Source organism: Bombina bombina, chromosome 3, assembly GCF_027579735.1.
Source record: "Bombina bombina isolate aBomBom1 chromosome 3, aBomBom1.pri, whole genome shotgun sequence".
Classification (NCBI taxonomy): domain Eukaryota; kingdom Metazoa; phylum Chordata; class Amphibia; order Anura; family Bombinatoridae; genus Bombina; species Bombina bombina.
The window spans coordinates 1,194,430,529-1,194,502,617 of NC_069501.1; positions in this window are offsets into that span (position 1 = coordinate 1,194,430,529).

Sequence of the window (72,089 nt, forward strand, 5' to 3'; positions counted from 1 at the left end):
AACCCCTAATCTGCCGAACCGGACATTGCCGCCATTATAATAAATATATTAACCCCTAAAATGCCGCACTCCCGCCTCGCAAACATATTATTTAACCCTAATCTGCCGTCCCTAACATCTTCGACACCTACCTACATTTATTAACCCCTAATCTGCCGCCCCTAACATCACCACCACTATACTAAAGTTATTAACCCCTAAATCTAAGTCTAACCCTAACCCCCCTAACTTAAATATAATTAAAAGAAATCTAAATAAAAATTACTATCATTAACTAAATTATTCCTATTTAAAACTAAATACTTACCTATAAAATAAACCCTAAGCTAGCTACAATATAAATAATATTGCTACTTAGTAAACAATGTAGTAATGCAGCGAGTAAGGCTAGCAGAATGCTTGGATGTATTGGTAGAGGTATTTGCAGCAGAAATAGTAAGGTTCTTATGCCACTTTATAGATCATTAGTTAGGCCTCATCTTGAGTATTGTGTGCAGTTCTGGAGACCATATCTTCAGAAGGATATTAACAAACTTGAATCTGTGCAAAGGAGGGCTACCAAAATGGTACATGGTCTAAAAAATAAAACTTACCAGGATAGGCTCAATGACCTAAATATGTATAGCTTAGAGGAGAGAAGGGAAAGAGGTGATATGATAGCAACTTTCAAGTACATTAAAGGGTTTAGTAAAACTGAGGCTGTGGGTATTTTACATAAAATGGAAAATTCAAGAACAAGGGGTCATGAGCTCAAGCTAAAGGGTAGTAGATTCAGGAGTAATTTGAGGAAGCACTTCTTTACAGAAAGAGTGATTGATTTATGGAATAAACTTCCTCAAGAGGTAGTAGCAACAAACACTGTGGGGGACTTTAAAAATGCATGGGACAAGCATAGGGCTATCCTACGAACTAGATAAGTTTATACTGTTAGGTAAGGTCGGGCAGACTTGCTGGGCCTATGGCTCTTATCTGCCGTCAATATCTATGTTTCTATGTTTCTATGTTTAATAGTTACATTGTATCTAGCTTAGGGTTTATTTTTATTTTACAGGCAAGTTTGTATTTATTTTAACTAGGTAGAATAGTTACTAAATAGTTATTAACTATTTAATAACTACTTAGCTAAAATAAAGACAAATTGACCTGTAAAATAAAACCTAAGTTACACTAACACCTAACACTACACTATAATTAAATTAATTCCCTAAATTAAATACAATTAAATAAAATTAGCTAAAGTACAAAAAAACCACCACAAAATTACAGAAAATAATAAACAAATTACAAGATTTTTAAACTAATTACACCTAAATCTAATCCCCCTAACAAAATAAAAAAGCCCCCCAAAATAAAAAGCCCTACCCTACACTAAATTACAAATAGCCCTTAAAAGGGCCTTTTGCAGGGCATTGCCCCAAAGTAATTAGCTCTTTTACCTGTAAAAATAATTACAAATCCCCCCCAACATTAAAACCCACCACCCACAGAACCAACCCTACTCTAAAACCCACCCAATACCCCCTTAAAAAACCTAACACTAACCCCTTGAAGATCACCTTACCTGGAGAAGTCTTCATCCAACCGGGCCAAAGTCCTCAACGAAGCCGGGAGAAGTCTTGATCCAAGCTGGGCGAAGTGATCCTCCAGACGGGCAGAAGTCTTTATCCAGACGGCATCTTCTATATTCATCCATCCAGCGTGGAGCGGGTCCATCTTCAAGACATCCAACGCGGAGCATCCTCTTCATTCGTTGGCTAACACTGAATGAAGGTTCCTTTAAAGGACGTCATCCAAGATGGCATCCCTTCAATTCTGATTGGCTGATAGAATTCTATCAGCCAATCGGAATTAAGGTAGAAAAAATCCTATTGGCTGATGCAATCAGTCAATAGGATTGAAGTTCAATCCTATTGGCTGATCCAATCAGCCAATAGGATTGAGCTGGCATTCTATTGGCTGTTTAAATTAAACATCTTGGGGTAGACTGTCCCTTTATTAACTCTACATCATTGTGAATCTTTGTGATGTGTATGCCTATATCTATAATTATATTGTTCTTACAATTCACTGCAGCCTATCATCTGAAAAATATCAAGTGAACTGGTGAACTAAGAGCCGAGTTTTCTAAAGCTTGTAAAATTGTAATGTTGAAAAACTTAATAGTTTAGTTACATGACTAATGTTCTAAAATATTTGAAATTGTATGGAAGTGAGGTTTGATACTTTGGTAATGATCTACAGTCTTGGCATGTTTTGTGATTGTTGTTAAAATTCCTTATTATTTTGACACTCATATATAGCAATTACATAATACATGTGATTATACTACATAATACAGACCTCCATAGTAAAAAGTAGGGAAGGGGCAGTAACAATTGCCATTGCCAAAGGCTTTCTATTGAAATAATGAAAATGACGTACATAACCCAAACCACTAAGAAATATCCAATGGCATGAATTGTATAACAAGGTCCCAAGGCAGGCTTACATTGTGGGGACCTGGCAAACAAATAACTCTTAGCAAGCAGAAAATCAGGTGGTTCCTAAACAAGCTACAGGTACCATGCAGAGAAAGTGGAACCATGTTTTCATAACCAGAAATGTAGATCCAGAGTGGGGTTATCTTCTAGAACTCCACTTTCTGCCTCTCTTGATGTGTGAGAGTATTACTGGTTGGTAGAGTGAGAATTTATAAACACGACTGGTACAGTGAGATACAGTTTTGCGCAAAAGAAGCGGTTTCAATGGTACAAATTGCGCCTTTTTAGAAAACATATTTTACAGTGTGAGAAATACTTAAAAACACAAAATATGCGTCTATTTTTATGCTATATATTAATATCCTGTACTGTAACATACATAGTAGATGAGGTTGAACAAAATACAGAAGTCCATCACATTCAATCTATACAAATCCTAATTTATTTACAATAAAAGCTCCAGTGTGTTAATCTTCTTTTTAAATCCATAAACACAATGAAATAAATACATCTTTTACAATAAAAAACTTATAAAAAGAGGGTGCGGAGCCGGCTACAGCGAAAATGGCTGCTTAAGCCCTGAGCTCTCTAGAGGGGACCGGAGATAAAGAGATCCAATCGGGTCTCATGTAGAATTACAGCAACACAAGTTACCGGATTGCATTCCGGACACCTCAAGGATCTCACCAATGCCCTCCTTGTACAAATCTGCTGAACATTGGCAGAATGAGCAGACTTTTAAGCACGCAGCAACGGACATGCAGTGAAGCTACGAGTTAAACAGACACGCCACGTGGGATCCGGCATAGAATGACAGAGAGGAATATCAGGCGACTGGGGAGAGAATCGAAGGACTGACTTACTCCGGGTGAGCATACAATTGTTCTGGGGGCAGTGTCTGGCACAAGGGCATGATAAGAAGGCTCACGGCTCACAATATATGATAGGCCTAAATTGAGAACTACATAGGTGAAGCAGCAACCACACAGCTCTCTTATGTCTAACGAAACATAATACAAGCACTATCCTGACATATGCAGGGACAGCAAAAGTGACCTATACTTCTGTAAGGGGTCAAAACTCTTTATACAGAGACATACATTTGCATTTTATAGATCAAAAACAAAAAAGCTCAGTGGGTGCAGCGCAATCTGAGGGGATTGGTGCGACAGCATTTCAAATGGGCTAATCACTCTTTTAGGACCCCTCCTTACATAGGCTTGGGTACAATACAGCTGCACAATCAAGAATGGCTACTAAAAGGAACATTAAACCACCCAAAAACCCTTGCACCCCCTTAAATAAAAGTCAGTCTGTCAGTACATTTTTTAATGTGCCTGAGCAGAAGTTACAAAAGCGCCAAACAACTCCTAATACATCAACCTCTCCAACTGAATCTCCTTATCAGGCTCCAGACACAATGGACACTAGCCAGACATCAATACCGTCACATATCTTATCCTCTCTTGCATCAACACAAGATATTGCCAAAGTAGTTAGAACTTGCATAAGAGAGGAGTTGCAGGATATGCACACCCTGGATTTTAGGGTTGAGGCATTAGAGGATCAAGGAGACATTATAAGAGAGGATCTCACAACAATGCAAGACACATTGGGTCAACAGGCAGAGCTGATAACATCTCTACAAGATAAACTGGAAGACCTAGAGAACAGGGGGAGGAGGAAAAATATTAGACTTCGCGGAGTCCCCGGGTCAGTACTCCCTAAGGACCTTCCAGTGTACCTTCCTGCTCTCTTCTCACACTTGATAAATGACCCCAACGCTGCCAACATACAGTGGGTCCGTGCTCATAGAGCCCTCAGACCGAAACCTCCAGACACTGCTCCTCCACGAGACATTATAATAAAGTTCAAGGTCTTCCTGGAGAAGGAAAACATTATGGCCGCTTCCAGAAAGAAACAACCAGTGCGGTTTAGAGGGGTTGTTATACAATTTTATGCTGACCTAGCGGTGAGGACACTGCAAAGAAGAAAAGAGCTATCACCCCTTACCACACTCCTCAGGAATAAGAACATTCCCTACAGATGGGGATTCCCTTTCCAATTACTGGTTCTCCACAATAACAAACGGCTCTTCTGCTCGGGCCCATCGGATGTAGAGCAATTTTGCAGACTTTTGGACTTAGAGCCTCCTGTAATGGGTGAGTCTCGAGCAAATGCGGATAAAGAAGGCACAAAACCCCAAAGAAAACCACCAGAGAAGTCATGGGACATTGTCTCATCACAAAAGAAAAAAGGGAAAACAATTGCCAACACCGTTGGGACTCTGAGAGAACAGAGACTAACTAAACCTGCAATCCAAGCCTCCTCGGATGAAGAAGACTCTACCTCGAAACCTGAAGACTTGTAAATATATGTCACTTTATGACTGGTGTTTATATACAAACTTAATAAAAAGTTAAAATATATATCTCACCACTAGGGTCACAACTAATGTCTACAGGGTAAAGTTTTAATTAAAATCCTTACAAAATGCTAGAATGTTTAGTTTAAGTTCTTCTTACTTGTTATATTGTTTACTGAAGAAATCGCTAATTGTTCTATATTTAAGTGATATCCTCATTTAAAGGTCACCCGATAATTGACCCCTAATTATTATTGTTTTAGTTACTATACTAACTCTGAAATTTAGAAAATGTTATTACGAAATGTATTTGTTGCTATTTAATATGTTACACAATTTGTTTGTTCTGTTCACATTGAGGTTACACATTACACTATGACATCACAAACTACAGAAGCCACCTTTCTCCTCTTCAAAGATAGGTCAAGCTTTAACTTAACATCCATATCATTGTTGAGGTTGGAAGGCTGTTGTCGAAGGAAACACCAAGATTGCTTAACCCCCTACTGTCAATTCAAGAGACTAAACAGTTTTTACAATCTCATATTTCCCCATTCCACTCTAGATGAGTATTATGGCACATAGTTTAAATATCATATCCCAAAATGTAAAGGGATTTAACTCACCCCAAAAATGAACATCAGCATTAGCAGACCTATATAAGCGTAATGTTAATATCCTCTTCTTACAGGAAACACACTACAAAAAACATAGGGAACCCAAATACCATGGCCCACATTTTACACAACAATACCATAATTCTTTTACACAAAAAAGAGAGGGGTCAGTATCCTTATAGATAAAAACACAGCTTTTCAACATATCCAGACAACTAAAGATAGAGAAGGCAGGTTCCTGGGGATTTTTGGTCTCCTATTTGGAAGCCCGGTGACACTTATAAATGTATATGCACCAAACAATAAACAAATTACCTTCTTTAAAATGATGTTTCAGAAGATACTCGAGTTCACTAAGGGTGTCCTTATACTAGGGGGTGATTTTAATTTTCCACTTCAACTAGTACTAGATAGCTCAAACCCCAAATCGGGAGTATCCCTCAAGACAGCTCGTTTTTTATGGAAAGCGTTTAAAGAACATAACCTTTTCGATACCTGGTGGAAAACGAGATTATAAATTTTTCTTTACCCCCTTTAAGACCTACACCCGCTTAGACTACTTTTTCATTAATCAATTAGGCTTAACATACTCTAAAAACTCCATGATCAAACCAACAGCATGGTCAGATCACTCTGCAATGCTCCTACAACTACATTGGCCCAACACTAGGACTTCTGAGTTCCAATGGCGACTAGATGATGCCCTGTTAGCCTCAGAAGATAGGAAAGAAAGATTAGTACAATCACTAAGAGAATTCTTTGAAATAAACAATACCACAGATATTAACACTATAATCCTGTGGGAAACACATAAATGCTTTATGAGAGGAGAATTCATTAAATATAACGCTCAAAAGCAAAAGATAGAAAGGCAGCACTATTCCGACCTCACTACACAACTTTCAAATCTAGAACTACAACACAAGAGAAACCCCTCCTACCCTCATATACTAGATAGACTTCAAAAATGTAGATACCAGCTTAAAGAATTACTTGCTCAGGAGCAGCAGACTATGGCTCAAAAATATAAACAAAGATTTTTCTACGAAAGAAATAGGGCAGGGAAAATGCTAGCTAGATATCTGAAAGCCAAAAAACTCAAATCTTATATCCATGAACTGCATCTCTCCAAGACACAAAAAATTCATACCACCCCAGCAATCATCACACGTTTTAGGGAATATTATGATAAATTATACAATCTCAACACCTCCAGACCCCATGGCAGCTTAGACCCCAGCATAGACACTTATTTAGATAACACTAATCTCCCCACATTAAATGAAGAACAGAAAGCGGAATTGGAAGCCCCTATTTCTAAATTAGAATTGCTCCAAGCAATTAAAAATCTGAAAGGAGGTAAGAGCCCAGGCCCAGATGGGTTTTCAGCCTGCTATTATCAAACCTTTAAGGATATCTTACCACTTACCACTTATGCCTTTTTTTTACCTGTTTTGGCATTGTATGGATATTTACCTATTATATTGAGCATTTGTTTGTGCTAAACAATAAACAGGTATTTCACTGCTTACCATTGTTTGCTTTTCTCAGCTTTACTGGGTGCGCTGATTGTTGGTGTTGTTTTATCTTAACTCCGCACCTGCTGACTCTCTTTAACAACATAAACAAAGATAACCCCTTTCCTCAAAATATGGTAGAAGCGCATATAACAGTAATTCCCAAACCTGGGAAGCCTCCCATTACCCCAGCTAACTTTAGACCGATTTCATTGCTTAATATTGATACAAAACTTTATGCAAAAATAATAGCTACACGCATTAATAAAATTCTTCCCCAAATAATCAGCACTAGCCAAGCCGGCTTCACGCCAAACAGAGAAGCCAGAGACAACACTACAAAGATAGTTAATCTTATTGATTATGTTTCCAAAATGAGTATCCCAGCAATATTTTTGTCCGTAGACATGGAAAAAGCCTTTGATAGGCTAAATTGGGATTTTTTAAAGGCTACTCTACATAAATTCGGCTTTGGTCCACTCATAGTTGAGAAAATATTCGCTCTATATAAACACCCTACAGCTAAAATCCGCGTAAACGACTCTCTATCCCCACCAATTAAAATTACAAATGGCACACGTCAGGGATGCCCGCTATTACCCATACTATTCGTAATGGCCATGGAAGCCTTAGCAACAAACATACGGCAAAACACCAGTATCTCTGGCATCACTATACATAATAGAGAGTACAAAATGGCATTATATGCTGATGACCTTATGTTAACACTCACGAACCCGTTACGATCCTTAGCAGCTCTATCTAAAGAATTCTCCAGATATAGCAAGGTTTCATGTTTCAAAATTAATGAATCTAAATCGGAATTCCTCAGCTTCAACAATACCCAATCTATCACACATCACATACAACAAGCATTCCTCTACGGACACAAAACCACTTCCATCAAGTATCTAGGGATACAAATTCCTAGTGATAAAGACAAATTGTTTTCCTTAAATTTCTTACCACTTCACCAAAAAATTAAGCAGGAACTTCACGACTGGACATATAAATCTATGTCATGGCTGGGCCGAATAGGAGCTATAAAGATGATGATCCTCCCCAAAATATTGTACCTATTACAGGCACTGCCCATACCCATACCCGAATATTACATGCAGTCTCTACAAAACACTATCAACACTTTCATTTGGTCCAAACACATGACTAGAGTGTCGATGAAGACGATGTACATGCCTAAAGAGAGAGGAGGGCTGGGAGTCCCAAACCTAGCGTTATACAAACTTGCAGTGCATCTGGTGCGCACTATTAACTGGTGTAAAGACGAAAAAGATAAGGAATGGGTAACACTGGAGAGAGAAATGGCCGGTTCCACCAATTTGGGCAGTTTATGCTGGATCTCGGGAACACAAAGGAAGACACAGCACGCACCCTTCTGGCTAGCTACTGACATACTCAAACAATGGGATAGGGTGCTTAAAAAAGACACCACACTCTCATCTAACCCCTCCCCACTCACACCAATTCTAGTAAAACATATTTTTACAGGGGAGAAAAATACCACCCCAAGCTTGATTAATTCTATACACACCCTAATCCCTTTTCATATCGTTCTGGACAATAGTAGACTACGCTCACAGGTAGAACTACACCAGCTAGGCTTGACACATTTTGACCAATGGTTTAGGTACCATCAGTTAGCCCACACAATAGCTTCACACTCTGAAAAAAATAAAATCAATAGGACACTAACTCCGTTTGAATCTCTCTGTTATACATCTATAGTAACCAGGGGGGTATCTTTCCATTACATATAAATTACTAAATCAGGGAACTTCCCGCTCGCTCCCCACATATATACAGAAATCGGAGGTGGAATTGCATTCTAGGCCATCTGAAAAAGAATGGATAGCTATTATTTCTAAAATAAACTCCTCATCCACCTCTATGAGATTCCGTGAATCGAATATGAAATTACTTAGCAGATGGTACTACACACCCCAAAGATTAGCACAGATTTACCCAACAACAAATGCCAAATGCTGGAGGGGGTGCAGCCATGTGGGTTCACTTTTACACATCTGGTGGGGCTGTCCCAAAATGGGAGGGTACTGGCAGGATATCATCAGAGAAATGAGTAAAGTAATCCATACAACTATACCTTTAGATCCTCTGATATGTCTTTTCCACAAACCAGTTAAACTGACTTGTAAACTAAGGTCTGCACTTTTATATATAATGCTAAATTGTGCAAAACAGTTAATCCCCTCAACGAGGGATTGGCGTGAAAATGTAAATTTGGTGTTGACTTTGGAAAAATACCACTATTATCGGCTTCATAGGCTGGAAGAATATTATGCAATTAAATTTATTTGGGAGGAATATGTAAACACAATAGAATAATGGATAGGGGTTTGCCATGGGAACAGGCTTTGAGCTACCCATATCTAAGTTACTGAATACAGTTATACCCATAATCTGGATATTGTTTATTCTGCATAATTTCTGACTGTCAATCAATGTAACCTCTTTTTTATTGTTATGTTATGTTGTAAACTTATCACTATAAATAAAAATCTTTAAAAAAAAAAAAAAACATAAAAAATGTATATAAATGTATTTACAGTACAACGCATATATATTACACATCATGTACATATTTAGGGCCAGATAACATGTGGAGCGGTATTTAATGCTCCTCTTGAGCACTAACTCTGCTACAAGTAAGTTTTTTGTGCGCATTGGGTAGTGCTCATAGTTACAAGTTGAAAGTAAAAAGTTTTTGCTCGCACGCTAACCCGACGTGCCTAAAAAGCCGAAGTTAGAATATCGCATGTAGTGGCTTTTGTTCCTATTCTCAGGACTCACCACATATACAGGATTGTCTGCTACCTGCTCTTTCACCTCATAAATGATCTTCTCCCAGTATGGCCTCCTCGCTCACTCAAGTTTCTAACAAGGACTCTGTCTCCAAGCTTTAGAATCACACCGTTGACTTTCAGGTCATACTGAGCTTTGCCTCGCGCACTTGCTTGCCTGCTGTTTTCGCTTGCTATTTGATACGCCTCGGCCATCTTTCCAGCACAATGGTCAGCAAATCCTTTATGAGTCACTCCCTCATCCTCTTCAATCAGCCCAAATATCAGGTCAGGCATCCAAACAGTGAATAGAATGGGGAGTACACAGTGGACTTGTGGTGTGTGCTGTTATATGCATGTATGATCTAGGGAAGGTGATCTTTTCATCTTGCCTTTTCTTTATCAGCCAGGGTCCGGAACATTTGGAGGAGAGTCAAAGCTGGGTTACTTTGAGGGTGATAAGGAGATGTTCTTGAATGGCATACTCCAGCAAGTTGCCGAAGATTCCGGAAAAGCTCATTCTCAAATTCACTGCCTTGGTCATGATGTAGCTTTCCAGGGTAGTGAAACCAGGGGATGTAGTCATTGAAAAGACACTCAGCTGCCGTACGGCCAGAATTATTTTTTGTTGGATAAGCTTGAGCAAATCTAGTAAAGTGATCTACGACCTCTAGTATATACTCATACTCACCATGGCTTGACTCTAAGTGAAGATAGTCAATACAAACAAGTTCTAGAGGTGAGCTGGATGTTATTCTCCCCATGGGTGCTTGGACATGGGTTACTGTTTCTTTTTTTTGCTTGATGCAGGGACACTTCCTTGTGACATACTCCTCTACTTTTTATTTTCATAAATGGCCAGTAGAATCTTTGTCTTATCAGAGGAAGTACCCATTCTGTGCCCACATGCCCCGTCATGTCATGCAAGTACACCAAAGAAAGTTGTTTATACTGAGCTGGGAGAACAAGCTGTTTTTTTTGGGCTGTTTGCCTATAGAGCTGTTTGCCTATAGAGACATCCATCGTCTAGAATTAGCTTGCTCCATTCATGCAAGAGTTTTTTGGCAGCTCCAGACAATGTTTTTTTTAGACTCTACTCTGGTGCCTTAATACCCTCTTTCATCTTCAATATCTTGGAGATCACTGGATCCTCCCTTTGAGCTTTGGAGAGTTCATCTTTACTTATCCTTGGCAATAATACATTGTGGGATGGTGGGTCAGTTTCCATGGTGGACATATACAGGCCACTACTTTCCTTTTGGCAGCACGAGCTTCATCCTAGACTGCTTGCACCACTTCAGATGACAAGTGCTCTGTGCACTTAGTGGCATACTTTTCCATGTCAAGGGGGATATGCAACAGTCTATCAGCATTGATATTAACTTTACCAGGCCGGTATTTGACATCGAAGTGGTAGTCAGACACTTCTCCCACCCAGCGATGGCCAACTCCATTCAGCTTTGCAGTGCTCATGATGTAGATCAAAGGATTGTTGTCTGTGTAAATGGTAAAGTGTGGAGCGTAGAACAGGTAGTCTCTGAATTTTTCACACACTGCCCATTTAAATGCAAGAAACTCAAGTTTACCACTATGTAGGTGGTAATTTCTTTCGACTGGGGAGAGTGTCTGGGAGCCATATGCAATGACCCTTATCTTTCCATCCTGATGCTGGTAGAGGATAGCTCCTAGGCCCTTTTCTGATGCATTGGTCTGCAGCACGAATGGCAAATTGAAGTCTGCATAGGCTTGATGGCTTTGTCAACATGTCGAACAATGCTTCAATTGTTTTCTGGTGCTCTTTTGTCCACTCCACAGGGGATCGGGAGGGCATTTGTGGGCCATTGGTCTTTCTTTACTAAACTGGTGCCATCCCAGGCTTTTGCCTGGAGGAGCTCATAGATAGGCTTGGCCACACATTAAATATCTTGAATAAATTAGCAATAGTAGCTTAGGAAGCCAAGAAGCCATCTTACCTCACCGATGGTCTGGGGAGTATGATCTTTGAGTGACAGAACTGTGTCAAGATCTTTGGGATCAATCCACACACCTTCAGCAGATACAAGACAACCCACATATCAGAATTCACTACAGAAGAGCTCACATTTTTCAGACTGACGTTTGACCCTATGACGTTGGAGGGCTTGGAGAACTTTGCAAATCACTTCCCCATGTTCCTCAGAAGGTTTGGCATAACATAGCACGTCATCAAGGTATGGTATGCAACATTAGTCTCTGAGGGAATCCAGCTTTTCCTCCATTCTACACTGGAACGCTGCAGGTGTATTGGACACGCTGAATGGAATTCTTACCCACTCATACAGCCCACAGTGGGTTATAAAAGCTGTCATGTGTCTGAAAACTTCGGCTATGAAGCCCTGATAGTAAGCTTTCCTTTGGTTAAGAATACTAAACCATGCATAACCCCCGAGTGTGTCAAGCAAGTGTTGGATTCTCAGCAGAGGGTACCTATCTGGTACAGTCTTTTTATTTAGGAGACGATAATCTATACACAGGCTGAGCGAACTATCCTTCTTTCGGATGCAGACTACTGGTGAAGAATAAGGGGACTTGGCCTTTACAATCCACCCTTTTGCCAGGAGATCTTGAATATAGTCCTTGACTTCTTGGAACAAAGGCTTAGGTACCGAAGAGTATGACCACTGCACTGGTATGTTGTCTTTGAGATTAATTGACATTTGCAAGCTCGGGATGCAACCAAGGTCACTCTTATCACTAAAAAAAGGCCATAGACCCTTCATATAGCATTTTTCTTACTACTTCCTGCTGTTGCACATTTATATGGCTAAGGTCTACAGGTGGGTGCCACAATGCAATGTCAAGGTTTATTGAGTAATAAAAGTAGTCACACCCTGGGCCCTTATACCAGACTTCATGTCTTCTGGTTGCTCTGCCTCCAGTACTTTTTCAATTGGCTGAATATAACCAATAATTATATTATCAGGCAATGTTACATCACATGTGGAGTTGTTTCTGATTGGGACAGAAACATAAGGGCTTTGCTGGTTCTGGAGCCCCTCCCCTATATCCAAATTTTCCAAATGTACATTGTTTTGCTATGGTTCAAACAGTATGACTGGGTCAGGTTGATCAATGTTGGGTGGCATTTTACAGTTTACCCATGTTACTTGGCCTGCTGGAATGACAATGCCACCATTCTTTACTTTCAAACGTCCCCGCTGTTCGTTAAGCTCACGGGTTTGGACACAGTTTACAAGCAATTGAGCTTTCTCATTTGACACAGAGATGGCTCCAGAAAGCAGGGATACTAGAATCCATACAAGGCACTTGGGTTGTCCCTGAATAAATTCTTCTACTACGTTGAACCCAAGCAGTGGTCTTTCAATTGGCAGATGACTTACTAAGAAGGAAACATTGAAAGAGAGATTAGGATCATCATTTCCTTGTAAATTAACAGTTATAATAGCCCAGCCATTAAATTGAATGAGATCCCTATTTACGCCATACACTTCCAGCTTCTCTGTAGTTTCCATGAGTTCAGAAAGAGGTCTCATGTCCACAGCTGGAAAATATTTATCTTTCAAAGTACGATCAATGATACTGACTTGAGCTTAAGCAGAGTGCTTACAGCAAAACCGTTGAGGTTAAACTGAGTCAAAGCCTTCCTTCCTATTAGGTTAACAATGATCTAATTCTTTCTCCTAAGGACAGAGTGAATGGAAGTCTGATAATGCTCTTTCTTGTCTTTGGAAGTTTTGAATGTCGTAAAATTAAATCTTTTTGTGTTTTTGCTTTTCACAGGATCAGATTCAACCTCTGGACTGTCATCATTTGAGCTTTTGGACAATGAGAGCTTGGTCACTAGTTGTCCCATTGCAGTGACCATTTCTCATTTCCCTGCAGGTTGTGTTTCCGGAGGCATCCCCTAGCCACGTGCCCCTCTTCACCACACTGAAAGCAGTGAGTACAGTTTTGCAGACCACCTTTAACATACTTTAAGCAACCACATGGTTTTGTCCCTTTCTGGAAAGGTGGCCGTCTCACCACACTCTGACAGGTATGCTCAAGCTGTGCTTGTTGTGATGAATTTCTCATGGAGTCTACCATACTGGGTACAACTTGCAATCCTTGGCTTAGTACGAATTACAGAACCCAGCCTTCTGACCATCTCATTTCTCAGTATTTCCTCATCCGTGATGTTGTGGTTGGAGAGCAGTGGTTTTTAAATCACTACGAATGTCTTCATATTTGTGTCCTAGGCCCTGGTAAACAGTGTGAAGGAAAAAATTGTTAATAGTTGCCGAGCTGTATCTCACTTCAGTGTCAGCCTGTTTTGCAGCAAAGATGATTTTCTGTTTGAGACCTATTACGCGATACAGGAACTGATTAGGCATTTCATTCTCATTTGTTTTGCACGCATTAATTCATGGAATAACGCTGTGCTATTTTTGTTTCCTAAATGTGACCTAAGAAACCCTTTGAGTTCCTCAACCGTCATGTCTTCCTTATTCGTCAACATGTCCTTAAAACTGCCTGCTTTTATTATCCAGAGAGTCCCCTTAATTAATTCAGTATCACTAAAACTTTCTTTGATTCTATCTTAAATTTTCCTGCACACATTAATGCATGTGATTTCAGATGTGTAGTCACCAATTGTGCTCCTTGTATTTTAAACTCACGACGCTGGAGATAGGAGAGGTCCCTTAGGGAGACCATTCAGGGTGGTTACTAAGCTGTGTTTTATTATTGTTGTTCTTTTTTTGTGATACTGTTGTCAAGGGTTGTGTCTGTAATGTGTACTGTGCCTTTAAGACATTTATCCCATAATCCTATAAAGTCTAGGTGCTCCCAGAATACATTGCTTGGTATTCTGGTCACACCCTTGTATCAGCCTGTCTTACACTGCTACTGAACTCAGCTGTTTCCTTCCCCCTTCTACTAAGGGATTAACTTCAGCTGGATTTCTCCTGCAGTATCTGCCTTCCTGGTTGCTCAGTGTTTTCTGACAACACTCTCCCTGCTTCCTGTGCAGTTACCTCTGCTACTACGCTCTACCTCCAGACCTGACAGCCTCACAGAACACCGGGTGACGTCACCTTCAGCTGCTTCCGGTCTCAACCGATCTCAGACTGCATCCTCCATTCTCCTCGTGAGTACAGCGTTTGTGCTGAGACTGCATTGTGATATATTTTTGCTATAATCTGCAGAGTCTTACTTGTATATACATTTACTGCGCAATTAACACACGAATCACCAATGTCATATAAATCTATGTTAACTAGTTTATATATATCTTGTCATACTTGTACTGAGTACTAAAGTTTACTTTGTTGCTTAAAGAAATGGCAATATATAAGCTTTGTATCAATATTAAACCCTTACTCACATCCCCTTATGTTAAGTCATAATATAAGGGGTAATACGTAAGGAACACACACATATATATATATATATATATATATATATATATATATATGTGTGTATATATATATATATATATATCAGCAATGCTAAATGTTCAAACTTTATTTACAGAAATTCAAGAAATAAGGAGACTTTACTCTAACTTTTGTTCATTCAATCATAAGTGTTATTTGGGTCATTACAGGAAATACCAAGCCAATAAAAAAGAATGATGGATCCCCAGGAGTTATATAATCAAGTACTAACTTTAGGACAAAGAGTAGATCAGCTTAGTCAAGGGCTGAGAGAATTGCAAATTGAGAATCAAACACTTAAGGGAATAATTACTGAAGGTTTGAATAAAATGCAACCTCACTCTGAAACAATTCCAGAGCCTCCTGTCAGTCCTCCTGATATATTCTCAGGGAATAGACAGCAATACAGACAGTTTTTTAACTCTTGCACACTTTTCGTTTCCTTGAAACCTAAAACATTTCAAAATGAAAGAACTAAGGTTTTAACAATTATTTCTTACTTAAGAGGAGAGCCCAGAGCATGGGCAGACAGTTTATATGAACAGAATGATATTATACTAAATTCTTCAAATGAATTCTTTAAAGCCTTATCTACTCTGTATGAGGATCCACACAGACAGCTCACTGCAGACACAAAATTGAGAGCATTAAAACAAAACAAGAGAGCTGTAGAAGACTATATATCTGAATTTAAGATTTGGCAAAAAGATTCAGAATGGAATCTTATATCATTAAGAAATCAGTTCAGACTGGGACTTTCTGAGCTCATTAAAGATGAATTAGCCAGAATGGATATCCCAGAAGATTTGGAGCAGCTGATGCACTTAGCTATTAAAATAGACCATAGGATAAGAGAAAGGAAAAGAGAAAGGTACACTGTAGATAATCCAACCAGACATAGAGATGCACACACAAACCCCACTCCAGGAAGGCTAGGTGACGAGCCTATGGATATAGGGGTAATAAGGGGCCCTCTATCATTTGAAGAAAAGCAAAGAAGAAAAGAAAATGATCTATGCCTGTACTGCGCTTCCAAGGAGCATGAAGTCTCAAGTTGTCCTATCCTTAAAAAACCTAAGAAAGGTAAGGGACATGACACAACATTGATTTTCTCTTTTCCTAATGAAAAATTGACTTATACAAAATGTCCTATTTTTCTACAGTGGGAACACCATCAGCATCCGCTTGACGCTGTTATTGACTCAGGAGCTTCCATGTCATATATTGATTCTGATATAGTTAAGATTAATAAAATACCCTTAATTAAAAAAACCATACCTGTGTCAGTACGTTTAATTGATGGCAATCAACTAGAATCAGGTCCCATAACACATGAGACAATACCTTTACTTATGATATCTAATGACCATAAAGAATATATTTCTTTTGATGTTTTAACATCTCCTATTTTCCCAGTGGTTTTGGGATTACAATGGTTGAGATTGCATCAACCTACCATTAACTGGCAAACAAGTAGTGTCACATTTAATTCTGAATACTGTGAAAACACTTGCAACCAGAATTTTACAATCATGACGGTGGTGGAACATCCTATACCACCTGAATACTCTGATTTTGAGCTTGTTTTTAGTAAAAAGGAGGCAGAAAATTTACCTCCCAATCGATCTTATGACTGTCCAATAGATTTGATACCAGGTTCTGACATACCTTATGGTCATATTTTCCCCCTCTCAGAACCTGAAGTATTGGAACTAAAAACATATCTGACAGATAATTTGCGTAAAGGGTTTATACGTCCCTCAACTTCACCTGCAGGAGCAGGGATGTTCTTTGTACGTAATAAAGATCAAAGTTTAAGACCTATAATAGACTATAGGGAACTTAATAAAAGAACAGTCAAAAATAGATACCCCTTGCCCCTGATACCTGAACTGATTGAAAGGTTGAAGGGAGCAACTATCTATACTAAGTTAGATCTAAGAGGGGCGTACAACCTTATTCGCATGAGACCAGGAGATGAGTGGCTCACTGCTTTTAGAACGCGATACGGGTTGTATGAATATACTGTGATGCCCTTTGGGCTGTGTAATGCTCCCGCAACCTTTCAGAGATTTATCAGTGATATTTTTAGAGATCTTTTGGATATTTGCATTGTGATCTATTTAGATGATATTTTAATTTATTCATCAAACCTACAGGAACATGTAATGCATGTAAGGAAAGTTCTTTCCAGATTACAAGCTCACCATCTCTATGTCAAACTTGAAAAATGTATCTTCCATAGCCAGGATATAACCTTCCTAGATTACCATATAACACCAGATGGTATATCCATGGATAATGGAAAAGTACAGGTTATCCAAGACTGGCCAACACCTAAAACCAAGAAAGATGTTAAAAAATTTCTCGGTTTCTCAAATTTCTATAGGAAATTTATTAAAAACTTTGCTTCAATATCCAAACCTTTAACATTGTTAACTAATAGTACTATACCTTTCCTTTGGACACAAAAAGCTGATCAAGCTTTCCAAACATTAAAAAACAGTTTCACCACAGCACCTATACTGCAATACCCTAATCCAAAATATCACTATATTCTAGAAATAGATGCTTCTGAATATGCAATTGGTGCAATTTTATCTCAACAAGAAACTAGCTCAGCTCCTATACACCCTGTGGCATATTATTCTAGGGTGTTAACTTCATCAGAACTTAACTACCATATAGGAGAAAAAGAATTGTTAGCCATGAAGTCAGCTCTAGAACAATGGAGACATCTTTTGGAGGGTACAGAACATCCTATACAAATCTTTACAGACCACAGAAACCTCCTTCCATCCACAGACAAATGGCCAATCTGAGCGCACAAATCAATGGTTAGAAGAGTATCTAAGATGTTTTTCCACTCAACAACAAGATAATTGGGCAGATCTACTGCCATTGGCAGAATTTGCTCACAATAATTCCTTGAACTCTTCAACCAAAAGTACCCCTTTTTTTTACCAACTTTGGGTTTCATCCCACTTTCAATTATCTTGAGCAAAGAGAAAATAGTTCCCCAGTCGTTAATAACTTGGTTAATACTATTGCTGAAACCTTCACTATAACTGCAAATCACATACAGGCATCAAAAGACAGACAGAAAAAGTTTTATGATTTGCGGCGCCAACCGTCACCCGAGTACAAACCAGGAGATCTGGTATGGTTGTCCACAAAGCACCTACGTTTGACTGCTCCCTCGAAAAAATTCCCTTTCCCTGTGCAAAAAGTGATCAATCAAAATGCTGTAACTTTGGAGCTGCCTAGTCACTATAAAATACACCCCACTTTTCATGTGTCCCTCTTGAAACCGTACAAATCATTACGAACAGTGGTGGATCAGTTGCCTGTGGTACCTCCCATTGAGCCAGAACGTGAATTTGAAGTACAGAGTATCCTGGATTCCCGAAAGGTGTCTGGGAGATTACAATATCTAATTCGTTGGAGGGGATACACCTCTGACGACGATTCTTGGGAGCCGGCTTCGAATTTATCTGCTCCACGTTTGGTTTCCTTATTTCATCGGCGGAATCCTGAACGTCCTCATCCATGAACCCCAGTGGTGTTCATCTTTGGAGGGGTGATCTGTAATGTGTACTGTGCCTTTAAGACATTTATCCCATAATCCTATAAAGTCTAGGTGCTCCCAGAATACATTGCTTGGTATTCTGGTCACACCCTTGTATCAGCCTGTCTTACACTGCTACTGAACTCAGCTGTTTCCTTCCCCCTTCTACTAAGGGATTAACTTCAGCTGGATTTCTCCTGCAGTATCTGCCTTCCTGGTTGCTCGGTGTTTTCTGACAACACTCTCCCTGCTTCCTGTGCAGTTACCTCTGCTACTACGCTCTACCTCCAGACCTGACAGCCTCACAGAACACCGGGTGACGTCACCTTCAGCTGCTTCCGGTCTCAACCGATCTCAGACTGCATCCTCCATTCTCCTCGTGAGTACAGCGTTTGTGCTGAGACTGCATTGTGATATATTTTTGCTATAATCTGCAGAGTCTTACTTGTATATACATTTACTGCGCAATTAACACACGAATCACCAATGTCATATAAATCTATGTTAACTAGTTTATATATATCTTGTCATACTTGTACTGAGTACTAAAGTTTACTTTGTTGCTTAAAGAAATGGCAATATATAAGCTTTGTATCAATATTAAACCCTTACTCACATCCCCTTATGTTAAGTCATAATATAAGGGGTAATACGTAAGGAACACACACACATATATATATATATATATATATATATATATATATATATATATATATATATGTGTATATATATATATATATATATATATATATATATATATATCAGCAATGCTAAATGTTCAAACTTTATTTACAGAAATTCAAGAAATAAGGAGACTTTACTCTAACTTTTGTTCATTCAATCATAAGTGTTATTTGGGTCATTACAGTGTCAATGTGGGATTTTGTGAGTATGATGCAAGATAATGATGGGTTACATTCTGTTTAGTATCTGTGTTTACATTTACTACACTAACCCCTTTGTCAGCTATAGCTGCAGATGATGCTGCATGAACAGAGTCTGTAGTAAAGATATGATCAGTAGTAATGGATGTATGTGCTGTGCTAGAAGTGTGTGCACTAACACCAACATTAATCTCATTACCATCATTCTGTTGAAGAACAGGTGCAGCCATAGTACGAAAATGTTCAATAGAGTCAACAATGTCTGCCAAATTCAAAAGTTTAGCCATACATCTGATTCTAATAAGTCTGTACTATATATGAATGCATTAATGTATTAAAATCAGCCCTCTTGGTCTCCAGCATCTAGTTTGGAAATGTCCCTTTCAGGTACTGGACCTATGCTCTGGGCAATCTGAAACAGTTCATCAGTTGACAAGGCCAGAAGCATCTTTCTGATGTCCCATACCCGACTATTATGTTCTTTATCTGCATGATGACCCTTCTCACGAACCCTCACGTCACTGTGACCAGCCAGCCATGCCACTTCTTTCACAAACAATCTTTCTTGATCACAGCCACTGTATTCATACTTTGTTGGTCCAGAAGATCATAATTTTGAGAACCGGTGTCCTGCAATCAATCAAGTGCTGACCCCAGGAACAAGTCCCCAAGAATCTGTTACAGACCCCGTTCAGGAGGCCAGTAAACAGATGTAAATGTTACCTGGTAAAACAGGAACGAATAAGGAGAATAGGTGTGCACTTCACAGAATCCTCAGTGGTTATAAGGGAAAACAGGAACAGTCTCATTGTTCCACCCATGATCTCCCACAATCCTTCAGGATCATAAGTCCATGTTATGAGAGTTGAATTTTCATAGTAAATTATTACAAGCGCCATATAAAACAAATAAAATTAAACACACATCTTTCAATGCCAATATGAAACATGAAAATTGCATAAAACATTATACAATTGTGAACATACATTTTATGTGTCACACTACTGCTACAACCCAGCAGCAGCACATTTTTTTTATTTACTTAGGGCCAGAATTGTAAAAGAACAAAAGTGAAGATTACATACTTATTGGCTGACCCAGAAATAAATAATCTAAAAAGGGCATTGCTGGATTGCTATTGAAAGTGTAAAATTGTACATTTGAAGCCTGGAGAGAATTTTTTTTAACCGCATGTAGGAATTTTGTTTGTCACATGCATTCATTCACCAGTTTTTTGTAAAAGAGAATATGCTTCTTTTCACAGACAAATAAAACAAATAGAGAAAATTCATTATCTTTTTAAATTTGAAATTGAATGCACAAGTCTACTAAGCATATACATTAACCCAGTGAACCCAGTAATTAGTCTGAGAAGAAATGCAAATACAAATTACCTCTGGCTGATGAGAATTGCAGGCCCAGGAGCCCCAGTAGGATCTGCCCCACTGCAGTAGATTATTATTATTTGTATTTCATAGAGAAAGAGGATAGAGGAAACATCACTTTCCAAATTACTTATTTTATCAAATGTGCTTTATTCTCTTGGTATCCTTTGTTGAAAGGTTAGCAATACACTACTGGGAGCTAGCAGAACACATTGGTAGAGCCAATTAAAAGAGGCGTATAGTTGCACCCACCAATCAACATCTTGCTCCTAGTAGTGCATTGTGGTTCCTTAGCTTAAGTATGCATTTCAACCAAAGATGCCAAAAGAATTAAGCAAGTTAGATGACAGAAGTAAATTGGATAATCGTTCAAAATTGCATACTCTGAATCCTGAAAGTTTACTTTTGACTTCAATATTCCTTTAACAGCAAAATTACATTAGCTTTTTAATGTACTCTATTCCTCTATATCACTGGTTTTCAAACCTGTGCTCAGGTCTCCCTAAAAGGTCACATTTTAAGGACATCTGAACTGGAGCACAGGTGAAATAATCAGTTGATTAGTAACCATGATTATTAACTTGCTCTTATCCAAGGTAATCCTGAAAACCTGGCCTGTTGTGGAGACCTTAGTAAAGGCTTGAAAACCAGTGTTTTCTAAAAACCATAAACTTCATATTTTATGAGAGCCTAGCGCAGCGAAGGGGTTAAGTCGCACAGCGATGGGCAGCAAAGTATAAATATATATGTATATAAGCAAATACATATATATTTACAGGGAACACACAGTCCCCATAGACCGCTATTTAGTGTCTGCACACTTTAACCCCTAAAAACTGCTTTGTACAGTTTTTTGTTTTTTTTAAAAAAGATGCTACAATTTTTTTTAACAAAAAGGAACTTCACATTTTATTTTAGGGGCAATTGGGGGTTATTTTAAAAATTAACCAACAGTCTGACCTCTGGTTAATTTTTGGAGCGCTAATTGCTACAGCGAGCCTGCGGTAGCATTAACCAGCTACTTGTAATGGCTAATTATTTATTGTGCACCCATAAAACAATATGGCCTCGCTTCCATTGAGTCGTAATTCAGTTTGCGTGCACTCGCAAACCGATAAATATGCTGTCGGAAGCAATATCGTTTATCGACTGTTTCCAATGGCGCGTTATACCTCGATATCGGCAGCCGGACTTCGGCTGCCGAAAAGATCTTCACGTCCCATAGAAAGTAATAGAAGCCGTTAATCGATAAATTATACCAGGTTTCCAATGAAAGCGCTAACCGTTAATACATTGTCGGAGGCTGTCGATACATTGAGATATATTACCCCCAGCTCAACTAGGTGTAATAGAGGAAAATTGTGCTTTTTGAGACATATTTTCTATTGAAATTATAAAACTTGCAAATAATGCAAGTGTTTTAATGTAGAAATAAATTGTTATAAGTAATATTTATTGTTGTCTCATGTATAGAAATAGTTGAACTTATATTCTAATAGAAATATCAGTATATATTTAAATATAATAATATATGCAAGAACATATCTACAGAATGCAAACTAGACCTATGCCTAGGGCAGCAAGAAATATTACTTATATTTATGAAGTGTTAAATATAATTATATTAGAAAATAGTATTTGATTATTAAAAATATGGATAAGTGTTTTTTTATTTTTCTTGAGAGGCGATCACAGGTAAGAAGCACGGACGTTAAACATAAATTCTATAGCGTAAGGTCGGGTTACCTTAGCAACTAATTGATTTTCAAGAAATCCGACGTCAGATGGAAGCGTTAACACAACGTTAACTTACAGCTACACGAAAGAGCGACTACGCGCAACATGCTAATCTTTTCAATGGAAACCTGGTACTAAAATGCAGCCGTAAATTACTTTTAGCTGTCGGCCGCTTCGGTAGCTTACGGCTCCATTTTTAACGACTCAATGGAAGCGAGGCCTAAGTTGGCTCTCCACTTGTAATCTAGCTTTAAATGTAATATTAAATATCTAAGTTAAACATTTCATCTAGGAATTAGAATGAAAGAAAAATATAACATACTTTACAACTTTGGGTAAAGCTTTGCATTGCAAGGAAAATGATAATGAATGTGCATTATAAATAATCAAAAACAAAGTCAACCTTTGCTGCGCATATCATTAGTGTCACTGCATATTATTTAGGAAATTGTAGACCTATGAATAGCTGTAATGAAAGACTTTCTTTAATCACAGAACACGTAAGAAATGCTACCTAATTATGGTTATACAGCGCTTTCTCCAAATTGTGGTTAAGGTATGACAGATACTTTCAGATAGTGTTAAATTTATCAGAGCTAGAAATGTTATGAGCAGAACTAGGTTAGGAATATTGGGATCTATCTTAATCAATTAGAATTCAGTTATAATGTACTGAACTGGATTGATTTTAGTGGTCGTTTTCAAATTTAAATCCATTCCAAAATGTTTGAAAACCATGGCATAATCCACTTATTTAAAGTGCATGTAAACTCACGGGTATCTCTCATCCTCATATTGTGTATCACAAAAAACAAAGTGTAGTTTTATTCATCGGTTTTTTTTTTTCGAATCGCACCTAAATTCATAATATAAAGTTATTTAACGATAATTCTCTTACTTGCTTCCTCCGCCCGCCATTTTGTCCCTCATTTCTCTAGTGATTGACAGTTCTGTAAACTAATGGATCAACAAACGCATGCACATATTATCCAGAGAAGTTTAAAAGCATGTGCAAATAGAGTAGTGATCGTGAACGTGCTTCAGAACTACGTAATAGAGCGGGCGGGACTGCTCTATATGCAATGCAGTAGGAATACAGGAGTTCCAATGTAAAATATAATATGAAATAATGAATTTTTAACTAAAGAGTTGTTTGGGAATTGGTAGGGATGAAGAAATAGTATAAAATATACATTCACTTTATTTTTTCAAATTATTTTGTGGTATTAAAACACTACCTGTGGGAGAATATAACAAGAGTATTCCTATCAACAAGAAAACACTTCTGTTTTATAAAATTTTGGAACAGTCAGCATTCTATGGGCTAAATAAGGTACCTCATAGCAGCTGTTACTAGACTAGATAGTATCTTTCTCTAAATAATGCTGGTGCACTGAGGAAAGGCCAGAGGAAGGTGAAGATCATTAAAGAGACATAGAACCCAAAAATTAGCTTTCATGATTCAGACACAGAATACAATTTTAAACAACGTTCAAATGTACTTCTATCATCTAATTTTCTTATTTTTTTATATATCCTTTGTGAAGAAATAGCAATACACATGGATGAGCAAATTATCTATGTGCAGCCATCAATCAACAGCTACTGAGCATATGTAAAAATATATTTTTAACAAAGGATATCAAGAGAATGAAGCAAATTAGATAATAGAAGTAAATTGGAAAGTTGTTAAAAATGAAATGCTCTTTCTGAACCATGAAAGAAAAAAAGTGTGTTTCATGTCTCTTTAATTGGTCAGACAAGTGCTAACAGTAAAAATGTAAAAGTCAACATCCAAAGCTACCTTATTGGCAGCGATGACCAGTAACAGCCTTAAATTGATGGTAAAGTCATAGATGTTGTAAATAGCATACATATAGATTGATATTTAAATTGATTATTGACTTTTTTTTCAGCAATCTTTATAAATATTTAAAAAAATTTACTAACTTCTACTTACATGAAATATGCTGCCTTCCCCTTCCGTTAGATGTTTTTTTTTTCACATTACATTTTCTTTAGTCACCCAATCATTTGTAGAGCCCCATGGCTCGCTGTTTTTTAATGGAATTTTTTTTTCTATGGGCATGTTCACTGCTTAGCATTTATTTTGTTCTTTGTGCACATTCACAATAGGCATTTCCCATGCACTTCTTTGTCAAAGGGAGTCCTAATGATGCAAAAGTAAACATTGACTCTCGGTATTCATTGTTGACACTGGAGTGTCTGGTTAGACTATCTGCGCATGCACAAATTGGGGAGTCACTCATGCGCAAATTTGCTAACTCATGGCATTTAAAAATATTTAGTGAGTGGGACTGTTTGATATGTCACTACACTACAGAAAGGAGAATGCAAGGGGGTGGGAGTAATCAATGAAAACCACAATGAGAATAACATTTATTTTTTATATAAACTCTAATTAAAAAAAAATGTTTACTTAAATAAATTACATCAGCAGGCTGGAATGACAGTATTATTTATTGGTTATGGTGACAGGTACAAAGATTCTGGTTTCCGAAATTAATCTCACACTAAACATTTTAAGGGATATGAAACCTAATTTTTTTTCTTTCATAATTCAAATAGAACAAGCGATTTTAAACAACTTTTTAATTTACTTCTATAATCAATTTTTCTTTGTTTTCTTAGAATATTTTGTTGATGAGCAGGAACGTATGCTTAGGAGCCATCCCATTTCTGGAGCACAATATAGCAGCAACTTTGCAAGAATGTTATCCATTTGCAAGCACTGTTTATTGTCATGTAGTGCTCCAGATGCCTACCTAGGTATCTCTTAAACACAGAATGTCATGGGAACTAAGCAAATGTAATAATATAAATAAATTGAAAACTTTTGAAAAAAAAATGTTATGCTCTGAATCACAAATTAACATTTTTGTGGTTCATATCCCTTTAATGAAGCTTAGTCTAGAAATGGTTAAAGGAGTAAAATTAATTTGTAGTTTATTTTATCATTTTAAAATACTTATGTTCATTTTTATGACAGTCACTAATGGAAGTATATAACCTTACATGCTTCTCTTTAATATTTCATAAAAAGTTAATTAAGCAGAACTGTGATGCCTCATTTTGCAGTTTTATTCTCTACATATAATATTCAAGTTTAACAGAATATAACTTTTCGGACTAGATTACAAGTGGAGCGCTAAATTATTGAGCACCCGCAAATGGACAAATTTGCCAGTTTGCGGGAGTGCAATAATTAACCAGCCATTACAAGTGGCTGGTTATTGCTACCGCAAGCTTGCGGTACCAATTAGCGCTTATAAAATTAATCAGAGATCAGATCTCTGGTTAATTTTATAAATGTGCCAAAAATAAGCATATACATATACATTTACACTTAGCTGCCATTGCTGCGCTACTTAACCCCTTTGCTGCATGAGGATCTCATTCCGTGTCTCACGACATGTGAGCGAGGCACCCGTAGGAGCCTATGGAAGCGTGCTCTTGTGAGTGCAATGCTTTCCAGCAATGCAAACGCAAGCTCGCTTTCGCATTGATGATAACTTGTAATACCAGTGCACATTAGCGTGTGCTGGTATTAAACACTGGAGTGCAAATATCGCTTTCACTAAAGCGATATTTAGCCCTTCATTTTAAGGGGCATATTATTTCTGATGAGCCTAAAGACCGCTGCTCCATAACCTGTCCGCCTGCTCTGAGGCGGCAGACAGAAATCGACAGAAATCAACCCGATCGAATATGATCGGGTTGATCGACACCCCCTGATAGCGGCCGATTGGCTCCGAATCTGCAGGGGGTGCAGCGTATGCTGGCTGCATTTATCGATGGGCAGCAGACATGATACGCTATATTGGATCATGTCCGCTCGCACCATCATAAATAGGCCCCTTAATCTGGCCCTTCATGTTTATATGTGTTTTTGCTAACCATAGCCTCCACATTCAAAGAATATAAAACTGTATTTTTTTTTCTATAAAAATGTATTTGGTAACATATTAATATGATATGTAGTATATTTTGTTTTACATATTTAAACTTAGTTGTTCATGGTCATAAAACAGAATAACATAAAAATGCACTTGCGGGTATTTGTGTTAAAAAAACAACAACAATTTTTAGATGTTATAGAATAAAACTTTCCCTGCTGTTTTATTTATTATAACATTAGCATTTATTTTATATTTTTGCAGCTCTTTTTCAGCTTGAATGTAATTAGCTTTTGTTGTGTAGACTTTCAGCAAGAATTAAACTCACATAATCGTCTCGTCATAATAACTTCAATGTTCTGTTTTCGTGATAATAAGCTTAGATTCCTGTTTACTGTTCTGCTGTAGAATCAACATCATAATCTACTTTGAGTGTTAAAGTAAATAGTGCAGTATTTTAAACAAATGAAAATTGAATCATATTTTTCACTTAACCTTGGTTCAATGTCTCATTCCTGGCACTAATTGAAATTGGTTATTTTCTGTAGTAAAACTAACTATTTTTTATTTGTAAGCATTGTTTGCCTCTGGTAGTGATAACAGTATAACGTGAACATCCCCTATTTTGAAATGGCTTTCTTTAAAACTACACTCCTTGTAAGAAATAGTGCATACTTAAAGGGACAGTCTAGTCTCTGATAGGGCAAGCAATTTTAAACAACTTTCCAATTTACGTTTATCATCAAATTTGTTTTACTCTCTTGGTATTTTTTGTTGAAAGCTAAACCTAAGCAGGCTCATTTGCTAATTTCTAAGCTGCCAAACTGCCTCTTTTCTCAGTGCATTTTGATAGTTTTTCACAGTTAGCCACTGCTAGTTTCTGTCTGTCATATAAATAACATTGTGCTCACTGCTGTGGAGTTATTTAAGAGGCAGCAATGATTGGCTAAATGCACGTCTGTCGAAAGAAGGGGGAAGTCTGCAGACAGAGGCTTAGAAACCAGGTAATCAAAGAGGTAAAAAGTGTATTAAAGGGACATTAAACACTAAATACATGCTAGATAGAATGATGCATTCAAAGAAAAGATTAGTCCATGAGTAACATGTAGATGTATTTTTTAAAGTTTCATTAGTTGTTTAAAAAGTGACAAAATAAGTGTAAAGTTTTAGTGTCTATAAAACACTGGGAGCTGCCATGTTGTAACTTGTGTTACCTTCTCTGCTGTGGCCAATTAGGGACCATTATAAATAGGTCACGAGAGTGTGCAGCCAATGGTTGTGCTGGATTTAACAGTGTTCTGCACTTCCATTTCTAACAGGAACTGAAAAGCTCACAATTTCAGAATGGAATTACAGGCAAAGAGGACAAAATTAATAATGAAAGTATATGGCAGAGTTGTTTTATTATATACAATTTATCATTTTATATTGCCATCTCAAAGTGTTTAATGTCCCTTTAATATAAGTGTTGGTTATGCAAAACTGGGGAATTGGTATTAAAGGGATTATCTCTCATTATAAACAATAACAATTCTGGAGTAGACTGTCCCTTTAAAGGGACATGAAACACAATTTTTTACTTTCATGATTAAGATGGAACATACAGTTTTAAACAACTTTACAATTTAGTTCTATTATTAAATTTGCTTCATTCTCTCTGTATTCTCTGTTGAAAGAGCAGCAATGAACTACTGGGAGCTTGCTGAACAGATTGGGTCAGCCAATGACAAGAGAAATATATGTACACTCACTAATCATCTGCTAGCTCCTAGTAGTGTATTGATGTCCCTTGGCATACCTAGGTATATTTTTTTTTTTTTTTTTTTTTTAAACATATTTTTTTATTGAGATTTCAGACAATACAACAATATACTTTTGTCCATTTACAAAGACAGAGAATATAATCATAGATATAAAAGATACATGCTGACATATTACATAAAATCTGTATATCAAGTTTAGAAACCTGAGACAACTATGTCTGCAATGACTCCGTTGAGGGGAATAATGAATGACTAGGCAAAGATCTATGATAGAATGTGGTTTCTTATGGGGTTACTAAGAACGTCAACCAAGGAGTGAGTAAATGGACTGATAATGGAATCTCTTTTTTTGATAAGATGGCTGTTTAGAATGAATTAGTGAAAACATAGAAGAGAAAAATTTGGGGGGATATCAGCGGGCAAAAGCCGCTCAAGAGTTAAGGAGGGAGGGAGGGGGGGGGGCGTGTCCAGGGGGTTCTAGTAATATTGTGGTAAATATAATAGATTGGATTAATAAGCAGGTGTCTCTCAGAACCTAAAAAAAAATGCCATATATATGTATAGAGAAAGGGCTAAGACTCATCAAGGGGATGTACCATTTTAGGGAACATAGAGAACTCTAAGCTAATATTCCGCCTGGTAGGCACATGTCGTAAAATGGGTCTTCATCTATATAATGTTAGTGGTTAAGATTTAATATATTTTGTAGGAATTATAATAATGATATTCCAAGGTGGGCGTGAGAAGGGGGCATAGAACTATATTGGCTAGGGGGTAATGGACTTTAGAGATAGGGGTATAATAGGCCTATGTCAACAAAAAGATTGAGAGAGGATCAAGACTTATGACGAAGAGCCGCTAGCTATATGGCGCAAAGCGCAAGACATTCACAAGAGCGGTGTTAACTACTGTGTAACAGGCTAAAAACCCCAAGAAGATAAGTAAGTCCTGGGGCTTATATGTATGTTGCATACCAGCGTAATCTAAAGACAATCAGTCTCTGAAGAGGTGTGGTTCAATGACAATTATATGAGGTTCCCTGCAGGGTTGGCTTCTGCTAAAGAGGTTTAAATATCTAAGGCAATGTGCAGCGTGGGCCCAACAGGAGCACTAACTGTACAGGGGATAGGAGATATTCTACATCTGAGTAATGTAAATAGCAAGAGACGCTATTGCCTATTTCCTGTAAGTGTGTGAGATTATATAGAGTAGAGCTAAAGTTAAATCAGAATTCTGAGTGACCTTAAGGAAAACAGAACACATATTTGCAGAGCATATGGATATGACAGTATCTCATTTTAGATCTAGACAATGGTACAACTACCTAATGACTTCCCAGTATGTAACTCTGGTCCTGGAGGCTAACCGATGTGTAATAGCCAGTACAGAATGATTGGGAATGTCAGTTATTAACTTTTAGGCAATATACAATAGGAAGCATAGGGTAAACTGCATTTATATCTCTATGAGAAATAAACCCCTAAACACCTTTCTCTGCAGGGTAGTGCTGGTGCCAGGTTTAGTGTTCACTAAAAGTTAGAATTCTTCAACACATTAAGATATACTATGGCCTCTATTAATAATACGCACAGAGATGGAACAATCTATAACATGTCAGAATATAAAACATTTGAAAATCAACATTAACTGTGACTAGTTCTCCTATGCTTGTGGGCTCAACGTAAGAACTGCATGTATCTCGCCAGTTCTGCACAGAAACACTCTAGACTGTAAGTTAGTATGGACATTCGAATCTAATGTAATTTACACAGTTTAATCTATAATACTCATTTTGCTAGATAAGAAACCTGCTATAGGCTATGAGATGCATGCTGGCAGGAATACTCAATTAAGGTAAGATAAAGTTTACTATAATATTATTATATTTTTATGTTCCTAGCTGACTAAGTAGTTCAAAGAGTCTCTACTTGCAAACATAGGTATACTATAGGAAGCTAACAAAGGGAATCTGTAAACTCAAGGAAAAGGCATGTAACACAGTCAGATATGGGTAGGAGGGTTTTCGGTATTAAGAACAAGCCAAGAGATCATCTAGTTACCAACATTGTACAAGGCTTACAGTCCTCTGAGATCAACCCTCTATAACTAGTGTCTCAGATTATGAAAGTGGGAAACACAGGGTTTTTAGATGCAAATCCTAGAGGATATGTTCAATCAAAGTGTCTAAACTGGCTTCTAACAAACGTTGCAGGCTACAGCGTCTCTCTCCAAAAATTACTAAGAGCTTCTAACCTACTCCTCTCCTGCAGCAGACAGTCTTGTACCTGTGATGACCGATGAGCAGGCCCGCTGCCAGAGTGGAGAATAGCCTGGGGGAGCTGGACTTCATGGTGAGAAAGCAGGTGCAAGAGGGATCTAGGGTGATCGGTGTTGGAATAACAGGACTGGTCAAAACACAAACTGGCTCCATTTCCCTTACCGGTCAGCTGTAACACAAAAAGGGCTCCCATCCGATTTCAAACCCTGTTGTTTATTTGCGCGTTGCGCAGAACAGCTATCGGGCCTCTTCTCTGGGTTCTAAAACTACATGGGATGTAATGGCGTCTCAGATGTCATCAAGTGCAAGTTTGGTGCCGAGTGGTTGTTGAAGTGGTATTGTGCAGTGGAATCTTCCTCGATATCGCCATCTTGCTCCCGGATGTTTCTGCGTCTCCAGATCCCCTCATTATGTGAGCGGTAATAGGCTGATCAGGCAAGTCTTGAGATACGATCCCAGGCTCAGTGTTACTACCGTTTATGAGTGGGATTTGATAGGGCAGGATTTGTAGGCATTCCGGGGATTGTTCTTCTAACGTGGCTCCTGACTCTGTGATATCTATTATATCGCTGTCCCTCTCCCCGCATAGCCGCTTGTAATGTAGCTGTGAGGTCAGAAAAGCTGTTATCTATCTTTCGATCCAGTTCTTGCAATAAAGCATATATCATCTCATGGGTCTCCACCACATAAGGCATTGTTATAAGGTTGATTATTAGGTTACCCCAGAGTCAATGTTGTATACAGCGTGATGGGAGAGGGTTGGTAGGGGTCCCGCGCCACAAGGGCCACAATAGTCTGGATCCGAGTTTAGACGGGGGTTAATAACTCAGAGCTTGGTAGTTTTGTAGTCAGCAGGTATTCATTCGATGTACAAACAATGTTTTATAGCAAAATGCCGGCTGAAATCTATAAATTTGATGAAGATTAGGATCTCAGGCCAGAGATCTCAGATTTTGCGTCCTCTCCCAGTGCTGCCTGGACACGCCCCCCCCTAGGTATATTTTTTAAATAAGGATACCAAGATAAATAAAGCTAATTAGATACAAAAAGTAAATTGGTAAGTTATTTAAAATTGGCATGCGGCAATTCATGAAAGTTTAATTTGGAATTTACCATTTCCTCTTAAAGGAACAGTAACAATTTGAGATTGGAAATATTAAATGCTTACTTATGTATCGTAAAAAAAAAAAAAAAACATTAACATAATTAACATAACATAATTATTTGCCCTATTTTCTTTCAATTAAAGGGATAGAGAAGTTAAAATTAAACCTGCATGATTCAGACATGTAATTTTTAAGATACTTTAAAATTCAGTTCTATTTCAATAGTTACTTTGTTTTTTGCTTTCCTTTGTTAAAAAAGAATATGTTATTATCGTACACTACTGGGAGCTAGCTTGTGATTGGTGGCTTCACAGATTTGTCTCCTGTCATTGGCAGACAAGAGGCTAGATTATGAGTGGATATCTATTTATCTCTCCCACTCACACGCTAACTCTGCTAGAAGTAAGCTTTATGCACGGGTCAGGTAGAGTGCGTTTTTTTACAAGTTCAAAGTATAAAGATTTTGCACAAGCTCTAACCCGACGCTTACAAAAAAATAACTTAGAATATTGCGACAGCATTAACATATTCCCCTATAAACTTCAATGAAGCGGAAAAAAGAAAAAAGAAAAATAAGATAGTAGTAGAAAAAAGGTTTAGCTGAGCACAGGTTTTACATTTTGCACAACTTTATTGAAAAACCAAGCTTGAGTAAAATATCATTAGAAATACACTTGCAAGTGAAAAAAAATGTCTTGATGTGTTTTGGCTTGTGCCGTCCTCAGAAGCCTAGTTCATAAATATACACCTGCACATTCTAAAGGCAACAAATATCTCTGGTGCACCACACACCATGTGACTATAAGTATACAATACATACTGTATGTCAACTCATTATAGACTTAATTCACTTACAAGCAGCCAAATATACTAAATAAGGGAGTAATTTCTAACAATAATAATATAAAAATGAAATAATCATTGCAGAGACTATCCTAGTGACTATGCAGAGTTCACCAATGTGATGTAGTGTGCCAAGTAACCCCGAACATTCATGATGTCTGCCTCTGTGTTAAACCCTAATGGTATTCAGGTACACAAAGTAAAAATCCAATAAACTTCTCTCCTAGAGAGAAGGACATCAATGGTTTCTCCTCTTAGAGGAGTCCTAACTTGGTTTATCACCAACTATTTAAACAACCCTATTTTACAATCATGTTGTTCTAAATAAAACTAACAGCCTTACTCAAGTGCAAACCCGATCGGTTTTTCTCAAGTGCGCTAACCCGACATGAAATATGAATATTTCACATTTCAATGTTCTTCACGTAGCAGTATATGGTCTATTTATTCATAAATACATATTTCTATATATATCTAATGTTTTTTGGTAAAATATATATATTTACCAATATATAGAGAAACTATATATAAATATATATATATATACTGTATATATATATAAAAATACATTTATATATCGGAATATCTTTTTAGAAATATTTAAAACATATTCTATGTAAAAAAAAAAGCATTGGAATGTAAAGTATTTACATTAAATACATTGTTAAACACTTTATTAAATTATTATTATTATTGTTATACTTTATTTATGAAGTGCCATCATATTCTGAATCGCTGCCCATGGATACAATTCATTTAAATAAAACAATGATATAAAACTTCTAAGAGACAGGACAAAATTTACAAACACATACAGGAGGAATTGAGGGCCCTATTCCCGTGGAAACTTATATATATTGAATAAATACGCTTTTACATGTTTCAGCTACTTGACTGCAAAGGGCTCCAATTCACTAAATTATATATATATCCTATAAAAGAGTAGAGAATGTACCACATAGCATAATTCTGTAGGGTATATATCTCTATTAATGCAGGTTAATATACACTCACATTTGGTGAAGCACTAAAACGTAGTGCAAGCTGAGCAGACCGGATCCTCAGAGTTGCCCGCTAAACTCTCCTCTCAAGTCAGGAAATAAAGCTGTCCTTGATCCCTCCTCCGTCTGGGTAGGTTGGCGTATGTGTAACCCTTGGGTCATAGTGGGACAAGTCACAGGAATGTAGCAAGTTGCATAAAACAAGTGTTTATTAAACACATATTTCGTACAGCAACGCTTTTCTCAGTATCTAAACTGTTTCATCAGGCTGACCCAAGGGTTACACATACGCCGACCTACCCAGACGGAGGAGGGATCAAGGACAGCTTTATTTCCTGACTTGAGAGGAGAGTTTAGCGGGCAACTCTGAGGATCCGGTCTGCTCATCTTGCACTACGTTTTAGTGCTTCACCAAATGTGAGTGTATATTATACTGCATTAATAGAGATATATACCCTACAGAATTATTCAATATGGCGCCTTATCTACTCTCTTATAGGATAACTTGGAAGTGGTTGGCCTTATACCCTGAGGAGAGCTGCCTTATTGACACATATTTGTCACTTTTTGTACTTTAATGATATTTTGTATAGTTTGTATAGAATCGGCCCATATACTGCTTGTTGTATACTTCATCTATACAGGTATTACACATTGTCCTTGTGTCTATTTTATATAGACCTGTTACACACCTAGTGTTTGTTATAGCACCCCTATTTACACCTAAGGGTGTTATTAATATATACATATATGTACTGTATATATATATGTCTATATATGTATCCATATGTATTTATGTGTTTATATGTGTATAGTTGTCTGTAAATACATATATACACATTTAAATACATATGTACACATATATTTACATATATTTATACATAAATATGCATATTTAGACGTGTATGTATGTATCTCTATGTTAAAGCCCTTTGCAGTACTTTTTTTTTATAACACCTGATAAATAAAATCTTTGAGCCCTTATAACTTTTTATTGTTTTTTTTTTTAAATCATTTTTATAAAATAGTGTTATTATTAGTGTAACTGTACTTTTAAATATAATTTTAGTTGAGCATAACAGTTAACCAGAGCCTTGTTGTCCCGACGTGTATTAAATTAGTTTGTGCTTAAGCAAATGCGTTTACTTTCGACCTATAATATGTGCACTACTTCCGACGTGAACAAAGAGCAGTTATTAACCCCTTTTAACTTCCACACAACAGTTAGAGTGCCACTCGTATTCTAGCCCTAGATGTGTCCTGCTACCTCCCAGTAGTGCATTGCTGAACCTTCTGCAAAGGAAATCAAGAGAATAAAGCAATTTGCAGAAGTAAACTGCAAAGTTGTTTAAAATTCTATGCTCTATATAAATATTGAAACATTTTTTTTCAGTTTCAAGTCCCTTTAACACAGAAAATTGTGAGTTTTCCATTTCTGCAAATTCTTAGTGAACACTGTATTTTTATGTTTTATTTAGGTACATAACAAACTACATAGATACATAAATCTGACAAGCACAATTAAAGGGTTACACAAACAAGGAGTATGAGGTATCAGCTATCACATAAGACAGTTCTAGCAGTGACAACCATGATAAAATTATAGGGCTAGATTACGAGTAGAGCGTTATTCGACTTTTAAATGTATTTTTGCTGTGTTTTGTGACACTTTGTATTCGAGCGCCAGTTAACAAGAGCACTGCAGTCACGGTAATCATTCTAGCATTAATCGCAACTGCGCTCACATGTTCACATTTACTTTCAAATGGTAATACAAGCGGAATTGAGCTTGCATGCAAACGGCTGTGAAAACCCGATATCACTCACATGCAAACGATAGTGCTACACTTGTAATGTAGCCCATTATCGGATGTACCTTTAAAGTCTGCTTGTGCAATGCCGCACATGTGGGAGCTGTCAATCATCCCAATCAGATCTCATTGGGATGATTGAAATCTGTCACACTTTAGGTGGCTGAGAGGTTTAGTATCAGCAGTCTTAAGTAGGAGCTGAGGCTCCGAAGCTGCTCTCACGGCTTGATAAATGGAGCCCTATGTGTTTTTACTAAGTCTTGCAGTATTGTAACATCATCTTTTCACATCCCTTAAGTGAACATCTATAAGTGAGGCACTAAGAATAGGGCAAGTTCTGTTGTAATTCTGTGTTTTATCCATTTTGTAAAAATGTTCAATATCTTTATATTCCTTTTTGCCACCTTTTGTCTCTATAACAAACTACTTTACTCAATTACTCCTTCCCCCTCACCACCTGCACTGCTCATTAGCCCATCTCTCTTAACCTCACTTTACTTTTGTATTTATGAACTTCACACATTCCTAAACACTCTCTCTCCCCCTGGCACTGCATCTCATTACTGCAAATCTGCATCTCATCTCATGTCACTCTCCCTCTTGCTCATACTAGCTGCTGGTGACATCTCTCCTAATCCGGGTCCCCCACAACTTCCTAGCCTTGCACACCCATGTGTGCCTTTTTAATAGACTGTAAAAACAAAACTTTGGTAACATTAATCTTATTCCTCTTGCATCTAAAGCCTCCTTCACTGGTGCACTCTGGAACTCTCACTCTGTTTGCAACAAGCTCACTTCTTTCTACAACCTCTTTATCTCACATTCTCTCAATCTTCTGGCTCTCACAGAAACCTGTCTGTCTCCTTCAGACACAGCTTCTGCCTCTGCACTGTCACATGGGGGTCTTCAATTCAGCCACACTCCTAGGTCTGATAATAGACAAGGAGGTGGTGTTGGTATTTTACTTTTCTCTCGTTGCACCTTTCAACAAATACAGCCCTTCTCTTCCCTCACTTTTTCTTCAGTTGAAACACACACAATTTGCTTATTCTTTCCCCTCTCTATGGGCGCCATGTACTAAAAGGCGGGCGGACAGCTTCTTAACTTGCAAAGCTGTCCGCCCGCCTCCGCTACACACGGGCAGCGGATCTATTGATCCGCTTGCCGGTATGTACCATTACACACTCATCGGAGTGTGTAATGCCCGCCCCTTCAATCGCGCGACCATTCACATGACTGAAGGGGCTGTCAATCACCGAGAGCGAGCGCGCTCTCAGTGATTTTGCTTCGCCACCTAAGAGGTGGCGTAGGCTGTAGGAAGCAGCGGTCTAATGACCGCTGCTTCTTACATTGCGGGAAGCAGGCTCGCATATGCGAACCTGCCCCGCAAAGGCTCCGGAGCAGCTTTCGCTGCTTCGTACATGGAGCCCTATATGTGTTTCAGTCATATACCGCCCCCCTGGCTCATCAACTTTATTTCTAGATCACTTTGCTGCCTAGCTACCTTATTTCCTTTCCTCAGACACCCCTGCCGTCCTTCTTGGCGACTTTAATCTCCCTGTTGACAACCCCAATGCCTCCTCTGCAAAACAAGTTCTGCAACTCACTTCCTCTTTTTGCCTGTCTCAATGGACTTACTTTCCCACTCACAAAGATGGTCACTCCCTTGATCTGATTTTCAGCTATCGATGCACTATCTCAAACTTCAGAAACTCCCCTTTTCCTTTTTCGGACCATCATCTCCTCACTTGTAACATCACATCCCTTCCTACAACTCTTCCTCCTTCTACCCATCACACCAAACTTCACAGAAGCATCAAGTCATTAGATCAGAAACAGCTTGCTAGCTCTTGCAATCCTCTCCTCTTTTCCATCCCCTCCTTTTCCTGCCCTGATGAATCTATCTCCCACTATAACTCCACCCTTACATCGGTCCTTGACAATCTGGCCCCACCTACCATAGCTCGGAAATCATACACTGATCCTCAGCCCTGGCATACTCCTCTGACACGGTACCTACACAGATGTTCCCGTACTGCTGAGCGACACTGAAGAAAATCTCGGAGATCAGCTGACTTTCTTCACTACAAGTTCATCTTGAACTCTTAATATTCTGCCCTTAATCTTTATAAGCAACATAACTTCGCCACTCTTATCTCTACTCTTTCTTCAAACCCAAAGCATCTGTTCTCCACATTCAATACTCTTCTCTGCCCACCCCCTCCTCCTACTACAACTTTTCTCTCAGCTCAAGATTTTGACAGCTACTTTAATAACCAAATAGACTCCATCAGAAATTATATCAGCTCTCAACATGCTACCGGTCTCAAACCCCCTCAAAACCTCACTATTATCCAAAGCCCACATAGCCATACATTTATCTCTTTTGCCCCTGTTACAGAGGATGATGTTTCTGCCCTTATACTGTCCTCTCAACTCAATACCTGTCCCCTCGACTCCAACTCCTCAAAGCCACTCCCCTCCCTCTCTTCTAACCTTACCCCTATACTCACACACATCTTCAACCTCTCCCTCAGCACTGGTATATTTCCCTCATCTTAAACATGCACTGGTCACACTTATCCTCAAAAAACCTTCTCTCGAACCAACCTCCCCATCCAACTACCACTCTATTTCCCTACAAACTCTTGCCTTGAAGCTTCTCGAAAAACTAGTATATGTACGTCTATCCCATTTCCTTACACTAAACTCCCTCCTTGACTCACTTCAATCTGGATTTCACCCCCACCACTCCACAGAGACAGCAATTGTTAAGGTTACCTATGACCTACTTACAGCAAAATCCGTCTGCAGCCTTTGATACTGTTGACCACCCTCTTTTGCTCCAATCCTTCGACATTTGTGAAACAGCTCTCTTGTGGTTCCCTTCCTATCTGTCTAACCATACCTTTAGTGTAGCCTTCTCTGGGGCATCCTCTGCACCGTTACCACTTTCTGTTTGGGTACTGCAAGGCTCTGTCCTTGGTCCCCTTCTCTTCTCAATCTTCATGTCATCTTTAGGTTCCTTAATAAAGTCTCATGGCTTTCAATACCATTTGTATGCCAATGACACCAAAATCTACCTCTCTGCACCAGACTTTTCTTTTTTCCTTGCAAACCTGTGTCACTAACTGTCTTTCTCATATCTCATCTTGGATGTCCTCTCACTACCTTAAGCTAAATCTCTCCAAAACAGAGCTCCTTATTTTTCCCCTTCTTCAAAAATCTCCACCCCCCAACTTCTCTATAACTGTCAATAACTCTATCATTACCCCTACCCTACATGCTCAATGTCTTGGGGTCACACTTGACTTCACTCCTCACATTCAGTCCTTGGCTAAAGCCTTTTTAGAAGAGGGGGAGAGTTACCAATGGCACTACACCTTAACAATATATATGTGTCCCCTGTAATTCTCTGTATAGAGTGTGAAATTACTCACATTCATCAAGTCTTGGGAAAGTTGGTGCTATGTAGTAAGAAGTTGCACAAACAGACTACAAGATAGCTTGGGTAGCCGTATCTGAAAGACTACATATATAGCACTCAGGGGATTTAATTGAGATTATATAGAGATAGTCCAAACAGGATGTGCCTAAATTGAGGGCAAATAGTAAACTATATCTATATGAATTTAAAAAATTAACTTTTATTGAGGCAAATTAAAATTGGAAAACACACACTTAAAATCACACTCAGGAGCCTTGAGATTCTTAATCAATTGCGTGTTGTATACTACTGGGTATAGCAGATATATAACACCACCAATGAAGTTACTATCTGGTATTAGGATCAATAGCAACCAATACTATATTGTGTGCATTGTTTGTAGAAATATGGGTAAAGTGGGTTTATATATTACTGCTCGTGGGTTAACTGATGTTTTCTCCTAAAATGAATAGGAGAAATTATTGGGACTTATGTTAGAGTACCCTCCTGGTTGTATTATCCTTTATTAATGTCAGAGTGTGGATGTACCACACGGATTAAACCATTGGGGGGCATATAGTAGCTAATTAGCAGCGGTAAGATTGTTGACGCACACAGCGTTAACTCACATCTGTCAGTTAGGTATGGTTTGCGGTGCTGTCATATCTTTACTGCTATCTGTAACATTCTTGTGATACCCATTGATTGATGAACAACTATAGAAGTAGTTACATTTATTATATCCAGTCTAAGTTGATCTTATTACCTAGTCAATTGTAATTATGATGTCTGAAAGAAGGTAGTAACGACCACTCTTAGTAATACGTAAGAGAGAGGTCATATAAAATTACATATAATAGTAAATTTGCAAGAGAGAAGTAATAAGAAATTACATATAATTGCGAATTACCAACCGTATAAGTGTGGCCACATACAGTTCAATGTTCTATTATTAGAGCCAATATCGTTGGTTTTATCTGAATTCAACTTCAAAAAGTAATGTCAGTGCTGTGTTAACTCTAAAAATTGAAGTTACCGAAATTAACTTAAGTTACTACAAAACATTAAGCTATAAGACTAACCCTTGCAGCACTAACTTGCTTTGCACATTATGAGGAGTATTACTATTTACCATTCATGTACTTAACTTCTATGGTATTCTTTATGTGCATAGAATTTATGTAACTCATTTTGTAACACTTGACGATTTAATAACATAGGGTATCGATTAAAATGTAAGTAGTCCATACACTACCATTAAAAGCGGTTTAGTTATTCAGCTAAACATAAGTGCATGATATCACAGACTGACTACAAGTCACATAACCTGTATGGTACCTGAATTTTCTTCACTTATCATGTGAATGATTTTTGTTACATCTGACAGTTTGTTTAATACCAACTTTGAAGAATACAATAAAGCAATTACACACACTACTAGTGTAAAGGGCATATTTATTTCAGTTAAGCTCTAGTCAATGCATCATGGAGTATTTTCTAGCAATGCTACTTGTGCACAGCTTCTATAGAAATACAGACAAATTTACTTGTAAGAATAAGTAACATACTATTAAGAAACAGTTGTCCATATAAATTAACACAACTGTATGTAGTACAAATAAGGGTTTCATTGTTCACCATATCAGTTTACCACTTACTTAAGTGTTAACCTATAAGAATAATAACGTTTATTACTATTTCCATAACAGGGATTTTTTTACCCAGGGATAAAAATCCACAAGGCTACTTTTGTAATTAAGTCAATTTTCAAAAAATCTGGGTAATCCAACTCAGATACGAATTCAACATCATATGTCAAACTTTGTGCTAATTTACACTGCATACAAATAAAACAGCAGAGTTAACACAGCACTGACATTACTTATTGAAGTTGAATTCAGATAAAACCAACGATATTGGCTCTAATAATAGAACATTGAACTGTATGTGGCCACACTTATACGGTTGGTAATTCGCAATTATATGTAATTTCTTATTACTTCTCTCTTACAAATTTACTATTATATGTAATTTTATATGACCTCTCTCTTACGTATTACTAAGAGTTGTCGTTACTACCTACTTTCAGACATCATAATTACAATTGACTAGGTAATAAGATCAACTTAGACTGGATATAATAAATGTAACTACTTCTATAGTTGTTCATCAATCAATGGGTATCACAAGAATGTTACAGATAGCAGTAAAGATATGACAGCACCGCAAACCATACCTAACTGACAGACGTGAGTTAACCCTTTGTGCGTCAACAATCTTACCGCTGCTAATTAGCTACTATATGCCCCCCAATGGTTTAATCCGTGTGGTACATCCACACTCTGACATTAATAAAGGATAATACAACCAGGAGGGTACTCTAACATAAGTCCCAATAATTTCTCCTATTCATTTTAGGAGAAAACGCCAGTTAACCCACGAGCAGTAATATATAAACCCACTTTACCAATATTTCTACAAACAATGCACACAATATAGTTTTGGTTGCTATTGATCCTAATACCAGATAGTAACTTAATTGGTGGTGTTATATATCTGCTATACCCAGTAGTATACAACACGCAATTGATTAAGAATCTCAAGGCTCCTGAGTGTGATTTTTAGTGTGTGTTTTCCAATTTTAATTTGCCTCAATAAAAGTTAATTTTTAAATTCATATAGATATAGTGTACTATTTGCCCTCAATTTTTGCACATCCTTGTTTGGACTATCTCTATATAATCTCAATTAAATCCCCCTGAGTGCTATATATGTAGTCTTTTCCAGATACGGCTACCCAAGCCTATCTTGTAGTCTGTTTCTTGGCTAAAGCCTGCCTCTTCCACCTTTAAAACATCTCTAAAATTAGACATTTCCTTTCAGAAGACATAACTAAAATTCTAATCCACTCTCTCATCCTTTCCCACCTCGATTACTGCAACTCCATCCTCTCTGGTCTCCCTAGCTGCTGCCTATCTCCTTTACAATCCATTATGAATACCTCTGCCAGGCTCATCTTCCTTACACGTCACTCTTCATTTGCGGCACCTCTCTGCCAATCCATTCACTGGCTTCCTCTTGCCTCCAGGCTTAAACACAAAATTCTCACTCTGACATACAAAGCTCTCAACTGCACTGCTGCCCCCTACATCTCAGACCTTGTCTCCAGATACTCTCCCTCCCGACTCCTTCGCTCTGCCCACGATCTCTTACTCTCCTCCTCTCTTGTTACCTCCTCACATTCCTGTTTACAAGACTTCTCCAGACTGGCTCCAATCTTGTGGAACTCTCTGCCTTGCTCCACAAAACTCTCCCCTCATTTTGAAAGCTTCAAGCACTCCCTAAAGACTGTACTATTCAGGGATGCATACAACCTACACTAACCTTTCCTAACTCCACTGCTATCCCCTTGAACCCCTTAGCATGTAAGCCTATGAGCCCAGCTGTTTGTAGATCACCCGCATAAGAGCCGATTACAACAGTCCAACTCTTGGCAGTGACCTCTACCCATTTGACCCCCTACAAATGTTACCTTGTATACCGCCTATGTTTATAGCTCTGCCAAATCTGTTGGCGCTCTACAAATACCTGATAATAATAATAATAATATTAATAATAATAATAATAATAATATGTTTATTATTAAAATAAGTGTGTTTTTAATTCTGGTGTATTTTTATTTTTAGTAACAGGATATCGTGTATGGGATCAAAATAACCCTCAGATGACAACACTATGTAAACTTCATTTTTAAAAGAGACAGGTTTTTAAAAGAATTATGTTATAATATTGAGGATGAACTGTAACATTGTGTCTTGTGGACAGAAATATGCAGCCCGCATTCATCATTGCAATTAATTTCGCAAGCAGGGGCTGTCAATCTCCCCAGTTGGAAAAAATGGGGGGATTAAGATATGCGACATAACAGTTGTCATAATGAGTTAAGAAGCAGCGGTCAGATGACTGCTGCTTCTTAACTCTCGGCTGCAGACTCGCTCTTGAGATTCTGCAGCCGAAGGTGCACCAAAGCTCCCATTGCAGCTTCGTAAATGGAACCCACAGTTTAAAAAAAAAAAATCTTAAAACATGCTTGCAATGTTTAAAAAACATACGGCCAGATTACGAGTTTTGCGTTATGAGCGGCTCGGTAATAATTTGCAAGTTATTGTTACAGGTTTGCAAAAACCCGGCGTTAGCAGGCAATATGGCCACGTTGAGCTCCATACTGCACCCAAATACCAGCGCTGCTTTGAGGTGGTTTTACGTGCTCATGCACGATTTCCCCATAGACATCAATGGGGAGAGCTGGCTAAAAAAAAGCCTAACACCTGCAATAAAGGAGCGTAAAGCTCCGTAACGCAGCCCCATTGAGGACTTCTGCCCGCTTGGATGAAGACTTTTCCCAGCTTGATGAGGATGGATGTCCGGTCTTCAAAAAGGGGATCTTTGGGGGTTAGTGTTTTTTTAAGGGGTTTAGTGGGAGGGTTTTATTTTTAGCTTCGGGTTTGGGCAATGGAAAAGAGCTAAATGTCCTCCATCAAATGCAATATTTCATGGCAATGGGGAGCTTAGGTTTTTAGATAGGATTTTCTTTGGGGAGTTGGCTGTGTGGGAGGTGGGTTTTACAGTTGGGTGGTTGTTTGTATTTTTTTTTACAGGCAAAAGAGTTGATTTCTTTGGGGCAATGCCCCGCAAAAAGCCCTTTTAAGGGCTATTGGCAGTTTAGTTTAGGCTAGGGGTTTTTTATTTGGGGGGGGGGGATGTGATCATTTCTTTTTAATTTTGTGTATATTTTTGTGTTTATTTTTTTGTAAATTTAGTTAATTGTATTTAATTAATGTAATTTAGTTAATTGTAGTGTAAATGTTAGGTGTTTACGTGTAAGACAGGTAGGTTTTATTTTACAGGGTAAATTTGTATTTATTTTAACTATGGTAGCTAGTAAATAGTTAATAACTATTTACTAACTAGTCTACTTAATTAAAATAAATACAAACTTGCCTGTGAAATAAAAATAAAACCTAAGATAGCTACAATGTAACTATTAGTTATATTGTAGCTAGCTTAGGGTTTATTTTACAGGTAAGTATTTAGTTTTAAATAGGAATATTTAGTATAATGATAGTAATTTTTATTTAGATTAATTTTAATTATATTAAAGTTAGGGGTGCTTAGGGTTAGACTTAGGGTTAGGTTTAAGGGTTAATAACTTAGTATAGTGGCGGCGGTGATGTTGGGGGCGGCAGATTTGGGGTTAATAATATTTAACTAGTCTTTGTGATGCAGGAGGCGGCGGTTTAGGGGTTAATATGTTATTATAGTGGTGGCGATGTCCGGCAGCGGCAGATTAGGGGTTAATAATTTTATTTTAGTGTTTGCAGCTGAGGGGCGAGGGCCTCGGTTTTAGGGGTTAATAGGTAGTTTATGGGTGTTAGTGTACTTTGTAACACTTTAGTTATGAGTTTTATGCTACAGGTTTGTTACGTAAAACTCATAACTACTGACTTTAAATGGCGGTACGATTCTTGCCGTTATAGGGTGTACCGCTCACTTTTTGGCCTCCCAGGCAAAACTCGTAATATCGGCGCTATGGAAGTCCCATTGAAAAAGGACTTTTTGAAAGGTGTGGTAGTTACGTTGCGTTACGGCCAAAAAAGTGTGCGGTACACCTATACCTGCAAAACTCGAAAATACCGGCGGTAGTGAAAAAGCAGCGTTATGAGGCTTTTTCACTCATAACGCAAAACTCGCAATCTAGCCAATACTATTGTAAAACGAAAAACTTATGGTCATTTGTACGAGGTATTAATATTGCATACACAAAATCTTGTTCCTAAAAATAAAAATCATGATATGATTATTTTAATTATTAATTTAATTAAAATAGATAATATACTGTTTTACAGTATGTATATATATATATATATATATATATATATATATATATATATATATATATATATATATATAATATTATATATATAATAAAAACACACCAAATTCAAATTTACAATATTCCCATTATCCCTCAGCTCATTTAGGATTATTATAGGTTTTTTTTTCTTTATTAAAAATGGTAATTGCATACATATAGAATATCTATGCCGTTCCAATATGGAGTAAACTGTAAAACAATGTGGAAACTTTGCATATTTTAATGTTCTAGGCAATCTATTATCTTAGATGACGAGATGGCGAGATTAGCAACAGTAAGAAATATACTGTATTTACTGTAAAACTTAGACTATTTGAACTATTACACAAACACACAATATATTTTATATTTACAAACTGCACGTTCTGTCCTTGTACAAAGATATATTTATGAAATATGCCCCTCTACACTGCTGAGATCCTATAATTGGTGATGCCCTCAGAATGTGCAAATGCAGTGAACCCTATACATTCCTTCTTTATGCACATTGCCACTCATCTATACAGCAAGGGTCAGCCCACTTTATTTAGAACATTTCACCCGGCGAGAACATTGAGAGACTGGTGAGACAGAAATGAATATTTCTCAGAAGACACTGGCGATCTTTTGAACATCAGGGCCTTTAAGTGGAAGCATTTTGCATATTAATGGTAAATAACATGGTTTTGATCTCTTTGGGACATGGAGAATGTATTTCTGGGTAGCTCTAAAATTATTCAGATGTAACAAATATAAATTAATGTAAAATTATTTTGTATCAAAAGTGTAATGAGCCAGTGTGGATAAAAGTTAGGCAGGTCAAATTAAATTTGTACCAAAAAAAAAAGGAGACTTGTTTACAGAGTGAAATTAATAGCAGCTACATTTTTTAAACTATGTGGTCAGTTCTAATCCTTTGGAAAAGCTTAGCACACAAATTATCTACAAAATCTCCCCATAGACTTTAACGGTGAATTATGGAGATAAATAAGTTGAGCTACATTTCTAAAGGATTGGAATCAACCCCTATATTACAAGCCTATCACTATTTTTAAGTGATTATGTGCTGTTTTAATGTTCCAAAATAATAGTTGTTCCATATGCCTGATATGTAACAACCACTAGTTAAGAAGTTTCTGACTTTTCTGATCGCAGGAGTATATGCCATTATACCTACATTATATAGATGCCAGTGGAATTTCTATATGTTTGGGGGTTTCTAACTCACCTTAACACTCCCTCAATCTCAAGTTCTATCTACCACACTATCATTCTTTACCCCTGACCCTCCAATAGCAACAAAATTGTAATCTTTACTTCCCCTTGATATTAAACCTAATAAACATAGAAACAGAATTTGATAATAAGAACCAAAAGGCCCATCAAGTCTACCCATAATACTTGTGCAGTGTACTCTTAGTTATCTCTTAGGATAGCCTTTTGCATGTCTCAGAACATGTCTGCTTATTAGAGAAGCTCCGGAGCTCTCAAATCCGGTGGCGGGGTTACCCGGCGCAGTATTAAGCTAATAAACTTCAGCTAAATGCTGGTGTCAGCTTGCTGATCACTATAGGGAGCCCATCATTTTGGCAGAATCCTCCACACAATGCCACAATACGAGACTGAAGAACTGTGGCCTAGACAGGGACCTACCAAGCAGGAGACTGGTGACGCAGTTATCTAACGGCATCACAACACGTAACTCGGCAAAGAGTCAAGTAGTTCTCCCTAGATCATCACGGACGCCGCCGGAAACTTGGGCTATAACTGACCACAGACACAACAGACCTCTAAGCTGATCGCAATATATTTTTTAATGCACACCACAAGTGGTCATTCAAGTGAGGGGTCATACAATCAGAGGGCAGCACGATCACTGTTTTTAACACCTGGCAAATGAGACACGTCTTGCTGTTAGCCTTCGGCTGGTTCTTAATCCCACATATTACCTCAATAACACCCTGTCAGACGGTACATGACACAAGAAACAGGGAGAATTAAGACACAAGTTTTCTCCTTCACAAAAGACTATATGGGATCAGACTTTGTCATAAGAATTCAGCTTAAATTTATCTGGGCCAAAGAAGGGAAACCTTAGAGAGATTTTTTAGACTAACTTTGAACAGCTCAAACCTGGAAACGGTTAAAACCGGAGTATAAGTAGCCCTAAACACAAAGATCATACAATTATCATAAATCACCCTCCTGCCATCTGTGTGCAGAAACCAAAGCTGAAATTACTAATAGCACAATAGCAACATGGCTTCACGCAACAAACAAAAAGCAGAAAAGATAAATAAACCAGCTATGTCTGCTGCCACAAAGTTGAATGCATTGTTTATGTCCCAAGAGGAATTAACTCCTTCTAATCTGAGCACGACTCTTGAAGACAATACAGACAGCTTTGAGGACAACTCTCAGGGTAGTGATTCACAGAAAAATCCACTCACTAAAACTGATCTAGACAATCTTCCTACTTAGAAGGATCTCACCTTTTTTATGTCAGAAGTTAATCAAGCCATTAAGGAGGGTTTAGCTGGTGTGAAAAAAAGAAGTCACTGCTTTGGGGAATAGAGTAATGCTACTAGAAGAACAAGTAGAAGATACCTCCAAGACCTCAAATAATATGGCAATAGCTGTAGAACATCAGAATACTGCGATACTACAGTTACAGGCACAAATGGAGGACCTCGCCAACTGAGGCAGATGCCAGAATCTTCAAATCAGAGGTGTTCCAGAGCAAATACACCAAGCACAGATAGCTTCATACCTCCAAAACCTGTTTAAGTACCTATTAGACCTGAAAAACAGATGAAACTAAGTTATTAGACAGGGCTCACAGAGCCTTGAGAGCAGCAGCCTCCAAGAGATATTGTCCTGTGTTGCCATATATTCACAGATAAAGAGAGAAGTATTACAGGCAGCACAAAAAAAAATCACCTATCATCTTTGGAGAAGATAACATACAAGTATATGCAGCAGACACTCAGCAACCTCACATTAGCGAAACGCAAGGAGACCACGTTATTTGACTTTGCACTTATCTGACCTTCAAAATCCCATATAGATGGGGATTCCCATTGCTATAAAAGTAACAAAAAAATGACAAAATCTTTACTTACAGGGGCCCTGAGGACTTAGAAACTTTTTGTAATCAACTGGAGATATCTCAACCTTCTCTCCCATCATTGAAAAGCCCAGATCTGGGGAGCAAGAATCATATTAACCTCCCTTCAAGGCCGAAACGCCCAGAATGGACAACAGTTCCAAAGAAAAGAAGGAATGCACCCTCCAGTTCCTTAACTGGAAATGGAGAAGAAGAGGACATAACCTGAAATGACACGATGCTGATGCCGGACTTCTCCTCATTACTAACCTGAGGTTATGACTTGAACTCTGACCTCATGTGTCCTAGTTACTTATAAACTAGGTTTCTGTGACTCTGTTAGATTGTTGTTTTACATAAGTACTAAAATGGTTTCTATCAAAAGCTTTTTAATGTGTGTAAAAGACCTTCAAGGTCACTTGTAATAGCCAAATTGTTTCCTCCCCAAACACCACCAGTATTGCCATCCCTGTCTGGGGACCCATCCCCGAGATTGAGCTGGCCGCCTCTTTTTGTTCTTTCTTTTTTCTGCTCTTCTTTTGCTTCCTGTCCTTTGGCCAGCCGCTCACTCCCCTCCTTTCCCCTTCCCTTCCTTTCCTTTTTTCTTCCCTTCCACCCCCCTCTTTCTCCCTTCCCCTCCCCTTCACCTTTCCCCCTGGTTCCCTTTCCATCACCACCTCTAGGTATGGATTTGTTCTTTTTTTGTACATCTTTGAGATGTATCCTAAATTCCAAACTTGGGTTACGTAAACCCGACACGATATATGTTTTCGGAAAATTGTGTTACTTTAGTTGTGTTATGATGTTATTTCTATTTTTTTCGTTTGTCAGCTCCGCTTTAACTGAAAGGGAAATGTCACTTCATTCAACTTCCTTCTGTCCTGTCTCTCACCTCAAGCCCAACTGCACTTTTGCTGACAAATTGCCACCTCTCCTCAATGACCATTTGCAGGGGATAAGATCTTTTAAATACACTCAACACATTTACAGATGACTAACAATACACTAACGATAATTTCACAAAACGTAAAGGGGCTGAACTCACCTACAAAACGCTCAGTAGCACTTAAATGTTTTGCCAAACACAGAGATTTGATTATTTTCATCCAAGAAACTCATTTTAAAGGGACCACAAGAGCCTACATTTTTATCCAAATCACACCCCGTGGGTTTTTTTTAACTCTCTAAAAGATAAAAAAACAAATGGAGTGTGGATCCTAATACGCAAAAATTGTACATTTAGATTATTAAATAAGGTAACAGATGGAGAGGGTAGAATCCTTATACTAATAGGCATGTTATTCAATAATCCCATAACATTAGTGAACCTATACCACCCAATAACAACAAAGTTACATTTTTCATCAGCACTGTAAATTAATAACTGATAACAAGAAAGGGACCCTGATTCTGGGCAGAGACCTAAACGCCATCTTGGATCCCACCTTGGATTCCTCTTCGGGGAACCCACTATCTCTAGCCCGATCCCCGAATGTGATTTATAAATTTTTGTACAACTAGGTCTGATAGACGTTTGGAGGATAACAACACAGCACCCAAAGAAATTATTTACTTTTACTCGCACCCATGGGCAGTGTACACAAGAATAGATTACTTATTAATTGACAGAAATTACCTTGCTATAGCCACAGATTCCGATATTCAGCCGGACCCCCCTTGGTCTGACCACTCCCGGATCAGTATTGAGCTGAAGTGGCCTATACCACCCCATAACTCCTTTCATGTGGAGAATGGACAATTCGCTCCTTTGCGACCCGCCAATAAAAGAGGCCCTACCAAATCATTAAAAGAATTACTTTCAAACTAATGCTACGCCAGATGTGGAACCTAAAATTATATGGGAAGCACATAAGCTTGTCCTAAGTGGGGAGTGTATTAAACACTCGGTGTAACAGGAGGAAAACATATAGCGCAAGGATTAACACCCTGACAGAACAACTAGGGAACTTGGAGCTCCAACACAAAAACACTCCATCCGACACTACAACATATGCACTGTTGGTGAAGGCCAGGCAGGACCTCAATAACATATTATTGATAGAAGCACAAAGGAAAGCCCTCAATATTAGGAAGTTATATGCTTATGAAGGAAATCGGTCAGGCCCACTCTTAGCAAAACTTTTAAAATCCCAAAATGCTAGGTCCCAAGTTGAAAAGTTAGTGACAACAGACCACCAACACCTGCATGATAGCAAAACAAATCGCAGATTACTTCAGCAAAATTTTATTCTAAATTATACAATTAGATAGATAGTGAAAATGCACTAGACCACTTACATGACATGCAGGACTACATAAAAGGGGCAGACCTTCCGGCTCTAGACTAAGCACAAAAGGAAACCTTAGAGGTGCCTATATCACTTATGGAAGTGGTTAAGGCAATAAAAAACGTACCCTCTGGAAAAAGCCCAGGCCCTGACGGCTTCACTAACACATATTATAAATCTTTTAGAAACATATTAGCTCCACACTTACTACATCTATTCAACGCTATAGACGATAACCCCACAACTTTCTCTGGACATGCTGATGGCACAACATTTCAGTTATCCCTAAAACCCAATATGGACCCCACCGATCCAGGCAGTTACAGGCCTATTTCCCTCCTCAATACAGACGTCAAGATCCTGGGCAAGATATTGTCTACCCGAATTAACGGAATCCTACACTCCCCTCAACACACAGACCAAGTGGGCTTTGTCCCCAGGTGGGAAGCCAGGGACAACACAATTAGAGCAGTTACCCTGACCTCTTATGCCAAACACAACGAGATCCCATCTGTCCTCATAGGGACAGATGCTGAAAAGGCATTCGATTGTATCAATTGGAACTTTCTCAAGGAACACACTACTATCACAAGGATTTGGCCCAAAATGATGCAACGCATATTTAGTTTATATTCCCATCCCACGGCTAGAGTTAAGGCAAACGGAATGCTTTCAGATCCCTTTAACATCAATAATGGGACTAGGCAGGGCTGCCCCCTTTCTCCCATATTGTTCATTCTTACCATGGAGGTCTTGGCGGCACACATTAGACAGGATAAAGAAATAAAAGGAATTCCCATTGGCCCACATAGCTTTAAGATTGCTATGTATGCAGACAACATCTTATTCTCCCTCGCAGACCCCCTCTCTAGCATTCCAGAGGTATTGAAACAAATAGACACTTTGGGCTGATTCTCTAATTTTCTAGTTAACAAACATAAATCAGAAATTTTAAACATATTGCTTCCCAGCACCACCTTCCGTTCCATATATGACATTTACCCCCTAAAACTTCAAGAAAAATTCCTGAAATATTTAGGCGTCCAAATTTCTCCTAGCATGACACAACTCTTTGATGAGAATTACTTGACACTGTCTCGCTAAATACAAGTAGATTTTCAATACATGGACAACTAAACCGATTACATGTGGGGGAGAACCCAATGTGTTAAAAATGACAGTCTTGCCTAGGATCTTGTATGTATTTCAAACCCTCCCAATTCCAGTACCTAAATGGTTTATTGCACACATACAAAAACATATCAACCTCTTTATTTGGGGGGAAATCAAACCCAGGGTGAACAGAGATAGCGTATACAGAGCATACGGAAGTGGGGGGCTGGGTCTACCATGTATATCAGATTATCTAGACACCATTACTCTACAAAGAGTGATAGACTGGCATAGATCCGCAGATGCCAAAGCATGGGTAGCAATAGATTCCAACATCCTCAAAGCTCCAGATGTTGGAGCTCTCTGTTGGGTCCCCAAAGACCTTAGACCGCCCCAGTGTGCGGAACTGGCAATACATTGTCATATGTTTGAATCTTGGGATTTGATCATTAAAAGGAAAAAACACATTTCGAGCATTCGCTCACCACTGTTTCCAATCCCGAGAAATGCTGAACTAATTGGAGGGTTAGATAGGGGTCAGAGGAAATTAACAGGGTGGGATTATACTAATCCACTAAGAGAATTTGCTACACAGAGGGGGCTCAAGAAAAGAGAGGAATTGACTAATATAATGGGAGGCAGTTACACTAGTTGGCTAAAATATTCCCAATTGGCTCACTTTGTCCACACTTCATCTTTCAAACAGCACTATATGAGAGAGCTCACCCCATTCGAGAACTACTGTTCCATTAAAGGAACGGTAAGATATTCATTGTCTTAAGCGAAGAAAATGATACAAAGTGAACAGGCCCTCCAGCTCCCCTTTTACACACAGTATTGGCACACCGACTTAGACACTGACATACAGGCAGATGAATGGCAATCCATTTTCACGCAAACAAAGAAAGCCTCGACTTCACCTCAAGCATTGGAACTCAATTTTAAAGTGCTATCACGCTGGTACCTCACCCCGGTAAGGTTACAATCTATTTACCCCGAAACATCGGGGAAATGCTGGCAGGGCTGTGAAGCAAGAGGTACTTACCTCCACATGTGGTGGAGCTGTCCTAAGGTCCAACCCTTGTGGAGATCAATAGAGGGACATCTCAGGTCATTTTGGGTGGAGATCTCTCTCTGACACCTAGAATTGCTTTGTTGAACAACCTGCCGAGATTATCATGTAAACTTACCTTACTTCAAATAGGCCTGACAGGAGCTAAAGCACTAATAGCATTACACTGGAAGACCCCCTACACACCGACACTGACAAACTGGACTGACAAAAAAACAAACCTTTTAATTTTGGAAGAATGCGGTTATACCAAAAGGGGGAAGTTTCATTTACTAGCGGACATAAGATTCCTGTGGGAAGACGGTATGAGATGTGTAAGCCCCGTCCACATGAATATCATTTCCAGACCTACCGACTAAACAAAAACGGTCGGAACTTGCTCTGTCCTGTTCTCTCCCCTCTTTCCCTCTCTCTTTTTCTATCTGCCCTTTGGGGGGTCTAGAGGAATCAAATAAGGAGAGTTGGAATCTAACCAGTTTCTCATGAAAGTGCCGAAGTCATAGACTACAGATATCTTCACTATATTTCCCCCAAGGATACAGAAACACATAAAAAGATATTGTAAGCGGCTGACAGGTATTTTCTTTATTTTTCTTTATTTTCATTTTTATTTTTTCTCTAGATTAGTTGTGGTTAGTGTTAAGGTTTGTTTATGGTACATAAACAGCCTCCCGGGTTTAGGCTAGATCAAAATTTTTGTGTCAATGCTGTTTCAACACTTTGTACTCGTTATATATAAGCATAACATGTAAGATGCATTGTACAATATTTATATAAAACAATAAAACTGTTTAAAAAAAAATCAACATCTCAGGGTATGTTGCTTAGCAATTCTAACCTAATGGAATAACATAAATATATTGTGAATGTAATCTTCACATTTAAATGACACCTTCAATAGACATACAAATATATTTTAAAATATGTAATAAAGTATTGAATTTATATTTATGGTTAGATCCTTTACTGAGTTAATATAGTTTTCTTTATGGATTAAAAATATCATTTTAAATTATTTATTATTCTATCATATAATATTTTGTGATTTAATATATTTTAAATTGAGTTTTTTAGGTAACTTTAATTTATAAACTATATATTTAGTTGGTACAATTCTTAAATATGCATGGAATTTTATTGAATATACATGTGTTTTACATCTTTAAAAAGTGTTTCAGAATTTATATTACACATTGTAATGTGCATTCTGACCATTTATGATTAGCATAGGAAGACCAAAGCTTTAATCCATTAACAACAAACATTTGCAAACTGAGGGTAAATTATATTTTTTTTCAGTTCCATTTGAATTTAACCCTTTGTTTTAATACATTTTCTAGCACAAAATAAAAAATAACAGCTTTGTAAATTACTTAATGAATGTTATCCTTTTATTACTAAAATGAATGGCTATCAAACAGCCAATATTATGAACATTACCAACATAAAGCGTGACTTGGGAATAAAAGCTATTAGCTGCAAATTTTGGTTAAAAGTCATTCAAAAACATTAGGGCCATATGATCTAAAGATTGCCACTCTTATCTCTATGACTGCACTAATTATATGTGTCATGTTTCGTTAAATGCCTGTTCACTAAAACTGCTATATATTTCTAGTGATTTGTTCATGCAGCGTGGTTACTAAAAATAAAAAATGTTTTATATGCCGCTTTTGGAGAAATCTCATTGGACGCTTAACATCACGTGATCGGACTTGAATAAAGAAAACAAATATTTTGACAAGTATTCCTGGATTGGACATATGAACATCACCCTGATTGGGAACTTTACATTAAGAGACTACTTGAATGGGAACTAGTTTAGAATGCTAAGTGATTGGATCTTTTGAAATTTTTATTCGTTTTTTTGATAGGCTAATTGGTTTATTTTCACCCAATGAAAATGCAACGAATTGTAAAACAAATTTTAACATAAACAGACATAATTATTCATTTTTTAACAATACGTTTTGAAGAAATATCTTTCATTGGTTGAAAATGAACTGTCTTTTGTACATCCTTGTGGGGAAAATGTTTTTTATTTGTGAGTCCATCGTCCATTAGACCAAAATCTTGAACATATTGATTATGTATTTAAGTCATTGGTGTCAGTAACCTGTCAGCTGTTTTTAAGCCTTTTACCTGCTTTTGAGAAAGATGCCTTGTGCGTTGAAACCCGCTGAGCTGTTCTTATGATAGAAGGACTGTTGTTTTTTCCTGACATCGCTGACACTAGAATTTTTTACTTGTAAGTATACTGCACTTATAGACTCAAATTCTGTATACATACATCATGAAAGTTTTTTACTCCTAGTGGAATTGTGAAGCTTCATTGCTGGAAGATTGCGAGGAACCTTTGTACCTAAAAAGAAAGAACCCCTGAACCTGCGCCCGCTACTACTGAATCCGTATTGAATAGATCCTTGCAGAATTCATAAGAATTACAATTTCATTAAAGGGAAAGTCTACACCTATATCAACATAAGCCCATACCTTAGGTCGTGTTCCGATTGTCATAACTCACCCCTTCTACCTTAACGAGTCTGCTACACAAACGGAGTTATTCAAAATCAAAAGTTTGATTTTAATCATTAGAAATGGCCACCCAGCTCCGCCTATAAACTACATCATAATTTCAATGCTCCAAGCAAATGAGGATAACCGGTTAAAAATCTATCTCGCCCTTTCAAAGTTTCACGCATGCACACCGGCAGAGGAACAAAAAATCTGGAACAAAAACATATGTTTAATTTGCACACGGATTGATTTATTCAGTGGACACTCAATGTATAGGGACCTATTTATCAAAGGTCTTGCGGACCTGATCCAACAGTGCGGATCAGGTCCGCAAGACCTTGCTGAATGCGGAGAGCAATACGCTCTCCGCATTTAACATTGCACCAGCAGCTCACAAGAGCTGCTGGTGCAATGCCACCCCCTGCTGACTCGTGGCCAATCTGCCGCCAGCAGGGAGGTGTCAATCAACCCGATCGTACTCGATCGGGTTGATTTCCGGCGATTCCTGTCCGCCTCATCAGAGCAGGCAGACAGGGTTATGGAGCAGCGGTCTTTAGACCACTGCTTCATAACTGCTGTTTCTGGTGAGTCTGAAGACTCGCCAGAAACACGGGCCCACAAGCTCCGTTCGGAGCTTGATAAATGGGCCCCATAGTGTAAGTGTATGGCAAAGCAATGATAAAATTCAATACTTATATACTATTTTTATTTGTATATACTATTTTTGCACATCAACCTGTATAGTGTATAGGGGCTGCTAATTATATACACACAGCTACCATAGTGTGTAGGGAGGACAGCACATTGTATACACACAGCAACCTTTATAGTGAGAGACTGCACAATACAATAGGTAGATGTGTGCATATAATGTGATGTCCCTATTAATTATACAGAGAGCTGTGTATAGTTTTTAAAGGTGTTTCCAAAGCTGCTGTCAGTGACAATTAAAGTTATGACCACTTTTGAAGATCTCACAGTATCTTCATTCCGCCAATGTATTGCCCATAAAAAACAGTGCCTCAAACCATTTTATTATATCTGTGCCACTGGGTTGAAGAGAGACATCAGTTTAGTCCAATTTAAAAAAAAAAAAAATTATAATAAAAGATATTTACGAGCATAACTATTGATGATTAAACGTTTTAATTGAAACAATGGCTGCATGGAGTAGATATGTGCGATTCGCTTCGGATCAATTCAGAAATTCGTCCGAATTCGTAAAATTCGGTATTCGGATCGATTCGAATTTCCGAATTAAAATAGTGCCGAATCTACCGAATAAATCCGAATTACTTCGGATTTATTCGGTAGATTCGGATGGCCATGGATTACACTAGTATTGTACAGTATATTAGGTTATATCACTCTGCTATGGGTTACACCTAATATACAGTACATAATACTAGTCTAATACACAACACATCCCACCTAACACTTACCGAAATTTCGAATTTCCGAACCGAACCAAATCCAGCCGAATTTATTTGAATCCGAATGAATCCAAAACGAAACTGAACTGAATTGATTCAATTTTTTCCGAATTTGAATCGATCCAAACCGAAATTAAAAAAAATCCGAATCAATCCAAACCGAACTGAACCAAATTTTTTTGCCATGCACATGTCTAGCATGGAGTCACAATCCCCTTAGTTCTTTACAAGATACACATGCATTTCTCACAAATGTCACTCGTGAGGTCTCCTAAAGGCACCATAGAACATTATGTAAAAAATGATGACACACAAATACAGGGGTACTGTTAGCTTTGAGCTACTATTCCCTGTGCATTAGAGGTTTAGCCTTCTATCCATACACTGATAGTCTAATCTAACTGTGAGGGACCTTTGCTCCTCTAGCAAATAACCTTATAGTAAATATTTTGGTGTGTTGCATAAGGTCTCCCTGTAATAATTTGTGGCCTACCAGTGCTGTAGCTCATTCTGGGTCCATCTCCCTAGTTGCTGCTTCTGCTTCATTTGGCTCTTTTATTGTATGCTATATAGGCTCTACCTGAGTGAGAGAGAGCAGCTACTTTACCTAGATGTATCCTATCTAGAATAACTAACTTGTATCAACAGAGAGGGTAAAAAGACAGATAACAAGGAAGCCACACTAAGGCATTCAAGTGCTTACCAATTTATTTAATCAAAACAGCAGTGCGCGCGTCCTCTAAGCACGACATGTATCCTGAAGCTGCTGCGAATTTCGTCGCCAGCACACTTGAGAGAGACTTTAAGTGCGCTAAGGGCTACAGATGTAATCCTGTGTGCCGGCGACAAAATTGGCAACAGTTTCAGGTCACATGTTGATGCATCTATTGATTAGAGTGTGCGAGCACTGCTTTTTTCATGAAATATTTGGGTAAGCACTAGAATGCCTTGCTGTGGCTTCCTGTCAGGGTGCCAGGAATCAGACTGAGATGAGAAGTGCAAAAATAATCACACCTTTATTAATAGCAAAAAATAATAAAAAGTCCACAGGTCAAATAATAAGCCAGGAGTAAAACCAGAGCTGGTAGTCAGACAAGCCAAGTCAGGAGCCAAAGCGAATAGTCAGACAAGTCGGAATCAGGAACAAGGAAAACAGCAGTGTCAGGAACAAGCCAGGGATCAGGAACCGGGAAGGACGTCAGGCAGCCAGGTAATACACAGGAACTCTCACAAACAGGTCTGAGACAACGCAAAGGCAAAGCATACTGAACAGAGGCCCTTTAAATAATAAGTGATGACATCACAATTCTGAGACTGCATCCTGTCTCACATGGATGATGCACACCAGTCTGGCCATAAAAGGAAGTGCAGGTAATGAGCAGCATCCCCCACAATGCACCAAAGTCAGGAAGAGAGGTGAGTAAAATGGCTGCCAGCAGCACATGGCAAACACAACAGGGAGAAAACCCTGACACTTCCTTGTTATCTGTCTTCTCACCCTCCTTGTAGATACAAGTTAGTAATTTTAGTTTGGAGACATCTTGGTAAAATAGCTGCTCTCTCATTGAAGCAGCCTTCAATTAGTGCCAACCGGAACCCAGCTGCCTCCCCTTTCCCCCTTTGCCGTACTATCACATGTATCACAGCTTTACAGTTTTCCCTAGTTTTATGAAGCGTACACAGGCAAATTATATTCCCGTACAGCAAGTCATATATCTATTCTCATTCTCATATATCATTCCGACACACACTGTTTACACATTCTCAAAACATGTTGCTATTATCAATTTATTGTCATCAAAAAAAATAATTCAACTTTCATACCAGATATATAGACATGGACAGTAATATTGCCCACCATACATACTTAATTTTGGTTTTTAGATTTTTGCCAAAGTACAGACCCAGATGTAATATTCCTCACACCTATAATATTTTACATACACATCAGTTCAAGACATCATGTTTACAACCATATTTCCCTATTTACATATACTGGATTATGTATTTTATTTTGAGTTTGCACATACATTGTTCTAAATAATAACGAATTTTCAGTTCATCTGAATCACAATCGTATTATGCTCCAAACAACAACGATTTTTTATAGTTTATCCATTTTGCAATTATATGGTAACTTTTTTGGCCATCACCTCTATAACATAGACATTATAGTAGAATATAAATTTTACGAACTAATCTCATATACATTCATTCTATTCCATTTCACATAGAGTTTGCCCCATCAGTTAGAATTCCAAAACAGCAGCCATATTATTATACAAGTTATTTTGCACTCATTTTCGTACTACCCTATATACACGGATTTATTTGAAACCCAAAAAAATGTTCATGCAGTATTGTGATTTGATTCACTGTGCTAAAGTTATGTAAGGACATTATAGCGTATGTCCTTATAGAGTTTGCCCTATCAGTTAGAATCCCAAAACAGTAGCCACATTAGAATTACACAAGTTATTTTGTACTCATCATCGTACTACACTATATACATGGATCTATTTGAAATCAAACAAATGTTCATACAGCATTATGATTTTATTTACTATGCCAAAGTTATGTAAGGACATCATAGCATACTAATAAGATGATGCCACTAACAAATAATCTTGTTGGGAAACATAATATGAATTTAACTAATCATATTGTCATTGTTAAAAATAAAAATTTATGTGCGAATATAATGAAATTTCAAATCAGATACTCTACAAAGTCCATGTCTAGCAACTTCAACAACTAATAATCAAGCTACAAATCCTCTCCATTATTATAAAATAAAGCCTTAAAAAACTAACAGTTTACCTTTCTTAGCTTTAACTCTTTCTTGGTGTATCTTTCCCAGAGCCGTGGAGTCCCATTTTTAGTTTTCAATTCTATTTACATACTTTTAAGTCACACATATTTAATACACTTATCGCAATATTATTTCACCATGTTGCCTATTTTTTTCCAAACAAACACACTCCTTTTCTCCCCCTTTTTTTTGGGTCCATTGATTAGAATGTCAACTCTAATATAGATACGATCATTTTGTTAATAGTGTGTCATGTTTGTTAATGTTTTATTAACATCGTTTTAGTTATACAATTTTATCAGACTAATAGGTTAACTCACAGGTGAACATTGCAATCAGTGTGAACCATACTCACAATGCAGACTAAGCTACTATTGGTCTATTTTAGGTATTATGACAACCGTTTTTAAACACACCTGTATTTAAGGTTTTAACTTTGTATCAATTGTATCCATTGTTTTATGCCTGATGAAATGACCAGTTAACGGTCGAGAAACGCGTAGCGGTACTTGCATGGAATAAATACTTTTTAATTCACGGAAGTTGTCCTTCGTTTTGATTTCGACGTTGGAAGGGCCAACGGATTTCACACTGTCTGCAGCATTGCGATACAACTCTTGAAAAGAAGGTTGTTCACCCAGACCAAAGTCACACAGAACCCACTTGCCTCCGTTCAGACGCAGCAGACCACAGATCCATCAGTGTGCTAACCACTGAGAGTGTTAGCCTGCCTGATAGCACCGGTCACAGCACGGTGCATATCCCTTTGGTAAGCCTTTATGATTCTACTTTGTACGCTGTTGATAAAACTTTATTACGCTATTTGGCGCCCTCTTTTTTATTTCCAAAGCTCTCTCATTTAAGATGCGTGAGAAAGGAAGGTAGCTGGAAGCGCAATATACATTGAGGCCAATTATTCAAATATTAAAATATTACCGATATCTCTTAACAGATTCCTTTATGAGGTTGTAACGGAGAATCAAAAAAAACCATAGGCTTGGTTATTTTCCAGCTGCGCAGACGAACTTCCTCTTACTCACTTCCATAAAGATGCGCAGGCGTGTTTAGAGGGTAATTACGTCACTTGGTGCTATGTGCACGAGTATGAGCTACAAAGAGAAGACGACTACAAGGTAGGAGAAGGGATTGAGCGGAGTTTGTTGGCCATTTCTAACAATTAAAATCAAACTTTTGATTTCGAATAACTCTGTTTGTTTAGCAGACTCGTTAGGGTAGGGGGGGGTGAATAATCGGAACACAATCTAAGGTATGGGCTAAAGTTGATATAGGTGTAGACTGTCCCTTTAAGTCCTCCCTAACTCACTCTAGGGCAATCATACATTTCTGGAATTTTCTGGCTGACAAGCCAAAACAAATAATCATACATTTTAATCATTTTCCAATTATTATTTTTATGTTATATACATTGTTATATTTTACCTACCATTTTATTTAATATGTATTAATTTATTTTAATTGTAGTTATTAAAACTCATATACCTACCAAAATTAATTTAGCATGATATTATATAGCTTAGTATTTTATATTTCATATAGCAAAATAATATAAATGTAAATTGCTATATGAAAAATATATCTATATTTATATATATACTTCATTATACATATTACAAAATATGAAGTCTAAAGTAAACAAACTTTAATTTGAATTAATGATACTCAATATATTGGGTAATTTATTCACTTTGGTCATTGTATTTTGTATTTTTGCACAGAAGTGTATGTTTTTATTTTTTAATTTGCAATATCCTTTAGATTTTTCTCATTGTTCGTAAAGTACATAAACGTTTGCAGTTCTTTTTGGCAACCATTAAGGGAAGCATATGATAGAACTATTTAAATTTCTTTTTATTTTTTTCACGATCAATAAAAATGCCAGTTTATAAGAAAAGAGATTATGCTCAGTTATGACATCACACATTCTTTTGCTCTGCTTAAATCTAGGGCTCTTCATACACAATAGATTCAGACTACAGCTAATTCACGCCATGTATGAATGATTACACATGCATTTTAACCATCTTTGATACCATATTAATTATTTATAAGTTTTGGAATGCTGATACCTTTTTATGATCTAGTTCACGCATTTCTTTTGAGTACGCATTGATTGCATTTCCCAAACCGGCATCATTAATGCAAATAGTCTTCTGGGCTCTATTTCATTTCAAAGACACCTTTCAATAGTTCTGAAAAGATTCATCCATCATTTTTTGGCGCTTGAATTATAATCTATTATGCATTTTACAGGAATAGTTTTTTTTCATCATATCCCCAATATAATAGGCATGTTGGGTAAGACTAGATCAAAGGCTTTCCAAAAATGCAAAATAAGAGTTTACAGAAAATATGTCTTTCATAAAAGGAGCTGATTTATCTTTGCTCTTACTAAAGAAGTATTCTAAAAACTACAATCATGAAATAAATCCCCATTTCCAAAGACTAGAGAGAAATAGTACATTGTTATCTTTTTCATGGAAACCAAATGCTTAGGTGACATCACTGCAAATAAAATGTATTCAAACTACTGTAGCTGACATTTTTATTAATAAATAGCTTTTACAAATGTTTGTACTCAAACAAGAATTGTTATAACAGAGCTTCACATTTACAAAATGAAGTTATTTACCAATGCATTTTCTATAACCAAATGAAATTGAAGTTTGAAATTGTATTGTAAGTGTTTTTTTTGTTATGGATTCCTTTTCAAAATTATTCCGGACACTAGGAGCCTGATATTCAAAACCTCACGCCATTGAAAAAAATCACACAACATCTTTGGGATTTTTTTTAAACCTTGTATTGTAATGCAGGAGTCTGCTTCACACCAAGGACACTACATAGCAACTTAAATATTGTTTAAGATAAAATCTGTGTTTCTAAAAAAAAAAAAAATTAAGGGCCTCGCAGTACTAACGAGAGTTCGTAGAACAGCTCGTCTGAGTGGCAAGGTTTTGAATATCAGACCCTAAAAGAGAAGAAAAGCCACAGTTTAAATTAGTAAAATTGCTCAGATTAGTAAATTACATAATGTCAAAGCCAGCACATAAAAAAAGGAAAAATATAAACAGAAAAGACATAGGCAATGAGAATATTTAAAAGGCGAAACCAATATTCTCCTGAATATCTAAACATTTCCACCAGTTTAGGGTTAATGTCTTAATAAAAAATATTACTTTCCATTTAATAAAAAAAATAATAAAAAAATAAATTTCTATCATTATAGTTCATTTATGGAAAGAATAAAGCGTGACGTACATCTGTAAAACACTATACTAAAAAATTCTGTTATATAAAAATGCAGCTTGGCATAAAGTCAGAAAGGATTTATGGTGGATTCCTCATTTTAATTAATAGGGACAGTTTACTCCAGAATTTGTAATGCATAAAAAGATATATAATCCCTTTATTACCCATTCCCCAGTTTTGCTTATCCAACATGGTTATTTTAATACACTTTTTACCTCTGTGTTGATGATTAAAGTAAATTGGAAAGTTGTTTAAAATGACATGCCCTATCTGAATCATGAAAGTTTAATTTTGACTAAACTGTCCCTTTAAGGCATCTTAAATATTGATCTCTTGCCCCCATGTGATATGGAGTTGCCCATCACTGCTCTACAGTATATCATCACAACAAGTAACACAAGATTGAAAATTGTGTGGATAAATTAAAGTCACTTTCTTGAAAAGAGAGCTATATGATTTTGATTAAAAACACTCAATGCAGTAGAAATACATATTTAACAAGTACATAATAAAAAGGACAATGCAATAGCACTTACTCTGAATTTCAAATAAACAGTAGATAAATATATTCTTTCTCCCATTTTCCGGGGCCCTGTATCATGTGACAGACATCAGCCAATCACAGACTAGTATACGTATACCATGTGAGCTTGTGCACATGCTCAGTAGGATCTTCTTCCCCAGAAAGTTTGAATATAAAAAGACTGTGCAAAATTTGATAATGGGAGTAAATTGGAATGTGTCTTAAGACTGCTGCTCTGTCTGAATCATAAAAGTTTATTTTGACTTGAGTGTCCCTTTAAGAGCTCTCTAATTGACTGACGGTAGCTAAAAACAATGTGCAGATCTTGTATCTTGCTGTAGTATTTAGCTCTTTTTGTGCATTTTAAAAAGTATATTTATTAAACACCATTTTAGTAATCTGTTGGTTAAACCCTTTATTCAAAACACATTTTTGAGTATTTTTATTTACTATAAAAACCCATGCAAACATTCTAGGTAACAAATAAACCAGCAGGAAATGCAAACAGTTAAATCCTGGTCACAGACACTATTGCCAATTATATGTCCTGTTTAAGAAGATGAAAGTACTGTAATTTACAATCTTGAAAATGTAAGTATGAAATAAAAAGGAGAATTATAGAACGGGGTTACTACACCTCATTTCTAGATGTTGCGGTTGTGATTTTAGTTTTTTTTAAGTTTCTTACAGAACTCATTAGTTGTAAGAGATATTACTTATATATGTATTAAATACGTACACGTTTGTATATTTCTATTCCAATCACTATACAATAGCAATAAATATAGGTTTAATGAATGTAGTCATATATATTCATATATACATTTAAAATGGGGTCAGTGGCCATTTCCGAGTATATTGCACATATTAAATCTGTTTCACGCAGATGGGGCAATGACCCAAAATAAAACTTAACCATTATTAATAAATATAAACCTAAAAGTAAAGAGTATATTGGGTCGATATATGAAGCAGCGGATATTGCTTCCGACCCACTCCGCTTCAGTTCCGCCTGAAGCGGAAGTTAAGAAGCTGCGGTCATAAGATCGCTGCTCCTTAACTCGTCCATCACCTCTGAGGCGGCAGACAGCAATCAGCCCGATTGTATACGATCGGGTTGATTGACACCCCCTGCTAGCGTCCGATTTCCCGCAAATCTGCAGGGGCGGCATTGCACAAGCATTTCACGAGAAATGCTTGTGTAATGATAAATGCTGACAGTGTATGCTGTCGGCATTTACTGTATCGATGTGCGGCAGGCATTATCCAATACAGGGGATCATGTCCGCTCGCACTATAATAAATCGGGCCCCCAAGCCTCATAAAATGAATTAAAAATCCAATCAGGATTATTAAGTCAAACAGCATTTAATAATCAATAAGGATCCAAATAATATCAATTACTGTCTTCCAGTGATGCAGATATGAAGCAATTGGCAATAATTCTCCCATTGTATAAGCACCACTGATTAAAAGATCATTATATAACTATGTCCTCAAAATATGAACTATTCTGCCATCAGTGCATACACAATTATCAAAACTGATTGAGTTTGTGCATCCAAACTCTAGAAAAATAATATCTGTGGATATTACATAGATTGACTATTATTAACAACCAATAAACGTGCTGAAAGGATTAGTGAAAAAGGCATTGTGATGAAAAATAATGTGCCTCAGTAGCTGGAAAAAAAGCCAATAAACATGATTGACAAGTTTGGAATCAACTACATAGTTTTGTTCTCTTTGTATCCTTTGTTGAAGAGTTTAATTATATAGGTGCAGGAGCAGCAATGCACTAGGAGTTCTGTATAGAACACAAAAAAGAAGGCGCCAACATAGTGTGATTCTGTATTGAAAGTTGTTCACTCCCCACACATAAATTGTACTTACAAGAAGTCAGGCACTTGAGAAGTGCTACAACGGCTTTCTGGAGCATTAACAGCTGTCCAGGTAGCTGCTCTCTCGTAGTAAAGATGTAATCCTTGGTGCTGCGTACGATCTGCAGAAATTTTGCAGCTAGACCCCTTAAGCCGGCTACTTTCTCTCGTAATATTCGTGCTAGGAGAGAAGCCCAAACCAGGTGGGCTAGCAGCTATATTCAGAAGTCAAATATTGTAAAATTGTCACACATATAAAATATCACTCCAGCCGTGATAAAGATATAGTTAAAAACAAATGTTTATTTAGTAAACATATATCACAACGCGTTTCCCGGTCTACCTTGACCGCTTCCTCAGGTGAATAAACTATATCTAAATTACACAGCTTATATGTGCTTAACTCGGCGTTCAAGCCGAAACAGAGCGCATGCGTGAAGGAGTGCGCAGTACCCAGAGTCAAAGGGGGTGTGTATCAACGCCTAAGTGATTGGTTGTCGGCCGGAAAATCGGACCAACCAAAGGGAAATGTAGTAACACACCTCTATAGTGTGTGTAAGGTTCTACCCAATAATTTCATGATCTACAGGTGACTACCGATAGCGTAATTCAATGACCACCCAGCTCGATACATAGTGTTAAGTAAAAGTATCAAATCGCTGATGTATAATACGTATAATAGTTAACAAAAGATACATTTGGCGGCGATGCGATACAAAATTCTTATATGCGTACGTACAACCCCCAATCGGGATACTACTCCTTCATGCATTTACAAAAAAGCGAAAGCGATACTGTACCATATAGCAGATAAAAAATGGCAAATATCACAATGAACTAAAATATACAAGATATAGAATATATATAAAAAATATACTACCCCTCATACATAAAATAAAAATACAAAGTGTCTCTTGTATTCAGTAAATATAAAAAATACAAAAAAATATACATATTAATAAAATTGTATATATATAAAATATATTCAACGAGTTAGGTGTTCACATCTATATACGGTTCTAATGAGCCAAGATGTCTCAACAACTATTCCTCCTCATATAGAGATATCCAACTCAGATTCTTATATCGAAAACTCTAAGGGTGAAATGTTGTTATTATACCTAGACCCAGTAGATTGTTGTAACAATACCTAGGCCAATTAGATGATGAATAATGATACAAAGAATTAAAAATAGCTGCTAACTAATAAATTATTGGACTACAACTTAATTAAATGCCGCCATGTCAAGATTCTCATTTAGACCATGTGGATTCAAAGTTTTTAATTTCCAGATCCAATATGTCTCCCTTTGTCTTAAATCAATTAGTCTATTTCTGCCCCATTTAGAAGAGATTTGTTCAATAGGAAAAATACTATACAAATCTGTCTGCCCATCATGACAACAAACTCCATGTCTAGAGACACTATGTTTAATACAGGATTTTTTCACGTTTCTCATGTGTTCCCCCCATCTTTTTTTCAGGGGTCTAGAAGTTCTCCCTATGTACTGTAGGCCACATTTGCACTCCAGTAAGTATATTACGAAAGAGGAATCACATGAAAAACGAGTCTTTATCTCAAATTCTTCCTTTGTGGAAAAAGACCTGAACTTCAACTTTTCTCCCTTCGTAAATTCACATAACCCACAGTTGGCTCTGTTACATTTATAGAACCCTTTCTTATTAGACAACCAATTTTTCGTCTTATGTTCTATATTTTTTCCAAATTTCCTCATCACTATTTTACATGGGGCAAGTTTATTTTTAAGTGAAGGTGCTCTTTTAAAAGTACATATAGGGTTTTCATCTAAAATGTTTCTTAATACCGGATCGTTCAATAGAATGTTCCAATGCTTGTGAACAATTCTCTTAATTTTATCATGGTTTGAAGTATATTTAGTTATAAATCTCAGATTTTTATTTTTATTGATTTTGTTCTTATTAGTGCCTATTTCATCTAACTTGTTGCACTCTAAATCCTCCTTCTCTTTTGGAGTTTTAAAAAATTCAGATCTATCTTTATTTCTAGCCTTCAAAAAACTCTTCTCAATTAGATCCCTAGGATAATTTCTTTCAAAGAATCTACTTTTTAGGATTCCTGCTTGTTCATCATAAAGAGTTAAATTTGTACAGTTTCTACGGATTCTGATTGTATGGAATATTTCTCTTCCATGCCCTATAATGATTGCTTTTATAATTCAAGTAACTATTTGTATCCACTGTTTTAAAGTGGGTTTTGGTCAAAATATGACCTACTTGGTCCCAATATAGTACCAAGTCCAAAAATTCAATATGATCTGTATTAATATTGTGCGTGAACTTAAGTCCCATATTATTTTCATTAAGTGATTTAATAAAGTCTAAGGCATTGTCCTCTGAACCTTCCCAAATAAAAATAAGGTCATCTATAAAACGACCATAGAACACCAGACTTGCCCCCAGGGGGGAGTTGTATATGTATCTTTCTTCAAATACCCCCAGAAATAAATTGGCAAAACTGGGTGCAAATCTGGTGCCCATGGCCGTTCCCTTAATCTGTAAAAAAAATTGTTCCTGATAAACAAAATAATTATGTTTCAACACAAATGAAATTGCTTCCAACAAAAATAATCTCTGTTTGGTAGGTAAAAATTGATCTCTCTTCAAAAAAATATCTATAGCATCTATGCCCAGATCGTGCTCTATGTTTGAATACAGAGCTGTCACATCACAAGTGAACCAAATAAGCTTGCGCTCAGCCTTTTCTATTTTCGATAACTTGGCTATTAGGTCCGGGGTATCTTTGATATATGATGGAAGCCCCTTCACTATTTTTTTTAAAAAATGATCAATATATTCGGATAAGTTGCAAGTCAGACTCCCTATGCCCGAAATAATGGGCCTACCAGGTGGATTATTGGTACATTTGTGTATTATCGGGAGGTGATAATAATATGCTAGATTTGGTGATATAGGGACCAGATATTCTTTCTCCTTTTTGGTTAAGATCCCCTCTAGAAAACCTTTGTCTACCATTTTAATTAAATGGGTAGTATATGTTTTCGTAGGATTATATGTAAGTTTTTTATAATAATTTTGATCTAAAAGAATCCTATTTGCTTCCTGTAAATAATCTGACATATTTTGCAGGACAACCCCTCTTCCTTTATCAGCCTGCCTGATCACCAAGTTGTCATTCTTGGCTAATCTTGACAAAGCTTTAATCTCATATAGATTTAGATTGGGGTTCCCCACCTTCTTCTCTAGTGCACCAAACTCCTCTAGAACAAGATTTTGAAATAGAGAAATATATGGACTGGTGACTGGCGGGTTAAAATTAGATCTTAACATTAAATTGGAATGAATATAGTCGTCAAATAAAGCATTACATAACTCTTCTGGTTCATGATATATTATACTATCAGTTGGTCTTTCTGCCATATCATCAGTAATGATAGCTAATTGTGTTATACTGTTGATTTTCTTATCACAAAAATACTTTTGCATAGACAGTTTTCTTACAAACCGATTAAGATCCACAAACAGTTCGAACATGCACTAGGAGTTAGCTGGTGATTGGTGACTACACTAATGCCTCTTAGCATTGGCTCAGCAGATTTGTTCAGCTAGCTCCCAGTTGTACTTTGATGCCCTGGAGTTTAATCATGTGTTAAGCCCTTTTCTTGGCGTTAAAGTAGGCTGACCATATTGCCACTTTAAGAAGGGACACAAATGAAAAATAAATATGTCAGGGTTCTTATACAAAACATTTCTTTAAAGGATTACTTTCTGTTATCATTTTTAAGCCAAACAACTAACATATTAACCCCTTAAGGACCACAGCACTTTTCCATTTTCTGTCCATTTGGGACCAAGGCTATTTTTACATTTCTGCAGTGTTTGTGTTTAGCTGTAATTTTCCTCTTACTCATTTACTGTACCCACACATATTATATACCGTTTTTCTCGCCATTAAATGGACTTTCTAAAGATACCATTATTTTCATCATATCTTATCATTTACTATAAAAAAATGGAAAAAAAACACTTTTTCTAACTTTGAACCCCAAAATCTGTTACACATCTACAACCACCAAAAAACACCCATGCTAAATAGTTTCTAAATTTTGTCCTGAGTTTAGAAATACCCAATGTTTACATGTTCTTTGTTTTTTTTGCAAGTTATAGGGCAATAAATACAAGTAGCACTTTGCTATTTCCAAAACATTTTTTTTTTCAAAATTAGCGCTAGTTACATTGGGACAGGAATACCTGAATATCCCTTGACATGTATATATTTTTTTTTAGAAGACATCCCAAAGTATTGATCTAGGCCCATTTTAGTATATTTCATGCAACCATTTCACTACCAAATGCGATCAAATAAAAAAAATTGTTCACTTTTTCACAAATTGTTTCACAAACTTTAGGTTTCTCACTGAAATTATTTACAAACAACTTGTGCAATTATGGCATAAATGGTTGTAAATGCTTCTCTGGGATCCCCTTTGTTCAGAAATAGCAGACATATATGGCTTTGGCATTGCTTTTTGGTATTTAGAAGTGCCACTGCGCACCACACGTGTATTATGCCCAGCATTGAAGGGGTTAATTAGGGAGCTTGTAGGGTTAATTTTAGCTTTAGTATAATGTAGCAGACAACCCAAAGTATTGATCTAGGTCCATTCTTGAATCTGATTGGCTGATTCAATCAGCCAATCAGATTTTTCTACCTTAATTCCGATTGGCTGATAGAATCCTATCAGCCAATCAGAATTCGACGGACGCCATCTTGGATGACGTCATTTAAAGGAACCTCATTCGTCGGGAAGTCGTCGTGCCGGATGGATGCTCCGCGGTGGAGGAGCGAAGAAAGAAGATTGAAGATGCCGATTTGCTTGAAGACATCACCAATGGAAGAAGACTCTCTGCCGCTTGCTGGAACACATCGCCCGGATGGAAGAAGACTCTCTGCCGCTTGCTGGAACACATCGCCCGGATCGGATGAGGAGTTTGACCCGGTGTGGTGAAGACAAGGTAGGGAGATCTTCAGGGGGGGTAGTGTTAGGTTTATTTAAGGGGGGTTTGGGTTAGATTAGGGGTATGTGGGTGGTGGGTTGTAATGTTGGGGGGTGGTATTGTGGGTTTTTTTGCAGGCAAAAGAGCAGTTTTCTTTGGGGCATGCCCCCACAAAAGGCCCTTTTAAGGGCTGGTAAGGTAAAAGAGCTTTGAACTTGTTTTAATTTAGAATAGGGTAGGGAATTTTTTTTATTTTGGGGGGCTTTATTATTTTATTAGGGGGCTTAGAATAGGTGTAATTAGCTTAAACATCTTGTAATCTTTTTTTATATTTTTTGTAATTTAGTGTTTGTTTTTTTTTGTAATTTAGTTTAGTTTATTTAATTGTATTTTTAGATAGATATTTGTAGTTTATTTAATTTATTGATAGTGTAGGTGTATTTGTAACTTAGGTTAGGATTTATTTTACAGGTAATTGGGTAATTATTTTAACTAGGTAGCTATTAAATAGTTAATAACTATTTAATAGCTATTATACCTAGTTAAAATAATTAACAATTTACCTGTAAAATAAATATAAACCCTAACATAGCTATAATGTAATTATTAATTATATTGTAGCTATCTTAGGGTTTATTTTATAGGTAAGTATTTAGATTTAAATAGGAATATTTTAATTAATAATATTAATATTAGATTTATTTTAATAAGAGTTTAGTTAGGGATGTTAGAGTTAGATAGGGTTATTATACTTTATATATATATAATATAATAACGATATTAACTATATTAACCCTAATATAATTAGGGTTAATATAGTTAATATATATAATATAATAACTATATTAACTATATTAACCCTAATATAATTAGGGTTAATATAGTTAATATAGCTGGCGGCGGTGTAGGGGGATTAGATTAGGGGTTAACACATTTATTACAGGTGGCCGCGGTGTAGGGGGATGTAGATTGTAGGCAAAAGAGCAGTTTACTCCCCGCCAAAAGCCCTTTTTAAGGGCTGGCAAAAGAGCTGTTACTTTGGGGCATGCCCCGCAAAAAGCCCTTTTAAGGGCTGGCAAAAGAGCTGTTACTTTGGGGCAATGCCACGCAAAAAGCCCTTTTCTGGGCTATTTGTAGGGTTAGACTTAGGTTTAGTGGTAGGAATAGTTTAGTATTTTAGGGGTTAAATAATTTAATATAGATGGCGGCGGGGTAGGGGGATTAGATTAGGGGTTAATAATTTTAAAATAGCGGCGGGGTAGGGGCTCACTTTAGGGGGTAGGTAAGGTAGATGGCGGCGGTGTTAGGGGCTCACTTAGGGGGTTATAGATTTAATATAGCTGGCGGCGGTTTAGGGGTTAATAACTTTATTAGGTAGCGGCGGTTTAGGGGTTAATACATATTTTATTGTTAGGCTAGTGAGGGGGGATAGCGGATAGAGGGTTAGACGTGTCGGGCTATGTTAGGGAGGCAGTGTTAGACTTGTCGGGCTATGTTAGGGAGGCGTGTTAGACAGTGCGGGTGATTTAGACTTTAGTCAGGTTTTGTAGGCACCGGCAGTTTCTAACATGCCGCAAGTCACTGGCGACGCCAGAAATTTGTACTTGCGCAGATTTCTGGACATCGCTGGTTTGTCAGACTTACGGCACGTTAGCATCTGACGGCGACATATATGGGATAGCTCGAGTTGCGAGCTGAAACTGCGGGCAACGCGGGTTCCCTCGCTTGCGCCGCAAACTACGATCTATATCGGATCGCGCCCGAGGTGTTAGAGAAAAAAGGCTGCAAAGGGCTTTAGCATAGAGATATATACATATACATGTCTAAATATGTATATGTATGTATATATAGTATATATATACATATACATATATATATGTTTATATGTGTGTACATATGTATTTATGTTTTTACAAAAGAAGGGACCAATGGCACTACTATAGAGTTTAAGAATTAAACCTCAGTAAAACCCTTTATTATACCACAGGAATCCTGTTTTTATAGAGTGTATCGGTTAAGGGTGCTGGTGTATTTGAACAATTTATTTTTAATTAGAAAGAGCAAGGGAAAACGTGTTCTTTGAAGAATACACAAGTTAGCACTCGAGGTTCATAATTTCAAATATATAGGGACAGCATATAATAACTAAACTTGTGATAAGAAATAAAACATAACTTTTAATCAGTAGCTTATAAAATTAGGAATTTAATTAAAACCACACTTAGGTC